The sequence below is a fragment of the Cydia splendana genome, chromosome 17, assembly GCF_910591565.1.
Source record: "Cydia splendana chromosome 17, ilCydSple1.2, whole genome shotgun sequence".
Taxonomy (NCBI): domain Eukaryota; kingdom Metazoa; phylum Arthropoda; class Insecta; order Lepidoptera; family Tortricidae; genus Cydia; species Cydia splendana.
The window spans coordinates 7,595,957-7,668,045 of record NC_085976.1 but is presented as its reverse complement, the minus strand read 5'-3'; the positions used below and the strand labels follow the sequence as shown (position 1 = coordinate 7,668,045).

General features: G+C 37.4%; 1 protein-coding gene and 1 long non-coding RNA gene across 2 annotated transcripts; one reads left to right on the top strand and one right to left on the bottom strand.

The window, feature by feature from the left end:
• The first annotated feature begins 17,743 nt into the window (after positions 1-17,743).
• On the top strand, positions 17,744-19,861 carry LOC134798554 (uncharacterized). Its single transcript, XR_010145215.1, has 3 exons — positions 17,744-17,859; positions 18,010-18,122; positions 19,508-19,861. It is a non-coding gene; the product is annotated as an uncharacterized LOC134798554 (long non-coding RNA).
• A 5,208-nt stretch (positions 19,862-25,069) lies between these two features.
• LOC134798684 (furin-like protease 2) lies at positions 25,070-69,492 on the bottom strand. Its single transcript, XM_063771054.1, has 13 exons — positions 68,974-69,492; positions 43,666-43,770; positions 39,773-39,895; positions 31,416-31,550; positions 30,928-31,235; positions 29,091-30,854; positions 28,887-29,002; positions 28,692-28,809; positions 28,065-28,619; positions 27,811-27,911; positions 26,890-27,077; positions 25,728-26,424; positions 25,070-25,687 (listed from the first exon to the last, which is right to left on the bottom strand). Exons 1-12 carry the CDS (start codon positions 69,118-69,120, stop codon positions 26,272-26,274), a joined length of 3,813 nt encoding a protein of 1,270 aa, XP_063627124.1. The 5' UTR covers positions 69,121-69,492; the 3' UTR covers positions 25,070-25,687; positions 25,728-26,271.
• Positions 69,493-72,089: the final 2,597 nt, after the last annotated feature.

Genomic DNA, 72,089 nt, shown 5'->3' with positions numbered 1-72,089 from the left:
CAATAATGAATCTGCCTACACGAGCACCAAAATATCACTTTGATGCTCGCTTTGATCAGACTGTATTTTAAATATTGGTGTTTGAAGTAAGGACATAAGTAAACCTTGGGAAAAGTAGGTAAAAGCGACCTATTGGCGATGTGCTAAGGTCAGCTATTGCTCTTTTTGCAAGAGATTTAGGCTCTTTTTCCAAAGAATGTCACATTGTGTGAAGTTCAAATTTCAAAGGCGGAAATTGAGCTTACGCTCCTACGCCTTTCTCCACACCAAACGGATCAAATAGGCAGTGTGTGTGTTCAGCCGACTACCTCGCACAGCTGACTCAAAAATTAATATCCTCATCTCACTAATATTAGTATATAGTTACTTCTAATTAATATTTGAAATGGTAAATCAGTCAACATGTGTAACACATTCCCCGCTGAGCTACGGTCGCAGCGCGACGTCGTAGCCGATAACATGGATTTCCTGGTATGTAGCGAAAATGCTTCGTAGAGGTAAAACGACAACACTTCGTGATTAGCGCTGAAAAGTTTATATAAAAGATAAATGGGAACAGCCCGTTGCCGTAAAACGGGGTGGCCTTAGGAAAATTTGGGGTTACTTTGATATTTTAAAACAGCCGTTTGTCTACCGTTCTTCTTCAATTCTCATCTACTCAAAGGTTAACTGGAAGAAATCCCTTAAAGGGATAAGTTCGCCTTTGTACTGCCTATCCTGTGCCTTAAATTTGTCTTTTGTGTTTTGTACAATAAAGAGTTTATACATACATACATACAGCCATAGAATTACTATTATTCATTATTTATTGAAACTGTTCGTGTTTCTAGACTAGTTAGATTACTATAATTAATGTTCAATACTGTAAAAATATATTAAGGCTTAAAAACTAAAATTTCAAATGCACGGGGCATTTGAAAGCCACCCCGCGGTACCGTTAAAAAGATTTACAACAAACATTACCCTACCCTTTAGCGTTAGTCGGGTAAAATTTCTAATTTAGTATCACGTCTTACGTGTCCCCCGTTTGTTTGTCCCCAAAGCCGAAATAATAAAATGTAAAAGGGCGAACTTGGTGCGGGTAGAATGAAAAGTGATTTGCCTAATCCACTTCTCAATTTTCCGAGCCACTGGCCTTTTGGATTTCAACTCACTATCGACTTTCACTCCTTGCCGAGCGTTGTTTGATTTTTTTTATAAACAAATTGGACCCGCGCACGGGAAAGGCTTAAGCTGCTTGATGTAGGGATAGCGGTCAGTAGTTGGTTTACTCAGTTGGTCAGGTATTTGAACAAACACTTGCTATTTGGTAAACATTTAATGACATCGTAAGTAGGGCATTTTCGCTTAAAAGTGTACCATTTTCAATTTTTCGAAAGTCCGTCAGGTTTTGGGCTATTTCTACTCAGAATCACGAGGACTATCGATTTAATAAAAAAAAGTGTCCCAAAAAAAACACAGTTTTATAACGCATTTTCACATACATTTTGTATGAATCGTTACAAAACTGACACCCAAAATTTTTATGAAAAACTGGGGACACTTTTTTTTTCGTCTCATTTAATACCTACTTAGTACCTACTCGTACTCGTGATGCTGAGTCTAAATAACCCAAAAGTTAATGGTTTTTCAAAAAAAAAGTAAATGATACCATTTTTTCCTAAAACCCCCCGTAAAATTATTTAAGGACATATATACTTATGTTTTTCAGTTTCTAAGACAATATAGCTTCCATTATGTGATTTCGTGAATTTAATTTTGGTTGAACTTAATTAATTTTAAATCAGCATTGTGGTAAACGAGGAAATGCGGCCAGCATCCTTAGTACAAATGCCTCAAGGGCCTCTTTTAGATTTAAGATGGTTATTCATTTAGTATAGTATTTGTACAGTTACTGTAATCTGATAAATATATCTGTTATGTAAATATAATTTTGGTTGAAATTTAAAAAGCACCATAAGGAACGGGCAAAAGCACTTATTTATTTAGTCAAGTAAGTATGTAGGTACCGTAAAACGGGGTGAGTAGGTTTCGCGGGGAGAGTTGGGTTATGAATGGGGAGAGAGGGGTTGAGAGGGTGGGTGAGAAGGGATTTTAAGGCTACTGCTACAAAAATAATGTATTCCAATTTAAAATGGAGTTATAGTAATACGTATAATAAAAAAAATCGGTCCAACAATCTTCCAAAATCACCTTTGTATGAAAACCCCTATCACCCCAAATACGAGGCACTACGGGGTGAGGTGGGTTTTCCTCTTTATCGTCAAAGTTATGAAATGGAACTACCCAAAATAAAATAAAAACTAAAATACAAACGTCCGGAACACTTATTATATACACCATTCAGTTTTCATATGTAAAAATAAAATGTTATCGAGGTTTGAATTTCAGTTTTGACCCTACTCACCCCATTTTACGGTACCTAAAGAATTCGCGGGAACATTTCACGCCAGCCCCAAAACTTTATATAAATAAAGTTTGGTTTATATAAAGACAGATCGTAGATAAAAACATAAAATATTATTGTACCAGATACTTACAACATATTTAACATAACCCGTGGACATAACAAGTCTCTGAAAAATATTAGCGTCATTGATAGTATTAGTTATTTACCTACGTTCAATTTTACGTAAAGAATATTGGGTGCATGATGTGCCACCATATTGAAGGCACATCAGGAGCGGCACATCAGGAAGGCACATCAACCATTTCGCCAGTCTTAATATTGTTTCCGTTCCGAATCATAATAACCCCACTCAACAACGTCGTTACAATCTTTATATTAATTACGGACATAAAAATGATTAACGATACGAATCTGGAAACAATGGCGAGGATTCCGTATTTATTGGACGCCCCCCTATTTGTCATCTAGACAAATGGTACAGTGTCTGTTTTCATGATTTTTATTGTTGCCTTTTGTTTGGGAGCGTTTCTTGGTTTATTTACGTTTGACAATATTTTACTTTCGAACGCGCGTACGTTTCATTTTTTATCTGTTAAATTTCGCTTTTCATTTATGTTTTAATCCAACATTGTTCAGCGTTTGTTGTGGTCTGTGTGATTTAAAGTGTAGAACTCATATTTATCAGCTTTACGCATATCGATAAACTGGTATTGAATTTAACCATTGTTTTCAAACTAAAGTACCTATGAGTTCAATTAACTTAAAACGTTTGTGGCTACTGTTGGCATAGTGGTTAATTTAAAATCAACAAATATCGAATGGTAAAAAAATACAAATAGTTGCCTACTCATTGAATGACTCCTCATTCGAAAAATGTCTCCAATGAAAACCGATGTTTTACTATTGCTTTTTTCCTCTATCTCTCTCTCTTTCTAGTTCCTCTTCTTCACTTTTCTCAATTCCTCTTTTGTATTTAAAAACTCAGTGATGAAAATACGTACACTTAAGAGATATTTTTCATTTCATTCTTCAGCCGTACGCGCAAGTTGACGTGGAAGATATAAACACGGCTGTCTCATCATTAAATGCTGACTTGGATTACATCGCCGAGTGGTCTGCTAGCTTTGGCATTTGTGTAAATCCAGCTAAATGCCAAGCCATAATTTTAGGTAGCCAGTGGCAAATGTCTAGGTTGAGTATAGTACCTGTTGCTCCGATCCTTTTTGAGGATACTGTAATTCCGGTGAGCAGTCGGGTTAAGAATCTCGGATTAGTTTTAGATTCCAACCTTTCCTGGTCTGGTCAGCTCTCGGAGACAAGTCGGAAGGTCACAGGTACACTTAGAACTCTATATAAATTTAAAAAAATTCTGCCTGTAAGCACGAAAAAAATGTTAGTGCTGTCCTTAGTGTTACCAATAATTGATTACGGGGATGTGTGTACTACTCATGCCACTCAGGAATCACTCAATAAACTAGACCGTCTACTCAATAACTGTATTAGATTTATATTTGGACTTCGTAAATACGATCATGTCTCCTTTTACCGCCGGCAGCTCAACTGGCTCTCCATCCGTCGTCGTAGGTCCTTCCGGATCCTTTGTATCCTATTTTCGATCCTGTTTGAGCCTTCTGCTCCTGGATATCTCAAAAGTAAATTCGTCTTCGATACTCCTCGTCCAGGATGTGAGCTGCGTACCTCCCGCGTTCTCAAACTGACCATACCTTCTCACCGTACTGGTTTTATGACTAATTCTTTCGCCGTCCAGGCTAGTCGTCTTTGGAATTCACTCCCTCTAAATATTAGACAAGCTCCAAGTAAGTTTTCTTTTAAGCGGTTGTTGCGTAAGCATTTGCTAAAACAAGAGTTCGAATAATATCCATCATTATTATATTTATAGTATGTACTGTATAAATATGTAGTAGTTTATATATTTTTTATTTATTTATGTAGTTTATATGTATAGTTTGCTTTTTTTTATTTATTCACTGAATAGGTATATTTCTCTCTCTGCACCAATTGTAGATGTCTGTTTGGCCCTATGGTTGACTGGTAGAGAATGCCATTTGGCATTAAGTCCGCCATTTGTACATTTTTGTATATACTTTGTGCAATAAAGTTTAAATAAATAAATAAATAAATATTTATTAGGTATAAAAAATATATTTGACTACTAAGTGACTTGTGTACGATTTAGGAAAAAGTAAAATTTAAGTACCTATATAAATCTTCGTCACGTTTTGTTTCAATAATGCTCTCTTCCCGTTCTCCCAGACAACACTTTTACCAAGGGCGTATTTCCAGATTTCCCTTGATATTTATACCGGAAATTACTAAAACTTACTAAACTTGCATTAATATAATAACCTACCCATGAAGCTTATTCAGGTTAAATGTACTAATATTCAGTAATAATAAGTGTTTTTAAAATGACAAATTTGGCAGTAATGTGTAGTTATAAGGCTTTATATTACGTTTTGTTTTACTGCAAATCTGAATTGTCCCCGCTTTTTTTTTACTGTGACCTTAGCATTATATTTCAGCTTTAATAATATTTCTCGTTTGATCCTCGGTCACGATAAAAATCTCCATCGGCCGTTGCTAAGAAACGTCACCGCACCAACCACTCTAACTGAACCCCCGAGCCGTTTATATCAAAAAGGATAATCCATCAGCTTGACAGGCCACCATATTTTGGATCTGGAAGCTTTTAAGACAAAACAAATCAATAATTCAACACCAGCTTAAGTTTAACCTTCCCGATCTTTATGAAAAAAACATTACCACGCCTTTGATTTTTATCTGTTGATATTTAATTTCGATATAAGTTTGTAAGTCGGTACTGTACACATAAATTGAATTCAATTCAATTTATTTATATTGCTAATATATACAGATACAATACTGGTCATATCAGTGTGGTACAACATTCATGAGTGCATTTTCCCCACAAAGGCATGCAAATATAATATTATTCTTACACTAAGATTATAATTAGTCTATCTTAGCTAGCCAATAGGAACTACATTTTAACTTATTACAAGTCACACATTAGTATTTAACATTCATAATGAACACATTTTAGCTGTTAAAGTGAAATGAAGTTATTGGTTTATGTTAAGTAGTAGAGATATTCTCCGCTTGAATCATCTTGACTAATTAACTAACTGTTTTGGATCAGCGTTCTAAAGAGAGTCTTGGTCTCCGAAACGAAAGCGTGCCACCTGTCCCGATCTTGCGCAACAACAATCATCAATCAATCAATTATCTTGCAGTAATAATTTTATTTGCACTGATTGAAAGACTAAAACCGCCTAAAGCTTTTAAGTTTTAATGCTTTTTACCCACAAAATGCCTTTTAGAAACACACTAACTGCAGGAAAAACTTCGTTCTACGTCTGACCCGGCGATTAGGTACCATTAGACGTGACTTTACCGATTCATTTCTTTCTCAGAAACTCTTCCTTTGAGATTTATAACAAAGAACTGAGCAAGGCCCACTTAGTTATCACTGTTTAAGGAAAAGAATCCGCAAAAACATAAATTACCGTTATCGCGACAGTTACAGGCTTGGGCGAAGTTATGAGTTTACGAGGTTATATGAAAATTTTAATTGTCCAAAAATAATATGAACGTAACAAGGGAGAAATAATTATAGTCGCCTATAAAAACGTTCATAAAACTCCCCAGAGATAACGGTTGCATTTTGGAGATAAAGGAAATTATATTATTACTGCTTTTTAATTAAATTTCATTAATATTTTTATTTTATTCGTATCTTCTGAAGCTCTTCCCTTAATTTGTTAAAAGGTACCTATATAAACATTAAATAGAAAAACAATTCACTGTATTGTTTCAAAAATGTGCTCAGTTTAAATTGTGATATTGTTTCACAGACTTACCTCGCTAATTTTAATTGTTATTTTCTTATCTGCACCCTAAATGTTTCATTACACTACAGTTTTATTTAAACAGCTACATTACATGTTAATCATTGAAGATACCAGCTAATTATATTTCAAATAGTTTACGCTAGGAGAACAGTTTATAGTAGTATAAAAATTCATCAATATCAAAAAAAAAAATTATACTAGTATGTACATACCTACATTATTTTTATTAATTTTTTTCTTAAATTGTAATTTCCTGGGCACTTTTGCACTGGGAACGGAAGGGAGCGGTTTTTTTGTTATATATGATGTAAGTGTTAGTTGTAATTTGTATCCTTTTTTGTAACGCTTAAATCTTTTAAAGAAAAATCCTAGTTCACGATTCTTTCAATGCAAGTGAAATGTGACAACGAGACGGCACTAATAGTTCTTTGCGGTCACAGCCGAAGCAGCTTTCGGCTCGGGCCGCGACACGAGTTTTCCTAATCCGTCCACCCGACGAATGTTCTCTCAAGCCCGAACATCCACTTTCTGAACTTTCTTCTAAGCTCTGAATATGTGTTGCATCACGTCGAACGTGGTTCGCGGTAGGCCTGATCATTAGTTCGAATAGGTGGTCATAAATATTGTAGGATTGTCTAGTAGCTAGGTATTATATCGGGCACTTTTAAGAGACTGTGGGTAACAATTAATAAGACATAATATTATCTTTGATATTATGTAGCGCGTAACCGCAAACACCAAAGGATTTTCAAAGTTCCAAGTACAATTTGCAAACTCAATTGATTGATCTGGAAATAAAAACGGAAATCGAAAAATGGGGTGGTATTCCTTATCTGTCTTTATTTTTTTGAAGGAGTTATTAAACAAAATATAGGAAATTTAGATGTTGTTTTTACGCGACTTCAACTGTAAGTACAAAAAATATTTTGAATATGCATTAAAAAAATCTAACAAAGTACAAGAAAGTATTGGTGTACCTACCAATTAAATTGCAATCGAGGAAATCAGAGCAATAACAAATTAAGAAAGTCAAGGTCACATTGAAATTTTTAATATACCTCAAGGAAAAAATATATCGTGCTATTTTAAAAACTTTATTCATTTTTTGTTTATTGCACATCAAGTATTACTTTAGTAAAGGATGACTCACGCTATACCGGCTTTGCCCGGGCCGAGGCGTCCGACATGTCATTTTCTATGACGAGTGATCAGTGATCACGTGGTGCTTTCTATAGAAAACGAAGCGCCGGAAGCTCCGGCCCGGCCCCGGCTCGGTCTAGCGTGAGTCATCCTTAATGCGACGACGTAAATTTATCACAAAATTAGTATTCAATTTATCCCAAAACATCATCGGTAGGGTGAATCATTAAAATGTGTATTGAATGAATGGAACGAATTGAATTAATATATTATTCGCAAAAATTTGATTCTACACAATCAAATTTAAAAAATATTTACTCAAGTAACTTAGAATCATTATTGAAATTTTGCTTGTTATTTACTCGGTGAGTGTAATATTTCACAGCTCTTTGTGTTCCCTTCTGATTCGTTCCTGGCATAGAATCGGCTTCTGTTTAATTTAAATTAGCTTTGCCTTTGTTTTATCTAAAAATGTTCTGTACGAGGTGAGGTCACAAATTTTATTCTCACTTAAGCCCAAGCTTTGTGCGTGAAAAACAAGGTTCGCGTGTAAAATAATAAAAGGGAACGAATAACATCTCTGGAGTTAATTTAGCGGACGGTTAGAATAAATCTTTTGGGTTCTCATTTGTTCCCTTTTTGTTTTTAGATTACCTACGATAAATTGTTTGTTCTCTTAGCTCGGTGAGATATTGGGGCAATTTTTTTAAAGTCTGTGCACCCGCTTAGTATTAGTGTGTGGGTTTATTTACTAAGTTAGTGCTTCATTTAACATGTAACAACCTTTCTTTTATTAAGACAGATCAAAGTTATTTTGCAGGTTGTCGCTTTATATTACCTACTTGCAATGTTTACGCACGACTTGCTCATACCTACCTAGATTATTTTCTACTATTAAATATATTAAGAACGGGTCACTCATGTATTTTAAGTCGAAAAACGCTCGACATGTTTCTCGCTCCCCCTGCCGCCACCGGCGCCTGCGCCGAGTCATCGGGCTCGGAGGGCTGCGGCCCGCAGTCTGCGCCGGTCCGTCACCGTAAACGCAAGCTCCTGATGACACTCCTCGGTACGGAGTGAAACATGTCGACCGTTTTTCGACTTGAAATACGTGAGTGACCCGTTCTTAATATATTTAATATGTCTGTGTCTCACGGAAGTTTTGTTATTTTCTACTATACCTATATTTAAAAAGGTCAACTGATGAGTAGTCGGGCCAGCCTCGAGCAGTCCTGCATGTAAATATATATTTTTTAATCAGCAACTAGTAAACCTGCACACTTATAGTGGATAGGCCAAAAGTAGTACCTACCTAATACTTAATTTAAAAGAACGAAACTGTTTTGCCTTATTTTCAGTCATGTATTGATTTTTTTCTTGCCATTTTTGACTTATGTTTTTTCCTCACCTGTAGGTAGGTATGTCAGATTGAGTAAAATACACTAATTGCTAGCAAGATACTCTCGGAAACTGGCTTCGATACCAATGTGAGTTTCTGTGACACATGGGGTTTAGTTTAATATATATAATATATAGATTACCGCTCGTGCGACAATACCGAACAGTGGGCCGCAGCGGCACGGGGTGCGTCAAATAATTAGCAGTTCTGTAGCCATCGTATTACCTACCTACATATATTCAAATTTAAGAGAAAATCTCTTGTCGATGCAGTCCTTTCCAGACTTTTCTTCGCAATGTTTTAAATATATACTTACTACGAGTATTATAATTATACAAATGAATAAGTAGAGGAAGATTTATAAAATAATTATATTATGCTCCGGAAAATTGGAAAGTTGGCAAAGAGTAAAAACCAAATTGCAAGCCCAAGGGGAATGAAACTCGTATTTTGAAGAGGATAAAATTAGCTAATTTACTAGTGGCGACTCGATGCAAAGAAAAGAAAGACAAAAGCGTTTTGTCGAGTTATTTTTGCGCGTCTAATTACGGAAAACCTTTCGCGGGAATTGGAAACCTAGGTAACGTAGGTAGCTTTACTTATAATTAGTACCTATTAGATCTATCTTTTTACAAGATAGAGTTAAGATTGCGATTTCATTTTGCATTTCAAAACTGAATAACAATATTACACTGAAGTATGATATTTAAGTATATAAACCATCATTATTCTTAAACTCTACTTAAATAACGTGAATGCCGTTGCGGGAACAGCACGCTTTTAATATTTGAATGTTATTTACGCTATAATTTAGACATATGGCATAACTCGACATGGAATGACGCCATTAGTGGCGGCACAATAAAAACAGATTACCGCTCGTGCGACAATACCGAACAGTGGGCCGCAGCGGCACGGGGTGCGTCAAATAATTAGCAGTTCTGTAGCCATCGTATAATCTACAGTAAATACTTTAAAAAGGGCCAATATAAAATAATTGTTGTGTCACCGCCGCTAATGTCAAAGTCGATGTTGCTGCCCGGAATTTTGACATTTGCGGCAACAGCGCAATCGGCAGAAATGTTGCGCAGCAATACTGCAGCAGCATCATTGTTGGCGCAGTCTGAATTTGAACGCCACCTTTACTGTATCAACGTTACTGCTGCAGTGTTGACGCCGGAGATGTCACTGTAAATTTTCTTAATACATTGCGTGACTGTCGTTGCCGCATTGCTGTTGCCAATAGTACATTCATTCCGCCACTCTTTTATCAAGGAAATTGACAGTGACATTGCCTGCCTGAACGCTGCAACAGTAACGCTGTTGCAGTTGCCATCCGAACGTAACCTTTAAAATATTCGCTTGTTGTATGCTCTGTATGTCGCCAGTTCCCCAAATAAACAGTCTCGCATCCGTAATACATCATGTGGAAGGGAACAAATGCCGTGGCGAGATAAGCACGTAGCACCGAAGCTGACTGCAGTGTTATGACCGTTCAATGGATTAATTTGACAAGTATAGGTATTACATGATGACAATATGACAATAATGACATGACGGACATGATGACAATAATGTTCTATTTCAGCGATACTTCCGACGGGATCAAACGCCGCGGTGAGATAACACGTGCCTTCGAAGCAGAGTGCAGTAATTTTATGGCGGACCGATGTATACGGGACTGCAGTGATGTATGGTGGGCTGATCAGTGGCTTAGTCAAACAAGGTACATATTATGAAACGATGTCTATGATGTCGATGTGTGTCGATGTCGTGATATGACCGAGGGAATCGAATTTGACGTAGGATCAAGAAAGCAGATTAGCAGACTGAAGCTTTGGGTATGTATAAAGGTCGAATGCTTAAGTTACCTCCATTATAACACTTACTGACAGTGATATTGCCAAGGCGAGGTGCTTAAAGGGCACGGCAGAGAGATACATACCCCAATTGATTGCCTATGTGTGGTGTACCGGTGAATTACTCGTAAAAATGATGACCACATAAAGCCAGTTCTTATTTGTATCAATTATGTTTATCAAACTAAAATAGTTATTTACGATACAAGTGCGGAAAAGAGGAATAGAAAAAAACGATACCTATTCGCACGTGTATCGTACAACGTTTTACAGTACATATGGCCCTTTAAATTTTTGACATCGCACGAAAATTGCTATTTTACGCACTAGTGCGGAAAAATAGGACCATAATTATGTACTGTAAAAGTTATTTTAGGAATCTAGGTCCAGTTTTCGCACTATAACGATATCCCACGCACACACTACCGCGTCATCTACCTATATATTTACATGAATCAAAGTGGACTGAGCGATAAGTACTTTTCAATGACTTTGTTTTCGTAGCCTGTTATTTTCCGGAGCTGGCGAAGCGGAGTGATTTGATGGTTATTTTTTATACAAAACCTTCACTGGTAACATAACTGTAATCGCTATTTAATGTGTTAAAAATGACGGGCAACTGAGCTGCCTTTTATTAGACGTTCTTGATTTTCCTTATTTTGTAACATTTGGATACTATGCTTTGAAATCTAATACCTTTAAACGAGAAATTCTTGTTTATTTATTTATATATATATTTCGGGGATCTTGGAAACGGCTCTAACGATTTCGATGAAATTTGCTATATGGGGGTTTTCTGGGACGATAAATCGATCTAGCTAGGGCTTATCTCTGGGAAAAAGCGCATTTTTGAGTTTTTATATGTTTTCCGAGCAAAGCTCGGTTTCCCAGATACTCGTATTATGAATTGATACGATGATTTAAAATATTTTAAAAAATTGCTTATAGCCTTATATATACCAACGTGATAGAATTAAAACATCTTAAATAATATAAGTACACAAGTAGTTGTTTTCTTGTTTATTTTTATAAACCTACCAAACGGCGGGCTAAATGTTACACGCCTATAAAATGAATACCTACTCACATATCATTATCAGATTATCGATTATAAGGAGTACAAGTCTCGAGCAGCTCAAGTGAAAGAGGGTATAAGTTCCACAATAACACTTGTTCCCTTTTTCACCTATGTTGCGGGAGACTTATACCCTATCGTGTGATTCATGTGGCCCTATTAACTTGCACTAATTCGGACTTATTCAAGAAATTGACATTGTTAAATTATTTATGTAGGTACTGTCCCGTATGTGTTTTCATACTCATTTAATGATCGTTGAACCTTATCACATACTATAGTTAATCTTACATACAGTAGATACAATGTATTCAATTTGTATCTAATGGTTTTTACATACACCTACTGAAATATGAATGAACTATTTACATAGCGTCTTCCTCGAGCTCCAAAACAGTGCCATTCCAGAATGATTTATATGTAAGTAACGAACTCCAGCGTTATGATAAACGACGTCAGGTGTCAGTCCGTCCGTAACCGCACGCATTTAGTGCGAACGACTTAATTTATGATCGCCCAGGAAATTCGCAAAGTTATAAAATAAAAGTTTCCGAGTGCCGCCTTAAAAATATCAATTTTCTACGGCTCGGCCCCTAAGGAGCACTCAAGTTTTAAAAATACGATGTCGTTTCGATAATAATCTCATTACATCTCGCTTGCACTTACATAAGTACTTAACCGAACAACTAAAAACTTACACAAATGTATCTTTTATCTGCAATTATTCTCAATCAATTGCCTTTTCACAACGTTGCCTTTTAATAAGTCATATTTAATTACACAAACGGGTATACCGCGATATAATTTCATTGTTTTTACCTTTAATTCCGACGTTTCAGCTGAGTTGCACCAGCTGTGGTCACGGAAAGACTCAAAGTCAGTACACATTCTTGAATTAAAATTTATTCAAATTCAAACTTTGCCACCATACCTTTATTCGTACAATCCATATCCAGCAGGCACATCCACATACTGTACAAGAACAAGATAGATGTACTGAGGATATCAAATCAATGTCAAAAATATATTTTATCATAAAAACTGGAATATGCCTGTCGGCCTTAACTAGGCTTTGGCATATTTAAAAAGTTGTAGAAAGTTTTATGCCTATCATCGATAGGGTTATTGTAAAATTAGGATTGATTGGTTATTTCCTGTCAGGAAATAGGTGCATAATTTATTATTAACATGAATTGCTTATGATAAAATAGACTAGTTTTATAAAACCTTAAATAAAAACTCCAAAGCACAGAAACAAAATTTGTTTTTATTCCAATTTAAACTGTCGTGATTCATACTAACATTAAGCTAATTTTACGTATTTTTAGTCACTGAAATTACGTGAGTTACACCGTAATTATAACTTTATATATTTTTTTCTTAATTAAACTTTGATTTAACAAAAAAATTGTACCTACCCGAATAAGGCATGTGGTTTTAAAGCCAAGAAAGCGCCAAGCCAAGAAGGTTTTAAGGTTTCAGAGTCTCAACCGTGGCCCTTTAGTAACTAGTTTTTGAAAACCGTTGAAATTGTATATAGGTAGTGACTGAGGAAACATGCTTGTGATTGTATATTTATGAAAACATCAACAATGAAAATTATCACGATTCTAAAACTTATCAACAGATCTCACTTACCTACAGAAATTCAACGGCCTATTCCAAAATTTCCAACTTTACAGACATACAAAGTATAGGTACTTAAATATAATCCAAATTCAATTCTCAAAGCTCTCGATACGCGTAGGTATCGAGATATTCGATTACCGTTAAAGCTAAGCCTCAAGTATTAGAACAAATGAGTCTTGACGAATGATAAATGGGACTAAACTCGAGTTCTTCGCCCCCAGTGGGAACAGAGTGAATTCAGATACAGTAGGTTATTTAAGGCAGATAGAGTGGAGGCAGATCTCCGTGAGCTCGGCGTCGGCAACAGCTGGCGGGATACCGCTCTGGACCGATCAAAGTGGCGTGCTCTTGTGTTGGAGGCCAAGACTCATTTTGGGTCACCGCGCCAACCAAGTAAGTAGTAGTAGTACATATTTAAAAAAAGGTAGTTAGGTAGTGGCCAGCTTCATGTAAAAACAGGTGTTGAGACAGCACTGGTAGCCTGGATTAGTGGGAGTGATCTACATGTCAAATATGTCTATTACCTACTCTACTCGTATTTCAATAACCACAAAAAATATGTATCGTAATGATCCACTCTCTCCGGAATACCTCAAATCCTTCTTTCAATACTACGGCGTTTCTCGCGTCCGCCAACTTCGCTCTTCTGGCAATATGTCTCTGTCCATCCCTCCTCACCGAACCGGGTTCATGTCGAATTCGTTCACTGTGCAGGTGGCGCGTCTTTGGAACGGACTTCCTTTTAACATAAAAAATGCGCCTAATAAGTTCGCTTTCAAAAAATCCGTACGTGCTTTCTTTGCTAGCAGAATGAAAAAATCTTAGTGTATTATTAGTTTCATTATATGTTTCGTCGTTATTTATGTATATATATAGGTATATAATATATATATGTACATATATATTATAGTATATTTGTATAGGTAATTAATATGTTATCCGTAATTTATTGATTGTTTTTGCTGTTGTAATTGTAGCACCGCTCACAATCTCTCTGCTTAGCCTTAAGGTTGACTGGTAGAGAATGCCTTATGGCATTAAGTCCGCCTTTTGTACTATAAGGTTTTCTTTTGTGCAATAAAGATTAAATAAATAAATAAATAAATATATAAAAATCAATCCTTATTTCCCTTAGTCACGGCATCACGCGTGAACCCCGTGAACGGGGGGACCAATTTCGCTAATTCATGTGTTTTTGGAGAAGGTTCTTTTGAAAGAAAAAATTGAGAAAGTGCCAAAAAAAGATAAATACAGGTGAAACGAAATCCGCCAGGTCATCTAGTTATAAATAATTAATATCAAGTCGCAGTAATATTGTCTTTACACTCTGTTAGAACGATTCGAATAATGTTGACAGATGACCGTTGGAGCGGCGAGCGCCGCAGAGAATTGACCGGTTTCGGTCACTCCTGTGTCCAAAACATTTGTACGTCTTATCAGTTTGATTAGTTTAGTATACGCTACACTAGTTTATTGTTTACTGCGCTGGTATTTAGAACGAGGCTTCGTTCACTGTCCTACCAACAATATTTTAAAGAGATCAGAAACAAAATTTTAATCTGTTTTTGGCAGTTATTACTGATGTAATAACTGCCAAAAATCTAGTTGGTAGTGTTCTAGTCTGCTTAGCCTGGTGGAGCTCGGTTCGAATCCCTGTATGTTCATTTAGTTTAAATAACCACGGTGTTAAATGATAGTTCCTGTATTGCATTCATTATCTTAATTAGTATTGTACCTACCTAATTAAAACCAAAATATTACTTTGCTAATCCGCGAAAAGTCAACACCTCCTGAAGATGCCTCGTACAGAGGCTAAACACGATGTCGAGTATTTTTCTTTTGGTGGTGGTTTGTTATATTTATTTGCGTATTTATTTTTGCGGTGGGAGGGTGGGAACATTAATTGCATGTAAAAATACGCAAGTAAGTATAACGGGTTAGCATTGATTGACTAGCACGTTATCTTTTCGCGGATTAGGAAAGTAATATTTTGGTTTTAATTAATATGGATTTCCGCAAAGTAACGCCTGATTCTATTCACTATTTGTACCTACCTAACGTTATCGTAGTACCTAATCATTATAGTTGATGGTGGATAAGTGTAAAAGTGTCCCATATTTTTTTTAAAGTAGGTTCTTTGAATTCAATCATTATTCTTATTATTATATTCTAGGTAAAATAATCACCCTTCCTAGACATTAAAAGCATGAATCTGAAGAAATTGTAATAAAAATCGTTTGAAAGCTATTGAATACACATTTTTATCACATGAATAAATTATTGCTTATGAGCCATAGCGGCGTAAACATTCGGTCTAATTTGAGGAAAGTTTTCAACCCGCACTTGTCCAGAGTGGATATTGTACCTATCTACCGTAAAACGGGGTAACTTCAAAATTGAGGGGTTACTTTGGAATTTCACTTTTTAAGCCATAATATTCTAACGCACGATTTTTGGTTGTAGTTAAAAAAATCATAGTAATTTAACTAGGTACACGAACCATCCCAATAATACTAATATTGTTGTCTTTTTAAAACTATCAAAGTAACCCCATCATTTTCTCAAGTCACTTCATTTTACATTTACTTTCTGTTTATCTTTGGGAATGATTGTGGGCTTAATTAACTTGTTACATCGTAAATTAAATTCTTGATTGTAATAGACTACAGTACTGGTGTTGTTTGTTAAACTTTGAAACTCTAAACTTGATAAGTCATTTATTAAAATTTCAGTTCGTAGATTTGATGGCCAAAGTTATTTGTAGTATAATTTGTACAAGATCTCAATTATTTCAATGATGCTAAGAAAAATTGTTTGTGTAAGTATTAACATGGTACCATCTACGGTAAACGTATCAACTAGTGCTCGACATGCTAATGCCCAATAGATGACACCTTGCCGTCACCTCTATTGACAATGACTTAAGTTTCAAGATGACATGTACTGGGACCGCGTCGAGCACCAGTACGTTTACCTTATGACACTTTTAAAATAGGTGTGTATTTTTTTTTGATAAGTAAGATGAGGTTCGGATTCAGACTGCACCGTACCGACTGCATTATTTTACTCCAGCAAATGGCAAAATCCGGGCAGAAACATCGACTTTGATATATGCAGTCTGCAAAAATTTGCCGACTGCTGCAGTAACGGATGTAGTTTGGATCCGAACGATACGTTTATTTTTTATTTCGATGTAGTTTTGTTGTTATTGTTGTGTTTTTGTTGTGTGTTGCGTTATCCGTCATTAGAGATATTTCATTTCATCATCATCAACATACCTATTACATAAGTAGGACGTGATTTTGAGGATGAATTGGTATTTTTTTATGACATTTTATCGAAAAAGGTATTTGAACATTGTCGCGTTACGTGCTCTGTCAATAGCTTGATAGAGCACGCAACTGAGTAGCAGGTAGGGTCGAAGGTGAATATGAGTGTGGAGCAATAAAAGTAGGAACTCAGGAGTAGGTTTTGTTTATTTTCCAGGTAGTAAGGTCAATATGGCACTTCGAGTTACTTAAAAGTCCAATAAGCAGCACGAGATAACAGTAGGTACGTAGCGTTGTAAGGGCGCGCACAGGCGCGCGTCGTCAGCAAGGGCGTGCTCCGGGGTGAGGCGCCTGGAGGGGCGCGTTCACGCGCTCAGGCGCGAAGCGTCTAGGAGGACGCATAGGCGCGCAGTGTCTAGGAGGGCGTGCTCAGGCGCGCGGCGTCTGGGAGGGCGCGCTTAAGCGCGCGGCGTCTGCGAGGGCGTGCTTAGGCGCGCGGCGTCTGGGAGGGCGTGCTTAGGCGCGCGGCGTCTAGGAGGGCGTGCTTAGGCGCGCTCAGGCACGCAACGTTCGGTGGCGCGCTCAGGCACGCGACGTCTGGGAGGGCGCGCTCAAGCACGCGACGTCTGGGAGGGTGCGCTCAGGCACGCCGCGTCTAGGAGGGTGGCGCGCTCAGGCACGCGACGAGTGGCACCAAATCAGGGGGGCCTTGCGATTTGCGAAAGGGCGCACGGAGACCGTATTTGGTAGTTGTTTAATACGCCAGGAGAAAGAGGGTTTCTTCAAGGTGCGGGGCCTGCCTTGGCCCCGCACGGACCCTTAATTTAGAATAATGCTCCGTTAGAGAGCTGGCGATGAACTGGAGTCAGAATGACAGTTGTACTGCTTTTATAGGAGAACTTAAGAACTAGAATTACATAATTTGAAATTTAAAATTAGTTGAGTACCAGTTATTATTTGTACCGAAATTTAAATTAGAAATAGAAATTAGAAATAACCTTTGCCGAAAATATACATACCAAGCCTAAGCCTTTTTAGTGGTGAAATCCGAACAGTCGAAGAGTGATTGACGGGTTACGTCAATCATCTTGTAAAGTGCAAACAATGAAAGAATCCCGGAATATACAGCATTAAAATTAATAAAATTCTCCTAAAATTACATAAAATAATTGGAAAAACCTAAAGGTATGTATTGAGGTGGCTTAGGGCCGCATTGCATATGGAAAGTCATAGAAATAATAGCCCAAAGTAAGCCAGGCAGAAGTCCCAGTCTTCCCATGTATCCCGAGGGTTGATGAGGAATTTAAGAGTCTTATTAATGTCTGTAAATTTCAGATATAGTTCAAGGAGTACCGTAATTCGATCAGATTGATTGCTAGCCAGAATAACCATGGTGGAATTCGGAAAACTAAGTTTCCGAACAGGAATACGAAAGGAGGTAACCCAAGGTAAATGTTACAACATATATAATAAATAAATAAATAAATAAATAAATAAATATTAGGGGACATCTTACACAGATCAAACCTAGCCCCAAACTAAGCAACGCTTGTACTATGGGTACTAGGCGACGATATACATACTTGTATAGATAAATACATACTTATATACATAGAAAACAACCATGACTCAGGAACAAATATTAGTGTTCATCACACAAATAAATGCCCTTACTGGGATTCGAACCCAGGACCATCGGCTTAGCAGACAGGGTCACTATCCACTAGACCAGACCGGTCGTCGAATAATCAAATTATCCTGTCACTTTTATTTACCATTCTTTATTTGTTTAATTGGCACTTACAAAAAAAAACATTGTTCGACACAAAATATTTACTTGTAATCGATTGGTAGAAATTCATTACCTTTGTACATAATTTATTTAAGGGGTTAGTTCATGGGGTGCTAATGGTCTTCCCCATCGATACCGGAAGATCACGTTAAACCCCTCGATAGGTACTTTATCGAAATATAAATATTGACTTAGGTACTGTTGTTTTACATGCATAAATTATGTTTTTATACAATCATATAATGAAGCTCGCTTTGCTCGCTTCATAAATAAACTCACACTTTTATTGCCTTTAGTTTATAGCAGTAACTTTTAGTGTAAAAATACGAGGAGAATTGTGTAAAAAAATAGTTGTCACTAACTATACTTACGACTTAAACTAAAACGAAAGTGGAACGACATAATTTTGCTCAATGTAATTGTACTACCTATTGTAATATAATTGTAAGTAAGTATATAACATGTTTATTTAGTTCGCAAACGAAAAATATTTTTTATTGATACTACCTCCTGCATACCTGCCTTACAAGGTTTACATACACGATGAAATTTAATCGGTGATCAGGAGTTAAAAATATGAATTACCAAACTAAATACGCCAGATCTTATGCAATTTACTTCTACCACCTTCTACCAATTTACCATCTAACTATCTACAGTAACTGTAAGTTAATGATATCGTTAAAATTGGTAAGTGATAACCACTGGATACATGGACACCCTAATTTTATTGAAGGAAAGGTGTACGTCAAGTGCCATCGCTTTGGCGGGGAATTTTTTAACAATTTGACAATGACATATTGACAGCTTATTTCTCATATGGCTTTAGTTTTTTGTATGGCTGTTACTTTGGAAAGGTAAGGTGATAATGTCAATGAAGATTTAATATCAATTGAAAAATTAGGTACGATAAAAAATAACTAACTGTTAGTGCCACATACATGTGATCGTCATCGATAGCTAACTGAATTAGAAAATTTTATTCCTGATCACCGATTAAATTTCACCCTGTATGATCCTTCGTTTTGTTTGTATTTACAGTTGAACGCAAAATGATCACTCGACTGCCAAGTGGTTAAGCAGAATGAGCTGCAATTTATTTCCCAAAATCACATCTGCTAAAAAAATGGCTTTGCTCCATTTTCATTTGTGGGAGATTTTGTTTTGTTAACAAATAGCTGCCATCAGCGAGACGTGATCACTACATCAAGGAGACACAATTAGGAAATACGACGTAGGCGTCGAATCTGGTTAAGGCCCAGTAGGCTCGTGTTCTTCCCTTACTCTCACTGAGTGTAAGGGCCACCCCACATCTGGCGTCTTTCGGGCGTCGGCGTCGGTCAGCGCTATGGAAAATGACGTCGCTGCGCAGTTGCGTCGACGTTGCGTCGACGTTGCGTCGAGCAGGGCCATAGAGTTGTAGACGCCGACGAGACGCCGACGCTCGAAAGACGCTAGATGTGGGGTGGCCCTAAGGAAGAGCGAGATGAATATGCTCGGGACATCGGATGTCATGTTTTGTGTATTTTAATAATAATAAAATTAATCGCTGAGTTAATTGCATAATAATATTGCTCATTTATAGAAATAAATTACCTATTTTTATTGACCAATGTTCGTGATTTGTTCTAAGTCATGCTAAGCGGTCAGAAATAATTCTCGTTACGGAAATCCTTAAAAATAGCTCTATATTCAAGAGCTGACGTCTTTTCGTTGGTATGATGATATTTTACGTCGCTAAATATGCTTCTGGATTGCGTTACCCATGCGTTACCTTTTTTTTTGTGATTAGGATTTTAAGTATCTATTCTTACCTTACCTACCTTACCTTTACCTTAATATACATAGTCCTGTAATTAGTTTATATATATAGCTTCAGAATACCATAGGTAGTTTAAAAAATACACCAATTTTAAGTTTTTCATATAAAACTTGCTTTTGCTCTATTTCGTTTGTTTTATAAACTGGAGCTAGGTATAACCTAATTACAGGTCTATATATACCTCATCTCATTATATGTGCAAAGTTTCATTACAATCCAACACGTAGTTTTAAAATGAGAACGAAACTCCGTTTGTATGGGAAGGTGAAATTCGGCCGAGCTTACTGGGGATTCTTAAGAGGAAACGGGACGATCCAAACAAACGTACAAACAAACCCATACAAACAAACTCCATACAAACAAACCCATACAAACAAACTCCATACAAACAAACTCCATACAAACGTAGTACTCATTTTCCTCCCTGGATATTAAAATGATTGAAAATATTTTTACACAATTTGATGCATTTAAATCATAGCAAAGAGAATAGACAGTAAAGAGGGGTCCTAACATAGTAAATTTTGTAGTCACAGTAAATTTACTGCCATCTATCGACACACGACTAAAACTCAAAATGAAAACGTATAAAATTATCATCAAAAAAATCATAAAAATGTATATGTATGTGTATGTAAATGTATATGTAAATGTATGTGATATCAAAAAAATGTATATATATGGATAAATGATTTTATTATTTTTATATCATGTTGACCCATGTTCATTCACTGATATCTATGTGTCACGCCATCTAGCCGAGCGTAGGCTAAAGGTGTGTGCGCCATCTATCCGAGAATGACATTTTCTTGATTTCCGAGGCACGTTTTCCTGTTTTTCGCTCCTAACTCTTATAATAATAATAAAAAAATATATAAAAAAACAAAAGGCCCGACCGAAACCATAGCTATTCATGATTAAATTAGGTACATCTAATTGTGTAAAAATATTTTCAATTTTTAATATCCAGAGAGGAAAATTTTAATGGGGAATACGTTTGTATGGAAAACCGGTTTCGAGGCGGCTGTCCCCTTTCGTCTTAAGGGTGTTGGTGTTAGTGATCCAAAAGACTCGATCCCTGTGAGCTCTTTTTTAGGGCTCGCCTCATCTCTTGACGCCTAAAAGGCGTATTTTACTAAAGGCTCAAGTCTTTTGGATCACTAGTGTTCCTGTTTAGATATTTAAAATGAAACAAATTATGCCATCATAAAAACCATCGATGTATTTACATTTTATACATATTTACATGAAATCATTCCAATTTGCCGTTTAAATGTATATACAACCGCTCGATATATCCACTAAACAACAATTTCAACGAACGAAATTATTTTAAGATATGTTAAAGTTAAACTCTAGAATGAAACATGACCTAACACAATAATAATATAGAAGACAACATTAATAGACATAAAACTTTGGTTACATTTTTTTTTAAAGTACCTTGCTCGCGTTATATGAATTATTTTAGGAGAACATGCCCCGTAGACAACATGCCAATCGATAACGCTACGTAGCGAACGAAACGCTACTGTCACGGTCACACTAATATGGAAGAGTGATAGAGAGACACAAAGCGATTCGATGGCGAAGCGCAAGCGATTGTCACCTTGGCTAAGCCGCCAGGTAATGCACACACAAATGAAGACAAATCGTGCTATTAAACAGTCTAAAAAAATAAGACACATTTTATTGTAGTATAAAAATGTACTGATGGAAATAGGTAGGTGAAGGTATCTCTTGTTCATAAAAAAACTGAGTCAAAATAGCAACGAGCGAAGGATAGGTCCCTTAGAAAACACAATAAATCAGTGGTCCGATTTGTAGTAGGTACCTATAGGTATACCTACCTATGTAGGTACATAGACGAAGATAAATAATTTTAATATTACATAAGTCAACAGTTTTCACTAGATCGTAGGTAAATAATGTGTGTTTTAGTAGAAGTATAGTTAAATTATCGAGAAGATGGAATTGCATTTGTAGTGGTTGAAAATAGAAAATTCAAATATAGAATGACTGTAAACAAACAATACTACTACATATGCAATTCCACGCTCTCGATGATTCAACTATAATAAGTTGAAATTTAATTTGAGGTACTGTACTGCTACTTAGTAATGTCATGTATTGTTAAATATATTACGAGAAAATGTTAAACAACCACAATCATTGAAAAAAAAAACTCTTGTTTTAGGTACAAAATAGAGACAAAGTGTATCCATGGTTATTTTGTAATTAAAAGCAATGAAAACGGGTAACTTTTACTGTAAATTCCATACTAACTCGATGCTCTCGAGTGTATTACATCGTTTCAATTTAGTTACCTATTTGAATGTTATTATAATAATTAAATCCACTTTCACAAATATACATGAAACACATTAACTTTTTAAGCATTTTTAGTGTGTTGACATGCAGAGTCATATTTTCAGTAAGTACCTAAGTGCGAATTTTATTCTCAACGTAATCGACGTATACATAATTTAGTCGGCTGAACTAAACCGGTCCATGAGGCTTAAAATAATCAAGCACATTTTAATAAAACGTGGAGTGGCCGAGATAAACATATGCACCCATTTACATACAAATGTCTACAGCAATTAACTCTGAATATTAAATGACGTAATTGAATACTCGAAGCGTGTAAATAATTCATATAATATGTGCAGACATAGCTAGTATGCAGATACTAGCTCTCTCATATAATGAAAATCTACACACCAATACATAGGTTTGATAAATAATAACTTTGCGATGTATGTAAGTAATAAAAAAAAGTAGTTGGCAACATTATTTGGTTTATTTTATTGGAAACCACTGGAACTATATATTATGGATCATAAATGTAATAAGTTATTATTATTTTTTATCAATATCATATAACCGTACCTACATAACGACTGTGGTTTAATCTTTTGAACCGATCGCTTTGTACGGTATAAAATTCTCAAATTCAAATTTTACAAATAGCCCCAGTGTTCTCAAAAAACTCCCTGCAGTGATACCTAAAGAATTATAAAAATTGAAACTCTGGAAATTCTAGTAGACAATATCATTATAATCTTTTACATAATACTTTTTATACTCTTTGGAACCTGGATAAAAAAATGTCAGCAGATGTCTGGAACATCAACCAAAAGTGGATTTATTATGATAATAGGTAATAAATACCTAGATATAGTCGTAGATAATTGCCCTCAAAATTTAGACTTGTACAACCAGATTTGACATGGCCTAAATGTTATAACAGTATACATAATTCTGAACTGTTATGGATTAGGTACCGTTGCGTGGATCTAAGACAATTTTAAATATAAACTAAATAATAAAGAGAAACGAAAATAAATTAAACTAATAACTATAAAAATACTAAATTAAAAAATGATAACTTTTAAAAGGATGGTAGATTACCGCAATTTTTAGAAACAGGTATTTATTAGTGTCCGACCGAAACATGTTTTTTTGCCGAAACCGAAACCGAAACCGAATGTTCGGCTTTGGCTCTAGTTTCGGCCGAAACCGAAACCGAAACTTTTTAGACTTGTTAAAATCGTTGAAAAAATGTCATAAAACCGCTTTTACACACATATTATGGGGCTGTCAACACCCAATATCCTTGAAATTGATGTTACTTAAGCAGTTTTTTAAGAAAATTACTAGAGTTAGACCAAGATAAATCTGCAACGATTTTGATAACACATGCAGTGCAAGTGTTACTTTAAACGTCAAAACTTCTATGAAATTATGACGTATAAATAACATTTGCACTAGTAGCACTGCGTATGCTATCAAAATCATTGCAGAATTTTCTTCGTCTAACTCTATTCATTCACCAGTCAAGCTAACATGTAGATACAGGGTCAACCAAAAAACCAACCAAAAACGCGAGCGCAGCGAGCTCGAAATTTTTTGTTAACAATATCGCAAGGCCGGGTACCGATCTATACCTGAGCCTAATAGTCCGAAGTGCCCCAGTGAGGCGAACTTTCATGCGAAGTCAAAGCCGTGCTTCAGGCTTCAGGATAAGTAGTTAAGCGCAGACTCCAACCAATGTACATTGTATTAAAAAGCGAGACCGCAGGCCGAGCATGGCGCAGCGAGGCCAAAGGCTAAGCTGAAGTAGAGCAATGGTAAATTGAGGTAAAAAGTGAGGCTACGGTCGAGCATTCGTATGAAAAACTGTACTGGGGACACTTAAGGGTTTTTTCTTCGTTTTAATCAACAATCAGCTGTTGAGCTTCGCAAAATATTAACTATTGAGAAAATCAACTTTGCGGCCCTAGTTGAGCGTAGCCTTTAGCCTCGCTTAAAATTTGCCAATAGAGGTAGATAGAAAAATTACTGAATAAGAGCGAAAAAGACATCGTTCGACTCGGGCCGAGCTGATACTCGGCCAACGGCTACGTGCGACAGTGCTATCTCATTCACTCCGATACAATTGGACAGTGTGCGCGTTATAGGTATTGACAGCCTCTTAAGACTGCGTCGACCGTCCAGTGGCGCTCTCATTAGTGGAATTGTGTTTTATAATAAACCAATTAATTTCTGTACCTATACATGAATCAGTATATGTAGATATGTATTAATATTGCTGTCCTACTTATTCCCCAACTTTTGGTCTTTGTCCGAAGTACCATTTCGTAAGTTTCGGCCCGGCCGAAAGGTTCGGCCGTTTTTTGGCCGAAACCGAAACTACAGCCGAAACATGTTTTTTTGGCCGAAACTGGCCGAAACCGAAACCGAAACCGAACCTTCGGTCGGACACTAGTATTTATATATATATATATGATACTATTTCTTTATATGTACTTGTTTCTAAAGGCACTGACGGGATAAAGCAACCCGAAATAGTCTATGCTGGCGCCTATCTCACCAACTTGACAATGCCACCTGACTATATATATGACTATTTGTTAGCGTGCAATAATGGATTCTTGTTGCCCACAAATTACATTTCAGTACATTCTATTTTAAAAACATCTCTTTCTGATTCAAATTGTTTTGATAGGTGTAACAACTAGAAAAGTGACACGGAGATTCCTAATTGATTCCTACTAAATACGGAAAACATATTTTGTTATTAGGCTATGTCTTTTAGTACTCCATAATCCTACCAAATAGCTACGGAAATTCAAAATTGACTTTCGCATCGTTAATAGTAATAAAACTTTTATTTTAATAAAATATTAATACAGTTAAACTACTCGACTAACATTTTATAAATTGACTACAACTCTTTGGCCATGTCAAAGTGGTCTATATCATTTATTTATATAATTCCTAAGCTATGTACACAGTATTCATATATTCAAACCTTTACACATCAGTCTGTAGTTTAATCTCTGTTACAAACATGCCGGATGATCTTTTGTGAGATGCGAATAATAATTATAAAGCTGTGGATTGCTAAAGAGTTTTTGCAATAATTTTAATCACGAATTTATCTCAATATAACAGCCAAAACAAAACGGAAAAGGGTAACGGGCGTGTAAAAGTGAATTACAATTGACAGGAAAAAATCCGGTGGGACGTCAAGATTGCCAGCCTTAAATTTTTACCCTTGAACCAACGTACCACTTATTTACCCATTTGAATTTATCCCTGTGATTCATAATGCTTTAATCGTTTATATAAAAGTTTAAAGACAACGAAATGCAGTAAAGTTTAAATTGAAGTGCAACCTTCAGCACAAACTGTTTAAAGTAGGTTTAAAAACAAACAATTAAAGTTTTTATAGACAGCCGTAAGGAAAACAACATAAAATCTACATCTTTCTTTTACACTTTGTTCTGTCTGTAACTGGAATGTCGAACAACTCTTTCGAATTGATTTATACAGCTGACTTCAAAGATATGTTTACCTACTCTTGTGCACCGTGCCACTGTTACAAGGGGAAAAACGTATACCCTTGAGACAAGGTAAGGCCTCATCCGGCAAGTCCACAACAGGGCTTATCCTATTTATATTGACTCTGTATTCACTATGTTGGTTCCTCCAGTAGGCCTACTTGTTTCTCCGGCGTGACGGTGAGGGCTGTCGCCTTCAGAGGGACCATGTCCTCGTCAAGGGTTGTCAGCTGGGAGTATTCAGCTTGCGGGAATACTGTGCGCCGCTTTCGCTTCTTTATGTTAAACTGTCGAGAAAAAACATTGTTATATTTTTATTCCAACAGATAATAAAAGTATCGTTACCTATTTTTTTCGTAAAATTTAACTTAAGATAAATTAAATTTTACGAAAATACCTAGCTGGGTTTGTAGAGTAATTTCCATCTGTGATGCATATATCTATATGCAAGATACATAAGTTTTCGAAACATTTAAGTGGAAGCAAGTAAGTTTACAATAATTTGCACCATTATAATAGGTAGGTACCTATAAATATTGCCGATTTTGGTTTTGGGGAAATAGATTTAGGGAACATACACATTACACTTACAATGTGCGCCGTAATGTACAAAAAAAAGGATTGAAACTATATAATTATTTTCTTAATGTCACGTGCCCTAACTACATCTCAGATTTAGGGTATTGTTGACAGTTACGTGCTGGTCATAATATTAATATAACAAGTACTAGTGAAGAAAAATAATAAATTACCCTTATAACTATAAATACTATGACGACTACAAGAAGCGCCGCGCCGACACTCCCCACTGCCAATAAATCGTGGTCCCAGATATTCGAGCGGTCCTTCGAATCGTCAACAAAAAACGAGGCTGTTATATGAGTGCGAATGTTCTCCGCAATGCGCCGCTTACCCGCCGATGAGCCGTTTAAACAGCCTCCTAGAAAAGAATTCTGATTTACCTTTTGTATTCAAAACGCTTGGAAAACCTCTCCTCTATAGGGAATAGAAATCGGTATGAAAGAAATTGTTGCGAAGCCACAGGCTAGACAACGCCCGGATATCAACTAGAGATGCCTCGAATAGTGGTTTTGCCGAATACCGAATATTCGGTCCCTCTCTCGGCCGAGGCGCCGAATATTCGGCATGACATGCGAACATTTTGAGTTACAAGTATTATGAATACTGTTTGCCAACAAAGCATCCGTTTGCTAAGATATATTTTTTGTTGAACAGAATTAATGAATGTAGTTAGAGGCAATCAAATCAGACCAATGATAAAAATAAATATTTTGTAATCAACAAATGCTCAAAAAAGGGTCTCCGTATTTAACAACTTTCCAATAATACTAGTAATTTTTCTTTTTAGGTAGGTGAAACAGGTATTCGGTATACCGAATATTCGGCAAAATGGCCGAATAGGCCGAATACCGAATAGTTTCCGAATATTCGTGGCATCTCTAATATCAACTTCGTTATAAACTTGATACCTTTGTTCTTCCGCCACCGTAATCTTTAATCATCCTTTTCAATGACTTCAATTGCGTCTTTGAAACATAATTAAATACTCAAAAACATTGTTCGATAAAGATTGAGTAGAAATCTTCCAAAGACTGTACAATGTTTTGTAATTTATTATCAAAAGTAGGGTACCTATTGTTTGGATATCTTACCTATATCTTTGTCGCAATGGCAACAATCAGTCGACACGTTGGTGCTCAAAAAATTTGAATCCATGCTTTCTGTACAACATGGCAGACATTTGTGATTTACCCTAAAACAAACAAAAACATTATTCTAAAAGCTTCATTTAAAATTTCTAAAAATCGTACCTACTGTTTTTTTAGAGGTCTTTTTCGAAGGCCGAAGCAAAATGTAGCTTTGTCGTCTGTTAAAAAAGGAATTCATTGATAAAAATAATATTTACCTATCTAAACGCAATGGGTGAGCACAGGTGACACAACTTGTAGGCCCAGGCCCGGAACAAGACCTGCAGGAGTCGTGACAAGGACGGCATGTCCGCGTCCTGGGCTCGTAGTATTGGGAACTAAGGCACTCCACACATAGGCCGTTCTCCAAGGAGAAGTGTGTTGGGCAAGACGTACAACGCTGCGGCCCCGCGCCGTGGCAATCTTGACAGTAATGGTGACACCGCCGGCAACTGTCTTGCCATGGAAAGAAGTTTTGAGGACATTCTGGCCTGCACTCGCCAGCGGCTAACCTCCATTCTGGAGGGCAAGATGCACACTGGTCTCTTCGAGGGCCTGTACATGTCTCACACGACAGGTAGCATTTTGAACAGGTTCCTTCGTCAGGGTAGTACCCAGGAGCACAGGTAGCTCTACACGTGCCGGACTGTAAACGCAAAGCACCCGCACAAGACGTACAGTTCAATCGCGACACGCAGGCAGTGCACGTGTGCGGACACCTTGAACACCGTCCGGCCGTCTGGAAATATCCCTGCCCGCATTCAGCCACGCACCTAAAACAAACGAACCCTTAGTGGCTCCTTTCTTCACAAAGAGAAAAGCCAGACTTAATAAAGCGTCCTTACCTCGATCCCTGTAATAACAGCGGGCTCGAGCAAAACAAACAGTCCCACTCATTCGAACCGCTACATTTCTCACAAGTAGAATGGCAATTTTTACATCGACCTTCCTCGTAGTACTCGTCTGTAAATAAGATTTAGTTGTAATCTACATGTAAGACATGAAATGAAATACCGTATTTGTTTGTGATAGTAACGTACTTGTATCACATTTCTCGTTGCCACTTGGGAGACATTTTCCTCCTTTAGTAAAAATCCATTTATCTTTGCATGCTGTGCATATTATGTTTGAGCACATTGAACACCCAATGGGACATCTGGAATGATATGTGAATTTAAATTAATGACATGTTAAGGGAGTCGTATTATGATAAAGATGTTGTTTTATATTCATATGCTACTTACGCTACACACTCTCTTCTCTGAACGTCTGCGTAATATCCGGATGGGCATTTTTCAACGCAACGGCCTTTGAATACGTAATTGCCGATCCTGCATGAGACACACGCCGTCTCGCTCGGACCGTTGCATGACTCGCAGGTCCCGTGGCAGGGCAAGCAACCAAAGTCATCCTTTTGATATGTGCCTGGCGGACACGTCGCCAAACAAGAACCGTTATAAAGTACATAGTTATGAGCGCAAGAGGCACACATGTCTGCTTTCTCAGAGCATGTGTCACAGTGCTCTGCGCACGGGAAACAGGCGTTGGCATCGGGGTCCTCATAGTAGCCATCCGGGCATTGTTGTAAGCAGACGGCTAGATCGATGACCAAGAGATGAGCTGGAGCGCAAGTCAGGCAGGAATCTTGGCCGGCTCCGGCGCAAGTCTCGCATGACTCGTGGCAGGGCCAGCACACGCCACCTTGATTCACAAAACTCCGCGGCGGGCAGCGCGACACACATGAGTTGTCCAGCCTGTAATGTTTACACGCCACACATTGCGTAGGGCCCTTGCCATAACAGCCCTGTGAATCACATTCCGGATCGCATAGCCTTTGCACTTGTTTATCATTGGCATCCGCCAAAACATTTTTTCTTTGCGCGGAAGGAATATTTTTGGGATTGGCATGTCTGTCCGAAATTCCGAGCTCGATTTCGTTGAGGAATTGCGAATATTCGGAGGCATCGTAAACGTCGTTTACGTGATAAGCCTTCTCGTCTTGGTATGCGTTATTATTTGATGTAAAGTAGCTTTTATTTCGAAGTCTAATGGGGTTAGTGGCGGTGCCGTAAAAAATCAGCTGCCATTTTTTTAATAGCCCCGCTTGGGTCACGTGATTATTTCCAGCGTTTATTATCTGAAGGGTCCATCGTCCTTCGGCGCTCTCGCCCCAGAAATGGACACTTAAAAACGGCCAATCGTCAAAATTAGAGCTTGTGGCGTCATGCGTCCTTTCGAATAAAAGGGTCGAAGTCGTTCCCATTGGTGATGTAAGCAGTATGCGCAAATTACCTCTGGGGAAAAAGCTGAGTGAAATTTTACATTGAACGTGTTCCAAAAACCTGACCTCATTTACGGTACCGCTGCACCCATTGACATCCATATGCATTGATATCGTGTAACCGGAAGAAGTTTCGATCGACTTGTCCTCGTTTATTTCTTGCGACTTGCAAATGTGTTGAGGTGGCACGCCGGTCCATTGTTCGGCTAATGTGACCATTTGGGCGGCGTCCATTAGACCGTAGCCAAACTTGTGGCTTACTTTTCGCTTCACTCCATTTACGATCCACCCTTCTTCTTTCTCTAATGGCTGTGACCTTGAAGTTAAAACGACTAGATGTTGGATGTCTCGCCACGACAGTAAAGGATTTGCTTCTAGTGCTAATGCACATATGCCCGCAGCTAAAGGGGCGGAGGCAGACGTGCCCGTATGATCTACCGTACATAAGTGATCCGGCCTTAATTGTACATCCATATCAACAGTGGCAACACTTTTATCCCTCCCCGGAGTACCGGAGCTATAAGTCGAAGCCAATGTAGAAGAGCATTCCTCTAAATACCACGGTTTATAACCGCCTTGAGTTGCGCTAGATACCGATATCGTGAAAATACTATTTGCGTATCCGTCGCAGTTACAAGAGTCGGTGTGCCTTCCTCCGTTGCCCGACGCCCATATAAAGATCGACCCCTTTCCTCCCCTCCCGTTAGTCACTCCATTTATAAAGGCCCTGAAACAAAACATTTTAATGAGCTCGCCGCTAGCTATTATTTTTTATCTCGCAATTAGTAGTCTAACCTTACCTTCTAGCTAAAGGGCCAGGTCCGTCGACAGTTTTGCCGTCGTCCTCGGGCCCCCAGGATGCGCTGTATATGTCTATATGGTGGGGGTTGAAGCCCAGCGCTTGGGCCTCGACTGCGTCATTAACAAGGCCGTCTAACATCCTGACGCCTCCAATGCTCGCGTTGTACGCAATACCGACGCCGCAGTACCTATTGTACGCGACCGCAGCCACCTCTCCCGCGCACCGGGTGCCATGTTTATTGTCGCCATTGTCCTGCGGCGTCGGGTCCGTGTCGTTCCCGTTTATGTCGGTCGATGCGGTCCCGTCCTAAAACATCACACTCATAATAAAATATGCCTCCATTTGGTGTTAAACCTAGAATGTAACAGCGTAAAGGTTAATATAGGAATAATACGAATCGCAACTATGTTTGCACGTGCGGCAGTTACACAAAAGCTTTAAAATTTCGCAAAGTAAGAGTTCATCGTACTATAAAAGTACACTTACGTAGTTTTGCGACAAGTCTGGATGGTTGGGCTGAATGCCATCATCTAAAATGGTTATGACTACCCCTTTTCCCGTGTATCCCTTCCTCCACGCGTAGCCGACGTTCATGTCCAGACCGTCGGCCGCCCCGCCATTCTGAAATAAAACTAGATATTGGCCTAAAATCGTTGGAAACATTCCTGGCAATTTGGAACGTTTTAACGTATAGTTTGTGCTATTTAAACTGAACGCCAAAAAGATTAAAACAAAAGAGTCTACACAAATGGTGATGGTAATAGCGCAATTACATTAGGCCGTTACCCGAAATTGGGGCTAACAATGAACTACGTCCTATGCACTCGGGTTCGGAAACTACCAATTTGGGAATAATCAAACTTAATTATTTTAGAAGTTCGGCTCTCACGTGTGGGAACCTAATCAATAGTTAATTTGTGGCAACAAATCAATAAGTTGAGTAAATATTTAATTAACAGGCAACGGGTATGAGGATTAATTGTTTCCTAAATATTTAATATCTACACGGACATACTTTAGGGAAAAGGACCCACAACAATCTGTCAGTAAAATTTGAGTTCAGTCAAAAACGACAACCATTCATTTACTTACATATATGCCAAATTTTACAGGCTGTTCCTTTTCGCTAAGCTAACGTCCGTAAAATCACTACATCTTATAAATCAAAGTCCCCGGCCGCGTCTGTCTGTTTGTCTGTATGTATGTTCGCGATAAACTTAAAAAACCGGCCAAGTACGAGTCTGACTCGCGCACGAGGGGTTTCGTGCCTTTACGCAATAAACGGCAAAAAAATCACGTTTGTTGTATGGGAGCTCCACTTAAATATTTATTTTATTTTTAGTATTTGTTGTTATAGCGTCAACAGAAATACATCATCTGTAAAAATGTCAACTGTCTATCACGATTCAAGAGCTACAGCCTGGTGACAGACACACGGACAGCTGATTCTTAGTAATAGGGTCCCGTTTTTACCCTTTCGGTACGGAACTCTAAGTACTACTGAACGGATTTTCATGCGGATTTCACCTATTAATAGAGTGATTCTTGAGGAAGGTTTAAGTGTATAATTTGTTTAGGTTTACCCGTGCGAAGCCGGGGCGGGTTGCTAGTAAATATTATGATAACATTTGTTGAGGTTTAGATATTGGTATATTAAAATTACAGCTTATGCAAATCATTTAAATTTGTAAAGCTACTTCGGGAGCGGAATGCAATAACACTAGTAAGTAAAATTGGTTTATTCACAATAAGAAAATCTTTTATTATTAACTATTGGATTACCTATGTATCTAAATCGTTTATGTATGTATGTATGTATAAATTTATTGTACAAAACACAAATTTACGGCACAGGATAGGCAGTACAAAGGCGAACTTATCCCTTTAAGGGATTTCTTCCAGTTAACCTTTGAGTTTGAGTTGTTTATATGGTCAAACTTAATTTTCCTAGGCTTCAAATAAATTTCCCGCGAATGTAATCACTAGCATTTACTAGTTATTTTGTGTGATGTAAAATAACTATAGATGTACCTAGTTTTGTTACCTCACTAACCAGAAACGCTAATGCCTCTCGGAAGTAATAGAGCAAAATGTATTTAATGCAATGCTTCATCACAACAATAGCCTTTTAAAGAAGAGAGTTCTAAAGTATTTTTCGTTTTAAAATGTATTAATACAAAGAGGAGACGCTTTCCTGGGTATTTAATTGAAACTATCTTACTAACGAGTTAGTCGAGGCGGAAAATATATATTTTCTTGGCATTTATTCAGCCTGTTAAGACTTTGTTTCAGGATAATGTTTACCTTAAAATAGTAAATAGCGTCTCTGTTACTAATTACAGTTTTCTATAAATGTACCTAGTGGAGAAAATACCTTTCACTCTTTTAATTTAGGTATAATGTTCAAATAATAAAGACACATACATAAAACGTTAGATCTATTACGTTTATGAAAAAGAGAAAAAGGCGTAGGTACTTACCTTGTTAGGTATACAAATATATACTCTATCCTTCGTCCTGCTTGGACCACGTACCTACAAATGTATTAGTTATAACTGCATTCGAGTTGAGTTACTTAGTAATAAAAAAACCGGACGTTCGAATCAGACTCGCCCACCGAGGATTCCGTACTTTTTAGTATTTGTTGTTATAGCGGCAATATCACGATTCATGAGATACAGCCTGCCCTGCTAGCATAAGTTGCTTTCTCGCGGGCGACTCCATACATCTAGCGCGACTTCAAGTATGGACTCCCGCGCGAGAACGCAACTCATGCTAGACCGCAGACAGACAAACGGACAGTGGAGTCTTAGTAATAGGGTCCCGTTTTTACCCTTTGGGTACGGAGTCCTAAAAGTCGATGTGGTGTTTTATCAAATGTTTCTATTGAAGAAATGTTTCATTTGAAAGGAAACACAATGGTAGGCAATAGAATTCAACAAAGAACGCAATTGTCAAAATTAGAGATGCACCGGATATTCGGTTACTATCCGGTATCCGGCCTATGCGGCGATTATTTTAATATCCGGCCGGACACCGGGTAGTAACATTGTTGATTTCGGAGTAAACAAATTGGATTTAAGAAACAGACACGGTCAAAATCGTACTTGTTTATTATTTTAAAACAATTTAAACGTTCCATTGACTTGCACGCGCACTCATTTCCAACTTAAAAATTTGTCCGCGTGAATATTCACTAGGAAACAGGTCAAACCTGCAGAATGCACACCTGAAAAACCGAAATGTAGGTATAGTTCCGCTGGCCGAATATTCGGCGGCCGGATACCGGATATTCGGCCGATGGTCAGGCCGAATATCCGGTATCCGGTATCCGGCCAAACAACTACCCGTTGCATCTCTAGTCAAAATCCCAATCATGGTCCATAAAACTAGGTAAAACTGTATGGCGCAAACCTATAGTATATCTATCTTGCTAGATCTAGATGAAAGCCATCGAAAATTAACTTTCACCTTCCGTTTGCTTTTTCATTAATTTCGCCATTTGTGTAAATAAACATATATAGTTAATTAACTTAACCCCCAACACGTTTGGGATTAAGTATCGAATACTTCCAAATTGTAATGAATCATCTGAAGGGCAATTTATCTTCGGAACAAGTCACGAATATAAATCATGTAGATTTATCCGGCAGCGTGCAGCGTTTCAGGGGTGCGGGAAAGCGGGCGCGTCTTCAAGTAAAGTTAGTGTTGGGTAGGACTCGAGTCCTTTGAGTCCTCTGCTTCAAGATTCGACTCTTGTAATTAAATCTTAACTCGAGTTCTTTTCAACTTAATAGAGACCCGAGTATTTTGTAGAGACTTGAGTTCTTTTCAGAGAACTCTTGATTTTTTTTAACAAACAATTTCGAAGTGCATTGTCTTTATGTAGGTACTCGTATATTTTTTTAATTGGGTACCTAAATCATACGATAACGCCTAATTTCTTTACTGTTTATTGTATATAATTGTTCACGGAGTCTTTATTCGGAGGCTTGAGTCCTTTTGAGAAGCTCTTAAAAAAGATTCCACAAATGACTTTAAAGACTCAGAAGTTTTTTAAGCGCAGTCTCGTAAAAACGAGCTGAGTTCTTCAAATTCAGACTCAAAAGACTCGAGTTCCTACCAACACTAGTCTTCATTGGGGTGTACTAATATGAAATAAAACAACGTAATAGTTGTCTATTTACTTTAGTTGCCTTGTAGAAAACGAGTTAAAGAAATCAACTGCTTGATATAAATACGAAATGGTATTAACATGACGTTGGAGGTTATTGTTCCAGGAGGCATATTCTGACTGTAATACATAACAGGTTGTGAATATGATCTGGTTTTTTTTTTGGCTTACTATGCAATTTTGCACAGGGTGAATTTGCCAATGTCGGTGTTCGGTGGCGGTGGTGATCTGGATTTGTTATGGATATAATTTTGCGTCAAAAGTGACGTTTCTGGTTGAACGTCAGGAACGAGTCAAATGACAGTCTGGTAAAAAAGGCCCCTGATGATAACCCTTTGGGCATGAAACTTACAACTACGTATAAAAATAATTTTGCCTAAGCCTTAACCTAATTAAAGTTCTAGCTTAGATAGTTATTTTTAAATAAACTGAGGTACCAAAGTTTTGCTTGAAGTCGGTGAATCTTTTAAGAAAGTTTGTAAAGGCATTTTCTGATAACTAGAAGAGATCTTAAAGTTCAAGGGCTAAATTCGCCTATTCTGTGTCATTTTTGTGTCTTTGTGTGTTTTGTACAATAAAGTGTTAATAAGTAAATTTTTTTGTACCTATCTAACGCTTTATTTTTAGAAAAGTTCCTTTTGAGGGTTCCGTACCCAAAGGGTAAAAACCTATTACTAAGACTCCGCTGTCCGTTTGTCTGTCTGTCTGTCCGTATGTATGTCACCAGGCTGTACCTCATGAACCGTGATAGCTAGGAAATTGAAATTTTCACAGATAATTGACCGAAGCGAAGCGAAGGTCTACGTTTTGACTCGGGCATTTTGCTTTCGTATGTCCGGATGTTCTCCTCTACAGGTCGCAATTCTTAACCGATTCTCGTGAAATTTTGTGACCGAATTTTATGACTAAATAAAATTTTTTTGTCAATCCGGTTTTTGGAAATTTTAAAAAATGGCGGAGTCGTGATACCTGGCGCCTAAACAAATAGTCGTATCGATATCATAAGACTTTTTTCTTTTTGAGACATGTTTACAGAGTTAATAGCAAAAAATGCAGAAAAAAATTATCGCTGGTTTAGGCGGTATTTAGATATTTAATTTTAACTAATTTTAATTTGAGAAGGAGTAGCTAAATTTCGTCAACCCATCTAAGAACTATTTGGCTCAGTTTGTAAACGTTCGCTTTTTCTGTTTGCACAGAGGGTCTGGGTTCGATCCCCAGTAATTGTATGCTGGGATATTATAACTTTTTGTATTTTTTTACACATAAATTTCGTATTGTTTTTCTTTAATTTACTATACACCGTGTTTTTATTGAATTCCGTTAACTTCGGGGTATAGTTAAGTACGTTTATAAGAACTAAATGGCATAGTTAATTTTCAAAAAAAAAAAAATTTTTTGTTTTCTTTTTTGTTTTTCTTTTGTTTAAAAAGTAATTAAATGTAGCATATAGCGTTGTTGTAACACGGGCATTACATTTAACTCAACCAAACAATTGAAATCTGTGACATATCAATGTCATTTCGTACATCAATCGACCGAGATTGTACTTAAGTTTAGTAGCAAATGTATGAACTCATTCTAAACACTAATCAATATGTAAGCCGGCCCTAAGGCAAGTGTACACGCTTGTAGAGGCCTTATAGTAAAAAAATAAATTATGATTATCTCCGAAATGGACTTAATTAGAACATCGGTGTCTTTGAGAAAGTTACTTGATTTAAGCTCAGGAATGCACCCTTGAAATTAACGGAAATCAAAAAAAACACGGTGTTTTTTATAGCTCTTAGCACCATGTTATTTCAAGCTCTGCTCGCGAGGTCTACAGCTCACAGAGCCACTAGTGTATTTCTGTTGCCGCTATAACAAAAAATACTAAAAACAGAATATAATAAATATTTAAGTGGGGCTCCCAACAACAAACGTGATATATTTGCCGTTTTTTGCGTAAAGGTTCGGAACCCTTCGTGCGCGAGTCCGACTCGCACTTGGCCGGTTTTATTATGAGAATATTTTCGAATACTTGTTTATTGGATAGCTTAGATATAAAAAGCTCTTCATTTGTTTCTGTATCTGAGCATGAATATACTAGGGGTACCTCAACAATACAATTTATGTCTAAGTGTCATGCTCTGACAGGGCTTCCCTTTATCTTGCATAATATTGTTTGTCCGAAATACACTTCGCATAGCAGGTTTCGCAGAAACATTTTTAACCGAATGATACTTTTGCATAATTGTATAATTAGCATAACTTTCATGTCGCATAACATTCATTTGGCAGAATTTTGAATAGCAGAATACTAATATCGTCGATTTTACATACGCAGAATTGTATGTAGCATAAATTACATTTCACCGAATTTCTTATGGCATATTGCTCATATTGCAGACTTGAATTTCGCAGAATGTTATGCAGCAGAATAAAAGTTCTGCCGAAATTGTTACCGCATGATACTCATGTCGCTGACTGAACCTACACAAAAGGATTGCTGCCAGAACTACAGGTTAGGTTAGGTTAGAACTGCGACCCCTACATAAAAGGAATTGCTGCCAGAACTGTAGGTTAGGTTAGGTTAGAACTGCGACCCCTACACAAAAGAAATTGTTGCCAGAACTGTAAGTTAGGTTAGGTTGGAAACTTGGAACTGCGACCCTTACACAAAACGAACTGCTTCCAGAGGTGTAGGTTCCCCTACATAAAAGGAACTGCTTCCAGAACTGTAGGTTAGGTTAGGTTAGAGCTGCAACCCCTACATAAAAGGAACTGCTTCGAGAACTGTAGGTTAGGTTAGAACTGCGACCCCTACTCAAAAGTAACTGCTTCCAGAACTGTAGGTTAGGTTAGAACTGTGACCCATACATAAAAGGAATTGCTGCCAGAACAACAGGTTAGGTTAGGTTAGAACTGCAACCCCTACATAAAAGGAATTGCTGCCAGAACTATAGGTTAGGTTAGGTTAAAACTGCGACCCCTACACAAAAGAAATTGTTGCCAGAACTGTAGGTTAGGTTAGGTTAGAACTGCGACCCCTACACAAAAGGAACTGCTTCCAGAAGTGTAGATTAGGTTAGGTTAGAACTGCGACCCCTACACAAAAGGAACTGCTTGCAGAACTGTAGGTTAGGTTAGGTTAGAACTGCGACCCCTACTCACAAAAAACTGCTTCCAGAACTGTAGGTTAGGTTAGGTTAGAACTGCGACTCCTGCACAAAAGGAACTGCTTCCAAAACTGTTGGTAAGGTTAGAACTGCGACCCCTACACAACAGAAACTGCTTCCAGAACTGTAGGTTAGGTTAGGTTAGAACTGCGACCCCTACACAAAAGGAATTGCTGCCAGAAGTGTAGGTTAGGTTAGGTTAGAACTGCGACCCCTGCTCAATAGGAACTGTTGGAGTAGGTGTTCATTGGTGGAGTAGGGTACGGAAAATATTAATCTCATCAACACTATGCCAATGAATTATTCTGCCTAAGGAAATCCTGCGAAAAGACAGTATGCCAAGTAAATATTATGCGACGCAATTTTTGGCAAAACAATTATTCGGTTATAGGATTATTCTTCAAATTGACATTATGCAATTGCATTATTCAGCTTTACAAAATTGTGTGAAACAACAGTATGCCAGGAAACTTATGCAAAAAGTAATTCTGCGAAATGATGATTCTGCCAAAGGTTGTTATGCGGAAGTAAAATATGACAATAAATTTTATGCAACATATTAGTAATCCCTCTGACAGTTATGGTGAAGACGATATCAACTCGGTTCAGAACACAAATTAAATTTAGTAACGATCGTTGTATGACCTCTGACCGTCTGCAGTCGTATTAATAAGTAACAAAATAATTGGGCCATTGCCGTAAATGACCGTAGCAAAATTGGTAATTAAAGCTAAACCCCATAGGTACCAATTTAATAAATTACAGAGGTAATTTTTAACCGACTTCAAAGTCTCGAAGATGGAGATGCTCATTTTGCTGGGGGACTCTTTTTTAGGTATGTAGGTTTCCCCATTTCTCAAAGACTGCCGAACTGATTTGGAGTATTCTCTTTTTGTTTGGAAGAATTTACATATTTCATAATTGGTTCCTTGTATCCTGGAGAAATCTAGGGAACTCTTAACATTAGGTAGGTAAATTAAAAACAGTGTTCCCCCTTTTTCATAAAACTTAGCAAACCTCTGTAACATTTTGTATCCTTCTCATAAAGACAAATGTCATTATCATTATTAACTCCCATGGTGTATACTGTATAATAGTTATTTACGATAAAAGTGCGAAATTCGCAACGAGTGGCAGTGTTTAAAATCGTCATGAGTTGCGAATTACATATTCTTTCCCTTTAAATTTCCGACGTAGTAACGTAATGTGATCATTATTGAACAGGGTGTCGTAATGGAGCACCATATGTAATTTTAATAACAAAACTTCCGTGAGACAGCCATATTAAATATATTAAGAACGGGTCACGCACGTATTTTAAGTCGAAAAACGCTCGACATGTTTCACTCCTTACCACGCAAACGCAAACGCAAACGCAAGCTCCAGATGACACTCCTCGGTACGGAGTAAAACATGTCGAGCGTTTTTCGACTTAAAATACGTGAGTGACCCGTTCTTAATATATTTAATAGCACCATATGTACTGTAAAATTCCATAAAATACGTACCAAATACCACTGCTCCTTGAACAGCGGGTCTGGGAAGGACGGAGTCGACTGCCGCATGACGTGCCGCGGTTGGAGGTCCCTCTTTGACCGCCTCAACTCCCGTTGCTGCATCACCCATCTCACCTGAGGACAACACTGAAGTTAGAGCAAACGTAGCAAAGTGGACGCGTTCAGAATTATTTATTTATTTATTTAGAAATTTAATTCAGGCAACAAGGCCCATATTACAAATACCTTACAGACTAACACACATATATGTATTTTATAAACTTAAAAGTTAAAACTAAACACTATTTAGTCGACAAAACGGCGTGGCTCCGTTGCATCGGCTGCTCTTGTGTCGGATTCGGCAGTTTGCCCCGGAACCTCCGAAACACGACACCTTTCGGCCAGAAGTCGACGCACTCGATGGGGAAGCAGCGGTCGCGGCACGCGCACCACAAAAGAGTTGAAGTGCACGTAGTGGCGCGATCGAAGCTGGAACACCTAGCTTATTGATAGGGCCGTGTTGTACGGTTGCGTTCGTGGCCCACAAATGGTCTCGCCGGAAGACCAGCGCTGACTTTCAGCAATTCGGGTTAGCATCATGCTGAGGCGGGACCATTTCGTGGTAAACTATATACTCTATGCTTTAAATATTATTTTTGTAATACGTTTGTATGAAATGTAGTTTTAGTTTGCCATGGATAAATGAAATTATTCTTATTCTTATTCAAACGGATGAAAAATTATCGGGAAAACAGGCGTCTTGCAGGTGGACATTTAACGGTTTTGGACATTTTGTAAGGCTTTCATCATATATAGCTATGAAAAAATAAGTTTGGACATGCCTAATTAGGCTTTGACACATTCACTGCCAGCGACCCGCTAGGCGGGTTCTCTGTTTGTAGGCGCTTTTTGCTACATACGGTTTTTCCTCATACTACGCTCGCAGCGCATAGCTCGCGCTGACACTGAATGTGTTAAGTCCATTTACTTTATCCTGTCCACAGAAAAGACCCTAAGTTTTTGACCCCCTTGATTTAGACTGAAAGCAATGTTACAAACTAGCCAAAAAATTTCGTGTCGAGTGTTCAGTACCACACTTTGTACCACTGCGACAAGATATGAAATTTTGATTTACAGAAACATAGTAGGTAGGCACGTAGGTAGATGTGTATAGCTTCCTTTTTATGAGTTTAAGTATGAATTCCATATATTCCTCTTGAGACTGTCACTTACTCGTATGTAGTACCTATACAATTATACACAAATGCCTATTACTTAATTTAATTTCGAATAAATTCATTGCGGATTCCAAGACATAGATTTCCTTGGGGACCGCCTAGGGAATTTCTGAAACTTTTATAAAGAAAAAACGAACGCTGAGATCCAATTCGTGTCACGGAATATAGTTATTAGATTAGCCGCGGTAAAATGTTATTTGTTCCTCAAATAGTACACAGTACGCTCAATAAAAGAATAAGAATATAAATAGTGAAGAAGATATATAAAAAAAAACAATACCTAATTTGTCAATAATAAAAAAAAAAAACACTATTTTGTCTTCGCTTAAATTGGCAGACTTTCAGAACACATCAACAGTATTTTTTTAAGCAGAGGTTTATCAATAATGTTCATAACATAACACCGCACAGATACAAATACAAATGCATTTATATCATTACTTTTTTACAGCTGTTCTTAGGGTATAATATAAAAGGGTAAAGGGTTAGGCAGGTATATTAGGTACCTATGATGGATTAGGTATTTATAGTCATACATACCTATTGTACTTAACTGACGCGACGATTATGTCCATTGTGAAAACGCTGCTTCGCACAAGTAGGTAACCAGTCTACAGATTGAAAGTCAGTATAAAAATAAAGGTTTTTTTCACTGAGGCAGTTATAAAAAAACACATACATAAGTCCAGAATAAGGTTCGCTTACGCTCTCTTCCTCGCACACTTTTTTGTCTTTTGGGTCAAAAAAATCAAAATCAAGACTGCTTATTTAATACTTAATTCAATTTAGAAGAGCCATTTTTCTAGACAACTTTAGTGGTTGACCCAACCGCTTGTCGGCAAACTTTGCTAACAAATTACTACAAATTCAAATATGTAAATGAAGGCGAAATGGATTTTTATAACTTTTAATATTAAATTAGCAGTTAGGACGTCTGCGATACCATTATTTATTCCACTCGAATAACTCATACTAACGATAATAATATTATTTTAAGACTTCTTGAATGTTGATGAGTTGACAAAAGTAATGTTTGAGCTGCCCTTCAAATTGATAGAAAAAATATATTCTACCTACTCATATTAGTCACAGTGTAAATGCTTTTTATTTTATATAGTGTTTTTTTGTACTTATGTATCAGGGTTTTTAATAACGTTTCAGACTTAAAAACCTAAATAGATTAAAATGAATTTATAGTGCATACTGCTATAAAGTAAAAGTACTTATTATTTAAATTTAAATTTGTTCTACTCATGATGATAATAATTAATGTCTGAGGATCCGAAAGGTACCTTTAACTTGCTTTTACCTAATAAGCGCCAATCACGACACGTTGTCGTTTTGCTTCTACGGAGCATTTCCGCTAGATACCGGGAACCCATTTTATCGGCTACAATATAGCGCTACGACCGTAGCTCAGCGGTGAATGTGTTAATATTAATATTAATTCATAAAAAAGTCAAAGTCAAAAAAAAATCAAAGTTGTAAAAAATGGCCGCCATTTTGAATTTCTTTACTTTTGGTACATACCTATATGATCATGTTAAATATCCGAAAACGCCTTATCACCAGTGTTTGATCCACCAAACCTTGCTAGTAGTGCCATTATAATTGACGATGGGTTCCTTCTACATCCAGTGGCTGGGCAATCCAATGAAAAAAATTATCTCCTAAAGCTCCAAAGAATTTCATTTCCAACCCACCTAAGGTTCAATATCGTACAGCAAACTGTCACATAGGAGCCTGCTAGACTAGAGCACGACGTTGGTTTGACATGTCGCTATTTTCGACCTTAAGGGCTGAATTATACGGCGCGCGAACTCGCATGTGATTTTAGTTACATTGCTGACTGTTGGTTACGTCCAATTCAACCGACCGATCAAAACCCGCAATGGTATGAAACTCGCATGCGAGTTCTCGCATCGTCTAAATCAGCCCTAATTCTTTGCAAATGTCTAACAACATTTAACGAAATGGGTAAGGGAATTTAATTTGTACATTAAAATGTACCTGTTTATAATTTTATTTGGAACTTTTATTAAAAATACACAATTCAAAAGCAAAACAATTGCTTCTGGAACTTAAATCCGCTATGTTTTAATGTATTAATGTTTATTTTTTATACATTAAATATACAATTAAAGTGTTAAGTTACAGTGTCTTTAATTCGTTTGTTCATTTAAAACCAAAAGTACTTGATGTTTGAATTTAGTCAAGGAGTCATTAAATATATCAATTTTTGAGAAAAAATCATTGTGGAATCTACAAGCTCTTATCAGAAAGGAGTTTGATTTGTATTACTTTTTAGTGAAGGGAATATGGAATAATTTATTGCTACGTCGTGTGTTCAAGCGGGGAGTTTTAAAGCTAAGTCTACTAATCTACTTAACAAATAAGGGGAGTAAATTAAATTTCTTAATACTTTATACAAAAATATTTGATCTTTTAATGTGCGCCGGCTTTCGAGCGACACCAGTTTATCCAGGTTAAACGATTGGGTTGACCGAAGGTTTTTATACTTTAAATGTTTGATGAGCTTCTTTTGAATTCCTTCAATACTATGAATATAACATTTATAGTTAGGGTTCCATACTGTAGATCCAACATTTATAGTTTAGTTCTATGTACGGATATAACTAATAAAATGTGAGAATGTAGTAGACGTACCTGCGGATCATTTTTCAGTCTATTCTCGTAGTCTATACTGGCGTTGGGCGAGCGTTTGCTCAAGTGTGGGTGTGACAGCAGGAAGAAATGGTTCAGGCTGCCGATCTGAAAGAGAAAAATCGTATCAATATTGGAAAGATCATTCTATTCCATTCGCTGTGTTTATTTTAGGTCCACGGGATAAAATTTAACGTATGAATTTATGAATATAATATAAGAGAACTGATGTTCTAGTGTGTTTCTTTTTTGTCGAGGAAGTACTATAATAATAAATGATAACAAAAAAAAAGTACTTATAATCTAGCTTCTTCCCGCATCTTCGTCTGCGTGGGATGATGATGATTATGATTGATAAAAACTATCCTATCCTCGGGCCACAAACTGTCTCAACAAAATTTCATCTCGGTTCAGCCATTTTTTTTTTAAATAATAAACGGATCGGCGATTGGCTCTAGTCACACCTGATGGAAAGTGAAGACAGAGCCTAAGATGGAGCTCACCGGTAATCACCATTCGGGTCATTTAAGCGTGAATAGGTAACAGACAGACAGACAGGATTACTTTCGCATTTATTTTATTAGTAAGGATTACAAATTGAGATAAAAGGCAATTTAAAATCTATTGAGTGTCTTAATAATAATTATATGTAGTGTTAAACGCTTTCTTATAACTACCATAAAATCAGGTAACTTTAGTCCACAACTTACAACTATGGTCCAAATTCAAGTTCCAGTAAAATATGTATAAGTATTTTTCAAATAATATTGAGTAGGTATGTAATTGTAGCCGCCGTGCAGGTCAGGATCTCGACGACTCAAATAAAAAGCTTCGATTTGAAGTAAACTATTATAATTTCAATAGGTACTGGTTTTACAAGGGTTCCTTGACTAAACGGTTAAATGTAAAAGTGGTGTGGTAATCGTATGGAGGCTGATGAAAGAGTGATTTGCATAATTTGAATGTCCGAAAATAGTGGTTAAGATTTGGGTGCCTCTAATTGGCCGCGATACATAATATGTGGAGCGCTCCTATTGGTGCTTTAGAAAAAGCTTCCAAATACTAGCCGAGCCCGACGGCTGCGTTTAGTTACTGTATTATACAAATAAAGGTTGCGTTCGCAACAGTAATATAGAAAAAGCGTTAGTGTATCTAAGCTCCAAAATAAATGTAACGAGTAAAGATCATTCATAGAGTATGGCTCGTTCAGAATCAACATTAAAAACTGGACCATAGTTGTAGTACAGGACTATAGTTACCTGATTTTACTGTATACAGTTTGATTAAGCCCCTCTTATAAAGTCTATATCTTTAGGTATTTAAAAAAGAGTAAACAAAATCTACCCTCAAATAGCTTCTTAAGCCAGTTGAGGGTAGATGCAAACATTACATGATCAAATAATGTAGGTTAAAGTCAGGTCGTTCAGTGACAGATCCAGGTGGTTTTGTATTTGGTTGGTTAATCAATAAATGTTATAACTACCCGAAAATGTACAAATTATTTGTTTAGTTACTTTTATTTAAGTACCTAAATATACAGAGTATAGGTAAAGTTTATAGTATTGTAGGCAATACTACGTACGCTGTAACAAAAATAAGATAATTTCATAAAACTCGTAATATTTCGTCGTTTAATTTATTTCACCTGTAGAGTAAACAGCAAAGCGATCATAGAACTCGATAAGGCTTAGGGTTAAGAGTAATAATAATAAGCTACTAATATATTATGGAAATTTAATTTCTGAAATAAATAATTATTTAATTTAATTTAATTTAATTTATTTAATCCATGGTCTAATAAAACATGGTCTTCTATTCCCAGAGTGACACGGGCCTACGTCACAATAACATTGCCACTTTATTTCAACATAACATGTTACATGGGTACATTATACCTATGGTTAATAAGTTAAAATATTTCTTGATAATTTTATAATTTTCATTTATATGAATTTTATCTTAAATTTTACAATAACACGTCATTTTTAATTATTCGTTAGCAATATCTTCCGATTCACGAAAGAAATTTCAGACGTTTGGGTAATTCTGTTTACATTACTGGCAACACAGGATAGCGCTGTCACATTTGACAATTCGGATCTAGATAACTTCATGCCCTGGCCTGACCGTCGTCCTTGTCGAACGCGTGTTAATTGTTATTTCCTTCTCGCTCAGTGTCAGCAGTCGCAGTGTTTTCCAAACTTTTCACGTCGTAAGCTTGGTAATTAATGTGTAACTGTGAATTAGTTTTTCAAACGTTTGTCTTGTATAGATAAATAAAGCTTAATTTAATACATTAGATTTGTTTTACTTTACTATGTTTCTACATGAATAACTTAAAATTAATGCCGTTAAATTAATTTTCACCGTTGGTTAAAATTCTCCCACATTTTAAAGTTTGAGAACCTGTAAACAGCATGATGACGTAGGCCCGTGTCAGTTAGGTCATACGCGAATCTCGGAATAGAGTACCAGGCGGAGTATATTATTATACCATGGCTTAATCGATTTCATGTTCAAGTTGTGACTTACGAGTAGGTAGGCGATTATTTTGTATGTGATCGATACTTGTATGATTAAAATAAACAAGAAACTGATGAATACACGTGTGGACTTATAAATAAACAGTTAATTAAAATTGTTGAAATCAAAACTTAAAACTACAAAGTTCTTTGCAGTATTAATGTGAATTGTTGATGAAGCTTAAACAAAAGCAATGTATCCTATCCATGTGTGAAATTAATTACAGGTCGATGTACTGACCTGCTGTACAATATTGCCTACCTACCTACTTGTATATGTATAGCTACCTAAAGTAAAATATAATACATTTTAAATAAACGTAAACAAACATAAAAAAACAACGGGTTGCACTCCGGGAGTGCCAGCAGAAGTGAAAACTCAATGACATTGTAACAGTTTTTCGATCAGGTCACGTGTCCGTCTTACGAATTTTCAATCTATCGAATCTGTCGGTCACGTGACCCATTTTTCCCCCATCACAAAAAGTGCACAGCCCCGCTAAAGAAGTTTTCACTTCAAAAATATCTAAGTTTTTTTAATACCTATGTTTTAAAGTGTCCCAAGTCGTTATTCGCTAACCGAGTCCAGTATTTTTTCTATAATGTAGCTGCTTGTGTGATTGAATTGAAAAATCAAACGAAAAACAAAAATAATTTGTTTCAAACGACTTCGTTGAATGAGATTGCGTTACTGAAGTCATTCAATATAAACGGGAGTGTTAAAAATAGAAAATTCTTTAAAGAAAACTCATTACAAATGATAAATAAGAAGAAAAAAAACCTTTTGTTCAATTATCTCAACTTTTATCTGAAGCACTAGAAGAACGCAACGAGAGGAAATTAATTTATCCAACAAAACGCGTTTATTTCCAATGCAAATCTCAAGGAATATTTTATTTTCAAGAATTTATTCACCCCGAATTGAAACAACCATTTTTTAGGGTTCCGTACCCCTTGGTACCCCGGAACCCTATTACCTATTACGCCAAAGAGTGAAAACCCGACCCTATTACAAAGACTGCGCTGTCCGTCCGTCTGTCTATCCGTCTGTCTGTCACCAGGCTGTATCTCTTGAACCGTGATAGCTGGACAGTTGAAATTTTCAGAGATGATGTATTTCTGTTGCCGCTATAACAACAAATACTAATTAAAACCGGCCAAGTGCGAGTTGGACTCGCGCACGAAGGGTTCCGTACCATTACGCAAAAAACGGCAAAAAATCACGTTTGTTGTATGGGAGCCCCACTTAAATATTTATTATACTTATTCTGTTTTTAGTATTTGTTGTTATAGCGGCAACAGAAATACATTATCTGTGAAAATTTCAACTGCTAGCTATCACGGTTCATGAGATACAGCCTGGTGACAGACGGACAGACGGACGGACAGCGGAGTCATAGTAATAGGGTCCCGTTTTTACCCTTTGCGTACGGAACCCTAAAAAGTAGGAAGAAGAATGAAAAATAAGTAATTATCGATAAGGAGCACTGTGTGGAACAGCACTATGCATCACGTGACGCGAGCGTTGCTCAACTCGTCGGCTTAAGAAGTGTTTTTGTTAATATTCTAATAAAAAACGTTTATTGGTGAATGGCCATTCTAAACATATTAATATGAATTCTGTGATTATTCACCCATGCGAGAATAGATGCGCTGCATAACATATCAATAACAAATATTTAAAATTCAAATGCCATTCCTGAACTAAAGGCTTTCAAGAGTAATAACAAAATCAGCCTGGCATAACTGCTAGTTTAACCAAATGTATCCATTAGTATATTATGTAATAGACCCAAAACTAGTAGGAAGGAACATATAATCATATTTCTCAAGCTTTATTATTCCCATGAAAGCAAGGAATAGAGAAGTTGGTCCAGCGTGGTTTAGTGCAAATATAAAGCTGCCGCGGAAAAGATAAACTTTAAACCTTCAGGGTGCGTATCCAACGTGCAATTGTTAACGCTCCGTAGCGAACGAAACGCAGTTGTCACTGTCGCACTAGCGGGGAGGTGTAATAGAGAGGGATGACTACGATAACGCGGAGCGTTAACGATTGGCACTTTGGCCACGCGGCCAGTTGTGAACCGATATCTACGGACTGTGAGCGGAAACTAATCCAATAACTAATTAGATACACGTAATTATTCAACTGGCTGCGGGCTCAGCACGGTTCCATTTTTATCGACTATCACTATGCGCGTCCCTTTCGCACTTACATACTTGTTAGAACGTGACAGGCATGGTGACAAGGGATAAAAACGCGACCGTGCTAAGCCGCCTGGTAAGAAAATAGAGTCTAGAGCAATCAATCACGGTAAAATTAATGAAATTAAATTCGATTTTGGCGCACTCAACGAGTCAAGTTATTTTTCCAAGTGCGGAGTTTAACTGCCGTATTCGAACTTCAAGATATTCACAAGAGACGACACGTACTAGATCCATTCTAGATACGTTATAGTTTAGATATCAACTAGTTCTATTTTGCAGCGCAATTCGGGCAACCAATGTCACTTTTACGTTAGATATAGTAAGATATCTATTAGATGTGAATTGGATCTCTAAGTCATATCCTGTGGAAATCGTTCAACAGTATCACGCAAATGTCAAATTTGACAGGTTAGATCTTAAACATATCGTTATCGTATCTTGGTGATGTCTAAAAGATGTCTAATAGATGTCTATTTCAAAATCCGAATCGAGCCCTAAAGTAATACTAAGTGACAGTAACAGACGACCCGGAGCGAGGATTGCAGCCTCTATCCCTAGCCTAAGCCTAAGCCGGCGACCAACTTCCTTCACAAAATGAATGTAGTTTGTATTTGAATATTTTTTTAACATAATTTTGAAGACCTTAAATCCTTACGAAAAATAAGCATATTAAATGTCACTCGTCGATTCGCTTGTCACTTGCACCACCCTAACACGGGCTTACCGAAAACTTTATCAAACTTAGTAAAATCAATTTGCGAGGCCAAGTGAACGACTTTGAGCAACTTGGCGGTGATGTATTTCATAACATGTTGCCGATAAATCGAATCTTGTACTCAAGTTATAATTAATAAAACTCTCGCAGTTGTTCAACAGTGATTTATTGACAGTCTTGTTTATTCTATTGAATTTATATTACCAGTAGGTACGTAGCAAGTAATGAAAAAACTTCCGTTATTGTTGATCGGTTATTATGAGATGGTTTCTATAGAAAACCAAGTGTCGGTCATCTCGGCCCCGGCCCGGGCTCGGACCGTTCTAGTGTGAGTCATCCTTTACTCGTTTATAAAAATAAGAAGATGTTTATACTATGTACTCTAAATCACCAGAACAATTGTTTTAAAATAAGAAAATGTTTTCCCCAGGTTTTCCCATTTTCCAGTTTTGTTTCGATTCATTCATAACATGCAGTTCTAGATGATACCTAATAAGTCATTAAAAACGTACTAGCATCCCAAATTAAGGTAACAGACATGTCTAGAAATGTCTCCTTGAGGCTTCCGCAACATTAACTCTAACCAATGCTGGAAACTTCAGCGAATTCAGCTAATTAAATGCAAAAAATAACTTTACACTGATCGGAATAACGTTGAAAGTTGCACAATACGCTAAGAAGACTTACGAGGTCGGCATAGATCCTACGGTCGTATTAATTAGCGCGCTCATCTCGACCTGCACCCAAACGCCATTTGAAAAGAAGGGTGCATGTTAGTATGAAATTCACAGTCGCTTACTCCCTTTTGGTCTGAGAATGGAGTAATTATAAGTCGTCTGTGTGCGCTCGAGCAGCATTTCAATTTCAATTACACCTAGCTTTTGTTTCCCCTCTTTAGTCGCCATTGTCATCATACTCGTCTCCAAATATTCGTTCACGCGACATTTAATTAATTTCCGGAGAATTTTGCTGTTTTTGTATAAGGTAGATTAATTACGTTAGATGTGATGGGCAATATAATGTCAGGATAACTGTGCGTCAATTTTAATTATAATTTCAAATGCTTCCTTTTCATCATCATTCGTGCTACCAAAAATATTTCTGATAAGCGTTTATAAGATGTTGTGTGATGAATTAACTTGCAATAGGTAATTACAATAAAGTTAATTATTAAAGTTCAGTGCCTACATTATTATTAAATTAAAATATGTGTAAATAAACGAAATAAATAGATAAAAACGTATAAAATGAAATTCTTTAATTCAACTTTTAAAATTAATTTTGTCGACACATAATGCTATTTGCAATATTTCATTGCAAAAAAAAAACAACAAAATATGACTTTCCTGAAATATATTATCACTCTTGGCCTCCTCTTACAGTTCATCAATTTTTTTTACAAGGATTATAATTGTAGATACGTGTAGGTAAATTTTGCTGAAATTTTATTACATAAGAAGGTAATATTTAAACGTAAATACATAAAATTATCAAAACACTATAATAATAATCCCTTCTCTTATAATACAGATCGTCACGTAAAGAAACCTCAAACGCTACGGGCTGGTAAAACCACAGAATAACTAATAGTACTACCGTACAGAAAATTCACTCCTTCACAAAAGTCAGATTTAGGTATGAAATTATACCTATACTCGCCGCCAGCAACAAAATTGAAACTTATAACCGCGCACGAACCGTGAATCTCCTTTGCGCAAGCGCCATGTGACAAGACTATCGTGCGGTCGAGCGGCAGCCCACTGCCATACGCCTGCCCTGCCCGGGAGGTGCGCCGGCCAAATGTACCTAAACTGCGTAGTGACACCCCCCTGGTAAAACCTTGTTAACCCAACGGTTATGATCTTAATGATCATCGTTAATTTGCTCTAATTTTATGCCTGTCATTTTTACTGCCGGTAAATATTTACCTTTGATTTAACGACAGCATTAACGGTACGGCCAGTAATAAACTTTCCTGCGTACCTATCAGTGTAAGCACTTATGCTAGAACGGTTCGGGTCCGGGCCGGGTGATCGGTGATCAACTGTTCCTGAAAACTGAACTCTAAACTCGGGGTGGTTCGGTTTGGTTTGGTTGTCACTTAACTGTGGATTGCTAATGTCAAATTTTGACATTATACGTATTCGAGAACTTATGATTTTTTCCCTCATCAACGGGAGATCAACACGATACGTCAAACGTCGTCGCTTGTCGAATAAGGGTCCTACATGACATAAATAGGCAGTTAAATTTCGAGTACAGTATGACGCGCCCCAACTCCAGCTGTTTGATGTACATCACACATAAGATGTTAGACTGAAGTGGATGCACATGCACAATTGCACATTGCACTTCAAGGATCGGTGCACTAAATGGCGGCCAATGAGGACAGGGCGTTAGTCGTGCGTGAGATCTTGAACGCCAGGGAATAGGCTGGTTACCAACAGGAGTTAGTTAACAACATAGACTAGGAATCCTCTAGACGGAGTTTAGAGCAATTATTTCATGCAACCGATGCTGCCAAAAATACGGGGGTGCGCGGGACGAGGTGAGCGAAATCCCGTGCCGTGATTGGTCCGTTCAAATACACGGACGTCACACAAAGACACTTTCGACTCGAACATGGAGTAAAATTACCGTATGCGTGGCAGAGGGGGTAGCGCGACTATGCTAAGTCTGGAGGATGTTTTGTCTGTGGTTAACAATAACAATATAAGCAATTTGTTAAAGTTTTGATATTGTTATTAAACGTATAACCATAATGAGGTCGATGTGAAAATAAATCATACCTTAATAAATATACATAATTAAAATAATATTTTGAAATTTTCTTGTACTTTTTATGTTACCGTTCTGTGTTCATTTTGCCATAGGTACAGTCGACGTCAAAGATATGTTTACATTTTTCGCCTTATTACAAAGGAGTAAGGTGCAAAAGTGTAAACATATCTTTGACGTCGACTGCAGGTACATGATTTATATATCCATGCCGAATTGCAGCTTTCTTAGCACTAACGATCATGGAGTAAAGCGCGGTCCGAAGTCCGCGGACGGACATATAGAAGGACATGGCGAAACCATCAGGGTTCCTAGTTGACTACGGAACCCTAAAAATCACTTTTGACACTGACAGATTAGTACCGTATCGCTGTGACGTCTTATAAGCATTGTTCGAATACGGCCGTCAGTGTATCTCACGCGCCCCAATAAACATGAGCGAGATGCCTGATGGCTTCCAGTAGTTCCAATGCATTTAACTCGCACCAATCAGTGTGAGCTATTGTCAAGGTCGTATCAAAAAAAGATCACGTAAAATTAGTCAGAGTTTATTTAAATGTTAACTTATCGGTATAGTTATCGAATTGGTTTTTGTTATCATTTTATTGAACATTTTAGGTACTTTATTGTATTTTTAAAACTTTGGCGTTACAATTTTAGCAAGTTACAATTAGTGAGCGAGTGCATATTGGCATTGCACTCTGGTATCGATGCACTAAGTGGCGACTAAAGGATGACTCACGCTAGACCGGGCCGTGCCCGGGCAGTGCCCGGGCCGAGGTGTCCAACATGTCATTTTCTATGACGACTGATCGTGATCACGTGGTGCTTTTCATAGAAAACGAAGCTCCGGAAGCTTCGGCCCGGCCACGGCCCGGTCTAACGTGAGTCATCCTTAATGGAGATGTAGCGGTGTGTTGTTTGTGTGTGGATCTTGATTTACTTTGGGATTGTAATAACAATGTACTATTCTGCTTAGTTATTTCAAAATAACTTACAAAGTTTGTTAATATTAATTACACGCCCATCTGAAATGAATGAACTCTCTTTTGAAATAAGTTCGGTTAGGATTATGTTTTTGGCTATTAAATCGTCATAATAGGTATAGAACCAATCGTTTTTTAACATCGTTTTGTAAAAACTGCGATTTTTTTTATATTAGTGTCAGTAAAATCTTAAAATAAATTGTGAATATGGAGGCTCCCTAAAGCCATGCGCGCTAACTAAAACCAAATAAAAGCAATCTTAACCGAATATTACATTGGACTTTCCATTTATTATTTTTCCAGCTCACAGAAGTAAATACAGACTAAAGAAATGTGAAAAATTACGTATGCCGTTGTAGCTGTACGTACTGTGAACAAAGTGTATTGTTAATCGGAATAAAACTCGTGCTCGGCTAAGTATGATGGATGTAGACGTGGCTTTCAGGAGCGAAATCACGTGTTCGCATACAGACTTTAATTTAACAGTGAGGACAAAAATTGTCTTGCAAAATGTTTATGAGAAATAGTTATTTGTACAACAAGAGATCAAAGTTTGATATTTCTTCGAGTGCTTATTTTGAGTCCCGTGCAAGTGAAAGATTCTATAATAGATTCACGAGCGTAGCGAGTGAATCTAATTTAGAATCTTGAGCGTAGTAAGGGATTCAAAAGCGCACGAGATGTAAATAACTTTGATCTCGTGTAGTACACAAAATTTTTCACCCTAAGCAGTGAGAACATACCTAGAGGGACAGAGATAATAGAACCCGAGTATATCGAACTTGTATTAGACCCCGCATGTTGAAATGACTATAAAGGTCACTTGAATGTCATTTTGTCTCACTCAGTGAGCAAAATCGCATTTTGCTCACTGAGTGAGACACAATGACTCAGTGAGCAAAATCGCATTTTGCTCACTGTTTTTAAGAAGCAAAGTACCCTTGTTCGAGCTGCTGAGGTGAAAATATTCTTTATGATAATACCGTATGTCAGTAACCTGCGACATTTGAATTTCAATTCGAAATTTCGAAGCCTGGAGACCAATCCGAACGCACATTTTGACATCTATATACTACTAGCGACCCGCCCTGGCTTTGCACGGGTTACATAAAAAACAACAAATTATACACCTAAACCTTTCTCAAGAATCACTCTATTGGTAGGTAAAAGCCACATGAAAATCCGTTCAGTAGTTTTTGAGTTTATCGCGAACATACAAACACACAAACAGACAGACGCGGCGGAGGACTTGGTTTTATAGTTTTATAGGTGTAGTGAAGATATTTCCAAAATTTATTAAAAGTGAAAATATCGCCTCTTTGGAAATTTTCCAACGGCACCTTTGGAAGTTGTGGAAGTGACATAAAATATATTAAAATTGTATGTAATAAAATTATTAATACAATTGTACTATATTAATTCTTTACATTGTGTCTAGGCGTCAAGATCAAAATAAATCCGTCTCCACCTCAAAAACAATTAGACTTAGCATAATAATAAGTAGGTAGATCAAAAAACAATATAAAAGAATAATACACATAATTAAGAAGATATTAAATTTACGTAGGTAAAGTACTTACCTAGGCCTAGTACATATTTGCTTGCAATAAATAAAGCGCATGAAATAAGACTTAATCCATCTATGTCTCTGTAATTAAATTATTAATAAAATATTAACAAATTGATTGTTAAATGATAGGCCGAAAACCGCGGAACATGTTACTGTCAAAATAATTGAGCAGCTGAAACTGACTCGATCATAAACGATGTACCGAGCTCGCAGGTAATTTATTGGAAATCATTGTGCCATTTTACACAAGATAGTAAACCATACACAGATATAAATGGTAGGTAAATTGCGTATTTATTTTAATGAAATATTGTTCAATTGAAATGTTTAATTTTAGTTAATAATTTTTAGCTTCTTTTTTTTTATTTAACTACGCTGTACCGAAATTGCTACAAAATTTAAGATGTTTAATCAAAAATTTACCTAATTTAGTCTTCGAAATTGCTAATGTAAATAAAGCAGGGATTTTAGCATCGGCAGCAGTCTGTCTGTCTGTCTGTCTGTCTGTCTGTCTGTCTGTCTGTCTGTCTGTCCGTCCGTCTGTCTGTCTGTCTGTCTGTCTGTCTGTCTGTCTGTCTGTCTGTCCGTCTGTCTGTCTGTCTGTCTGTCTGTCTGTCTGTCTGTCTGTCGGTCTGTCTGTCTGTCTGCCTGTCTGTCTGTCTGTCTGTCCGTCCATATGTCACAGCCACTTTTTGCGAAACTATAAGAATTATACTGTTGAAACTTGGTAAGTAGATGTATTGTGTGAACCGCATTAACATTTTCACACAAAAAAAAAAAACAATAAATTTTGGGGGTTCCCCATACTTAGAGCTGAAACTCAAAAAAAAGTTTTTCATCAAAACCATACGTGTGGGGTATCTATGGATAGATCGTCAAAAATGATATTGAGGTTTTTAATATCATTTTTTTCTAAACTGAATAGTTTGCGCGAGAGACACTTCCAAAGTGGTAAAATGTGCCCCCCCCCCCCCCCTGTAACTTCTACAATAAGAGGATGATAAAACTAAAAAAATATATATGATGTACATTACCATGCAAACTTCCACCGAAAATTGGTTTGAACAAGATCTAGTAAGTAGTTTTTTTTTAATACGTCATAAATCGTAAACCGCAATTTTATTATTTTACTTGCTGCTACGGAACCCTTCATGGGCGAGTCCGACTCGCACTTGGCCGCTTTTTTAATGAATTGATGCCTACTTAGACCGGTAGTGATCACCGAATCGTAAGAGGCACACTGAATATCAATATTAAACTTGAAAGGTCCAGCCTACTTCATCAGGCTGGACCTTTCAAGTTTAATATTGATATTCATTCACTCACACACTACGCTCCGACCTACTCGAGCCCATGTTCAAAACCCCGAAAGCTTTCAACTCGAGCTCTCTAACCGCTTTGCTTGCCTAGAGAACTTGGCTTCAGTGGACGAAATGTTGTGACCTGGGTTCCGGCAGAAAATCAGTGCTTTGCTCGAAAGAGCGAAGCATATCACTGAGCCGTGACCCTTTTGTCCTGCTGCAACGCACACAGTTTGTACCTACCTACTTTTATAAAATTTTACTTTTGTACCTACTCATTTCTATGTTATTTTCTTTGTAACTCAATTTTCTTTGTTAGTGTAATAATTATTGTTTTTTTTTCTGTTATGATATGTTTAAATTTATATTGTGTGTCATTGCAGCTGTCAAATAAATGATTTATCTATCTATCTATCTAAATCAACGACGGGCTAGTGGAAACTGTCCACACAGTAGGGTCTAAGTTTTTTAGACCCCGCCGTAAAGATAGACCTCAGAAATTGACCGAGCAAACCTTAAACCTCATGGCTGAACGACGCTCGCTACAGTTGCAGTCTCCCGATGACGCGGAGTCATATAGGCAGCTCAATAGACGTATATCTAAGTCCTTGCGACATGATCTGCGTCTCTTTAATACTAACCGTATTAAAGAGACTATTGAGCGAAACCAAGGCTCCAAAGTGTTCGCAAAGGACAAGTCTATTGGGCAAAGCCAGCTGACAAAGCTGAAACGGGAAGATGGCAGCATAGCGTCGAGCAAAGCGGAGGTTTTAGGTGAGATCGAGAGGTTCTATGGACAGTTATACACTTCGATCGCAAAGCCCGTTGATAGCTTGGTAGGAGATCCAAGCTGTCCCGACATTATACCGAAGATATCCCGGACATCAGTCTGTACGAGATTAGGATGGCCCTGAAGCAGCTTAAGAACAACAAGGCGCCGGGCAAAGACGGAATCACTTCAGAGCTTCTAAGAGCGAGTGGAACACCGGTACTTAAAGTCCTCCAGAAGCTCTTTAATTCCGTCTTGTCCGAGGGCATAACGCCTGAAACATGGAATAGAGGCGAGGTGGTGCTGTTCTTCAAAAAAGGTGATAACAACCTATTGAAGAACTACAGACCCATCATGCTTCTGAGCCATGTCTATAAGCTGTTTTCAAGGGTCATCACGAACCGTCTCGAACACAGACTTGATGACTTCCAGCCTCCCGAACAAGCCGGTTTCCGAAAAGGCTATAGTACCATAGACCACATCCATACGCTGCGGCAAGTTATACAGAAGATCGAAGAGTATAACTTGCCATTATGCTTAGCGTTTGTGGACTATGAGAAAGCCTTCGATTCGGTGGAAACATGGGCGGTGCTTGAGTCTCTTCAGCGATGCCATATTGACTATCGGTACATCGAAGTGTTGAAGTGTTTGTATAGTAACGCCACCATGTCGGTCCGAGTACAGGAGCAGAGCACGAGGGCGATTCCATTGCGAAGAGGCGTAAGGCAGGGAGACGTTATCTCTCCGAAACTATTTACTGCCGTAATGGAAGACGCCTTCAAGCTCCTGGAATGGGAAGGACTTGGCATCAACATCAACGGCGAATACATCACTCACCTTCGGTTTGCCGACGATATCGTAGTCATGGCAAAGTCGATGGAGGAACTCAGCATGCTGCTCGATGACCTCAACCGAGTTTCACAACGGGTGGGCTTGAAAATGAACATGGACAAGACGAAACTTATGTCAAATGCCAATGTTGTGCCCATCCCAGTCTCTGTTGGGAACTCGGTACTCGAAGTTGTTGACTCGTACATCTACCTAGGACAAGTAGTCCAATTAGGTAGGTCCAACTTCGAGAAAGAGGTCAAGCGCCGAATCCAACTCGGTTGGGTGGCGTTCGGGAAACTACGTAATGTCTTTTCGTCCGACATACCTCAGTGCCTCAAGACGAAAGTCTTTAATCAATGTGTGTTACCAGTGATGACTTACGGCTCCGAAACGTGGTCTTTCACTATCGGCCTCATCTCAAAACTCAAAGTCGCTCAACGAGCTATGGAGAGGGCTATGCTCGGAGTTTCTCTACGTGATCGAATCAGAAATGAGGAGATCCGTAGACGAACTAAAGTCACCGACATAGCCCACCGGATTAGCAAGCTGAAGTGGCAATGGGCAGGCCACATTGCACGCAGAGAAGATGGCCGATGGGGTCGAAAAGTGCTCGAGTGGAGACCACGGACTAGCAAGCGCAGCGTAGGACGTCCACCCACAAGATGGACAGACGATCTTGTTAAGGTCGCCGGAAGACGCTGGATGCGGGTCGCTTCCAACCGGCACGTATGGAGGTCCAAGGGGGAGGCCTATGTTCAGCAGTGGACGTCTTATGGCTGAGATGATGATGATGATGATGATGCCTACTTAAGGAAAGTCCGAGAGTTTTCCCAGGTGGACTTATACCGTTTCTTAAAAAGAGTCGAAGTTAGTCAAATTGAAAATATTCATTTTTAGCATTGCATGTTTATTTTTTAATTATTATCTTCTTCCTCGAGTTATTCCGGCATTTTGCCACGGCTCATGAGAGCCTGGGGTCCGCTTGACAACTAATCCCATGATTTGAAGTATGCACTAGTTTTTACGAAAGCGGCAGCCATCTGACCTTCCAACCCAGAGGGGAAACTAGGCCTTATTGAGATTAGTCCGGTTCCGTGAGATGTTTTCCTTCACCGAACCGGCACGAGCCGGGCTTTAAACCCGCGACCTCCGGATTGAAAGTCGCACGCTCTTATCGCTAGGCCACCAGAGCGCTTTACTTGTTTAATAAAATGGTTCAAGTCCACTGTACTCCACCTGAACCAAACCAGACCAACCAGACCAGAGACTGAGAACCAAAGTTACCGACATAGCTCAAAGAATTAGCAAGCTGAAGTGGCAGTGGGCTGGCCATATCTGACGAAGAACCGACAACCGCTGGGGTAACCGCGTGTTCTGGAATGGAGACCGCGACTCGGCAAACGTAGTGTAGGACGCCCTCCTACCAGGTGGGATGACGATCTGCGAAAGACTGCAGGCAGATGCTGGATACGGCAAGCTGAAGACAGGGCACTTTGGCGCTCTTTAGGGGAGGGCTATGTCCAGCAGTGGACTAATATAGCCTGATGATGATGATGATGATGTACTCCACCTACCGTACCTTCTATCTAAATCCAATCATAAATAGCCAACATCATTCTATAACTACACCCTATCGACTAACCCCCTTATTCATAAACGCGCTACAAACCTCATTTAGCTAATAATCGTTTGTCATTTTCTGTCATTTTGATTTATGTGTTTGTAAGAGAGGGATAAAACACAATTAAACTAAATCAGGCCCGTAAAGTTTTATGAAAAAGTGGTTAAACCTTTAAAATTAAATGCTAAACATCACAACGGTAGCTAAAATAAATAAATAATTATTAGGGGGACATCTTACACAGATCAACCTAGCCCCAAACTAAGCAAAGCTTGTGCTATGGGTGCTAGGCGACGATATAAACATATATAGATAAATACATACATATATACATAGAAAACAACCATGACTCAGGAACAAATATTTGTGTTCATCACACAAATAAATGCCCTTACCGGGATTCGAACCCGGGACCATCGGCTTCGCAGGCAGGGTCACTACCCACTAGGCTAGACCGGTCGTCACATAAATCTAAAAATAAATAAAAAATAAATCTCACATATTGAAATATATTACATATAATACATACATATATTTCAAGTACAAATGATGAGTAAATCCTCAAGTGATCAAAGGAGCACGCCAGGATTATATTTGCGTTCAGTCGTTGTAATATAATATTGGAGTATTTTGTAGCATGTTTATTTACCTTTGCGTATTTGAAGGGAGACATTATTATCAAACATACTTAGGCCTTTTTAATATTTATATTTTCCTTGTTATTTCCTGGTGAAAGAGTTGTTGTTTAATATCTGGAGAACGTTTTAGGAAAGAATGAAACTTGTATCGTATAAATAAAAGCGAAATTTTGTATAAAAATCTCGAATGCCTAAAGTTTTAGAAACGGGGTACCAACTTTTTACATAAAAACCGAAAATAATTAGTGAACAAACTCTATTTTAATAGGGTATTTTCCTACTAGTCAAATCAGTTACTTTTTTTAAACTGTCAAAACGATTTGCTAATAAAAACATTTAAAATCAGTACAATAAATATTTGTGCAGCGTATTTTAACACACAATATTTCCATAGTCCTATTTTCCAACAAAGATTTCCCAGAAAGTCGAACTCGTCGTTCTAAATCAATTTCCGGAGACCATAAAACCTTCCCATGGCAATTTCCTTCAAGAAAAACAGGTTCGGAGTGAAATCTTAAATTAGTTAAAGCGAAATGAGGATTTAAAGAGCTCGAGTTTCGGAAAACTTCGGGTTTTATTATCATTAACCTTAAGTAAAGTTCAATTCTTAATAACGCAATTATTATTAGGTAACAGTTGTTCTTTATTCTTTATTCAGGCAAACACTAAGTATAAGTTTGCAGCTACAGCCAAGACACTTATACTGTTAATACATATGTAGTCACTGACTAAGTCAGTATCATAAAATGAGTACACTTATATTACACACATTATGCACTTTTCGAACTATCTCTAGAATTAAACATACATATTATGTATTACTAAGTTACATAGAGATTTAATAAATCTGATATTAAGTAACATAGGTAGAGTTTAAAAACGTTTGTTTGTTCGTTTCTTCAGACAAAAAGTCACTTTTGACACTGACAGATCGGATCCATATCGTATCGAGATCTCATTTTTGACGTTTATTGACTTAGAATCGGGCCATATGTGATTGTTTATATTAGTAATTGTAAATTACAATTGTTGGTGCATTAGGGTGATTCACGTTTGTATGGGAAAAATTCAAACACTAGCTAGAACAAGCGGCACCCCCTCATTTTGTTACACTTGTTACGTTGACAAAATACGCCACGTTTTGTAATCTTATCTCAACTACAAGGGGGTGCTCAAACACTTTTAAATTTTTCAAAGTTGTATGAAATACAAAAAAATCAAGTTATTATTTTTTCGATTTTTATGTAAGTAATAGTTTTCACATTATTTGAAAGTGTGATTTAAAAGTTATTATGTAAAAAAACATTCTTATTTCTATTTTTTATGAATGTTTTAGGTAAATTTCTAAAAATCTTACCTGTAAAAAATTATAAAAAATAGAAAAAAAAATATTTTTGAACCACCCTACGAAGCATATGTTATTTCAATATAATAGTCCCTTGAAAATGTATCTTGTCGCCCGGGGCTTTACAATAAGATCGATTGACATCCCATTAAAATCAACTTAGTGCCTAGTCATACTGCCGTATTCGAACTTCAAGATATTCACAAGAGACGACACGTACTAGATCCATTCTAGATACGTTATAATTTAGATATCAACTACTTCTCTTTTGCAGCGCAATTCGGGCAACCAATGTCACTTTTACGATAGATAGAGTAAGATATCTATTAGATGTGAATTGGATCTCTAAGTCATATCCTGTGGAAATCGTTCAAGAGTATCTCCAGAATCGCGCAAATGTCAAATTTGACAGGTTAGATCTTAAACATATCGTTATCATATCTTGGTGATGTCTAAAAGATATCTAATAGATGTCTTTTTCAAAATCCAAATCGGGCCCGTAGTTTCGACGGCACGGCGAAAGACGTTTATTTATTACCTAAGCAAACGAACATTCCCTCCCATATATTACACTTAAGTACCTCTATACTTTTAAAATTATAGCCTTTCCTTTTGTTTTTTTTTAATCGAGTAATATGCCGACTACCTAAATAAATACAGGCCAATTCGAACGTGCGCCTGACTTCAAACCGATATTAGGATGATATTGGAATCATATTCAGTTAGCTGTCATACGTGCGGGTGTCTCGCGCGCACCAATACTTGCACAGACAAGTCTGATCGAAATGAACGCGCGAATGACAGATGTTGATGAACTGATAAGAAGTCAATATAATTCTAATATCAGCTTGATGTTAGGTGCACGATTAAATTGGAATGATAGTCAACACCCTCTAGCCCATTTCACCCCTATCGAAGAGGATTTTAAAGATACCTCATTGACTAAAATCCATCAAACCGTTTGAGTTTTAGAGTAGGGGCCCGATTCGGATTTTGAAATCTATTTATTAGATATCTTTTAGACATCACCAAGATACGATAACGATTTGTTTAAGATCTAACCAGTCAAATTTGACATTTGCGCGATTCTGGAGATACCCTTGAACGATTTCCACAGGATATGACTTAGAGATCCAATTCACATCTAAAAGATATCTTACTCTATCTAACGTAAAAGTGACATTGGTTGCGCGAATTGCGCTGCAAAAGAGAACTAGTTGATATCTAAACTATAACGTATCTAGAATGGATCTAGTACGTGTCGTCTCTTGTGAATATCTTGAAGTTCGAATATGGCAGTATGTAAGGTTCAGAGGCAACTGCAGTGGCATTATTGCGACAGCATGATGTCGTCGATGTATCCGTCAATTACCTTGATAAAAGTAGTGACTGTCGCTACAGCATTTAATTACTGCCGCGAATAGGGTTTGTACGACGGATCCGAAATGTATGGGAATATCCGCGGATCCGGATCCAGATGCGGATAATTTCATACATTTCGGATCCGGATTGCAAACCCTAGCCGCGAACATCTATATTATTTTCAAAGAAATTTACAGTGTATATTTAATATTGTCTTCGGTTACCGCGATAGTTACTCATGAAACGAAACCACGAACCACGAACGCTGTAAAGCGTTCGAAACTTCGGGGTGTATTATAAATTCATTATACGTGATATAATCCGTATCTTGGGTTTTATTTCATGAGTATTTACTAAGTCATTAATTGGATAATAATGTATTTTATTATAAAGAAAACGAAAAAAAATTAACCTACCTAATTCTACATTTTACAGAATTCAAATATCCATTCATCATTTGTAAAGCAAGATAAATAATATCAGATAACTTGTACGAAATATGGTAAAATAATTAATAATTTCAGCGATCGAAAATTTTGCCACAGGGCAAGTAAAAAACAAGTAAACAAAAGATCAAAAGAATAATCAACATTGGATATAATTCTCATCGTTGACTGGATTGTCGTAAACAAATAAATTGCGGTGGGTGTTTTTCACCAATCATTCTTCTATTTTCCCTTAATTTAATTACATTTCTATGAAAATCACACTTTCATGTTATTGCTTGAATTACTGGAAACGATAATTACTTATACAGGTGAAATGAAATGACTTCCATACCCATTTTGCTGCTAAGCGGCCACGAAACTAAGTTAATAGTTTTAACCTAAACGTTCGTGGAAGCGGATTTTATGCCTGAAGTTTTGAGCAACCATAACCGGGTTTCGTAACAAGTTTAGTATAATGTGAATTATTACAGTTGTTAGCAAGAATAGAGAAATAAGGGCCCGATTCGGATTTTGAAATAGACATCTATTAGACATCACCAAGATACGATAACGATATGTTTAAGATCTAACCTGTCAAATTTGACATTTGCGCGATTCTGGAGATACTGTTGAACGATTTCCACAGGATATGACTTAGAGATCCAATTCACATCTAATAGATATCTTACTCTATCTAACGTAAAAGTGACATTGGTTGCCCGAATTGCGCTGCAAAAGAGAACTAGTTTATATCTAAACTATAACGTATCTAGAATGGATCTAGTACGTGTCGTCTCTTGTGGATATCTTGAAGTTCGAATACGGCAGTAAGAGTCGAGATGAAGAGAAAAAGATTGTGATAAGTAATATCTTAGGGAGCGGTGGTGGCCGAGTGGATATGACGTCCGACTTTCAATCTGGAGGTCGCGGGTTCAAATCCTGGCTCGTACCAATGAGTTTTTCGGAACTTATGTACAAAATATCATTTGATATTTACCACTAGCTTTTCGGTGAAGGAAAACATCGTGAGGAAACCTGCATACATCCGCGAAGAAATTCAAAGGTTGTATGTGAAGTCCCCAATCCGCATTGGGCTAGCGTGGGGACTATAGCCCAAGCCCTCTCGCGCATGAGAGGAGGCCTGTGCCCAGCAGTGGGATGTATATAGGCTGAAATGATGATGATGATGATGAATATGTTAGGGGTACAGACAAGGCTGAATCGCCAGAGTTATGCGAGCTCCCATTGCTATTTTGCCTCAACTTCGCCTCCCCCTTGTCGTCTTTTTTTCCCAGTCCTTGCTGCAGGAACTGCTGACTGCTACCCGAAGTATCACGGCCCGATTCGAAATTTAAGATACGTCAATTAACAGATATGGAAACGATATTTATTTATTTATTTATTACTATTCGGAGATCCAACAGCTGTTAACATGTTAATAGGTTTTATAAATGTGATACAAGAAGCCAATTACAGGTTCTCACCAGTAAATACAGATTAACAATAGTACATTATTGTCGAGGCTCGGAAGTAGCTACTTGCAGGCTGAGGATTCGTATTAAACGGACGACCTTGGGAGTCCGTTTAATTGAATCCGAAGCCAGCAAGTAGCCTTCCAGCCGAGTCATATATAGTGCTTTTCTCAAAAATGGTGCGAGAAATATACATATTTTAGAAATATTTTACAGAAGCAACGTTCTTACGTATATATTTTCACAGAAAAAAGTAGAAACAATTAAAAAAATTAGCTTTGCCGCCTTTTTATTTTTTTAATAAAAAAATAGAAGTGCCGAAAATACGCCAACCTATTTGAGACAGCTAAATAGTCGCGGTACTAATCATCTGTTTGGCTGTTTAATGGGCCTGTGCCTTCATTTGATATGGCCATTTCAACTTTTAAAAAGTTTGGAACTCGACAAATAATGGAATTTGTATGCAACATTGCAGTCCCAAAATCGAGACTGCAATGTTTTTAACTTTTTAATTTTTGACTGACCATAAACTACGCGCTTCGCGACCTATTTTTTAGACGTCAAAGTCGACTTTGCCGTCCATTTTTGAGAAAAAACAATTGGTGGTTAGCACTATTGCACTACACATACATTTCAACGCCAAAGGCAGAGTAGCAAATTTTGAATTCGTATTACTAAAGAAGATTCAAAAGAAATACAGATTAACAAAAACAATTGGTGGTTAGCACTATTGCACTATACATTCATTTCAACGCCAAAGGCAGAGTAACTAATTTTGAATTCGCATTACTAAAGAAGATTCAAAAGAAATAAAGAAAAAAAAAAAGAAAAACACAGCACAATGAAATTTCACATTCCACTAAGCCATGCTCATTTAAAGAACTCCTCTGTCAGGATACGCCGCACAGTTTGGATGTTGCTGTTGAAAATATCGATGTCATGCTCCTTCGTGAGTTTATTTAGACATTTACTAGCACGTATCAAAAAACTGTTCTGTCTGTAGTTATGCGAAGCATTTGGAACAGCAAGGGGTCGAAAATTTCTTGTAGATTTGGATGGAATACTGAAAGAGAGCTCAGCCAACAACTCAGGGCAATCAATATTTCCGTTTATAATATTGAGAATGTAAACTATGTCTGAGATTTCACGGCGTGTATGCAACGGAATGAGATGATGCTTCCTACAAATATTGACATAGTTGGAGGATGCATAAGGATATTTAAGTTTAATGCAGAGGAACTTGATAAATTTCTTCTGGATGCGTTCTAGTCTATCAATATAAGTATGATATCGGGGATTCCAAATTTGTGATGCATACTCAAGTTTACTCCTAACATATGTACAGTAAAGAATTTTAATAGTTTTAGCTTCAATGAAGTGTTGGGAGCTACGCATGATAAACCCTAGATATGGATTAGATATGTCAGTGTCAAATGTGACGGTTCGTCAAACAAAAAAGTCTTGACACTGACACATCTAATCCATATCGTTTCTAGATCTATTAATTGACGTATCCTAAAGTTCGAATCGGGTAGTCAGTATCAGTATAATATGGGTACTGGGTACCGACGTTATTGCTTCATCCTTACTACAGTATCATGTTCAATAATATTTAGACATTTCTTGCTAAGATTAATTCTGATAAACTAAAAATACATCTACCTAGCTAATATTTTTTGTTAGAACATACTTATGTTTTAATGTCGCTCAGTTTATAATCAAACTAGAAACTTGAGCAGTTTAGATCATAGTTTTAAAAACTGGTATTTCAGTGTAGATACATATTGTAAGAATTATTACAAAACGTAAATTGCTGTAAGGCAAATCCTTGAAATAAAAGTATATATGTAAAAGTGAATGTGTTTGTATATTATGATGTTTAGATTATACTACTAGTACTTCCCTAAAGGGACGAAGTTTAACAGTTATTCAGTTATGCTTTCTACGTATGGTATCGTCTTGGGGCTTCTCTTATTTATCGCCGAAAATGGTATGGCCGATTATCACTTCCCAACTCACGTTTGGCGGAATTTTATTTCGCCGAATTTTCATTTCCCAACTTATCAAATGTTTTTTTTTATTTGCCAACCGCACAGTTACCAACTAAACGTTTGGTCTGCGTTTATAATGTCAATTTTAAAAAATGCCAACTTTCATGTCGTAGAATGTTTTAGTTGGCATAATATACACTTAGTTGTTTATTGTTTACCAATTGTTTCATTTGGTCAGACTACCAAAGGGGGTCGTTTCTGGGACTTAGATTTTTTTTTGAGAAAATGAAAAAAACATAGGGGTTTCAAAACACTTAGAATAATTTACAAGATTTCGATAAAATAAACACTTTTTTTTAATAAACTTTTCTCTAATATAAAAATGGCCGAGATATTTGACCCGAAAGTTGACAAAAATCTAGGACTTGGTCAAATTTACGATGGATGTTGTGTCATTTAGGGCATTTTCATTTAACTTGTACTAGTTAAGCGCGACTTAAGTCGTGTTTCAGTAACGTCTAACCGTTACATTCCTGACAAAATGTATGGGATTTGACATTGACCGTCAGTTTTGTAACGATTGCTAACCGGCCGTTAAAGGTGTTCAATTAAGTGAAAATGCCTTATAAACATCTATTTTTTAAGTAATCGTAGACAATATGCTAAAATAAGCATGTTTTGTAGGAATAACTTACCTCCAGAATCAAAAATGGCCGAGATATTTGACCCGAAAGTTGCTGTGTAATTATGTTTTTTGGGTTGTTGAAAAAAAAACAACCTCGAAGACTAAGGCGGGAGCAAAGCTCCCGCCTTAGTCTTCTAACCTAACCATATCTAAGTCGGCTCTGCCCAGGAAGGTCTTGCTCGCTCGCTTCGCTCGCTCGCTGCCACTGGATTCAAATATTAAAATATACATTATAAAAAGTCCAACAACTCGACCATTTTTGATTTTTTGGTAAAGCCTGACAACAGTTTATTTGACCCTCGCCATTTTGCGGATTTTCAATGGTACTAATTTCTTTTACTGGCAACAAGTACTCTTTGACAACGAACGTTGGATGTCATCGAATGTCACCGATGTAAACAAACGGAAAATATCTACGAATATATTCAAATATAAACGGTTTTATTAAAAAAATGCCAAAAAAAATTACCAAAGATGCGAAAAAATTGTAGTGAATGCAATCAAATACTTACTACAGCTTAAAAAAGACGAAGGATTACATAGCATTCCAATAAACAATGTTTTAAAGTTGGTCGTTGACAATGTTGACATGACCGGTATTGACATTTTATAGTGCGGTTTTATGGAACTGGTTAGTTGTTAGGTTTAGACTTTAATATTTCATTTAAGGTTTATATAGATCGACGATAAAAATCCTATAATCGAATTGGAGACTGAACGTTTTATAATCGAGGTTGGTGGTCCTGAAAGCGACACAACATCTGATGAAAATCAGACTTCGTCAGAGTAAGAAAACGAAGAATATAATAATATTGAATATTTAGAATCAGATTTTGACGAATAGGTAAATTGAAAGAACCGAATTCTCTATTAGCAATGTTTTGACATTATACGAGTATCAACCACGTATCAACATGAAGCCAATGCCCACTACCCCGACTATACATGACGTACGCACATTATTGCCATACGTAAGCTGTTTGCAGCGACACTATCTCAGGGTTAAATAAACTGTTGTCAGGCTTTATGTATCTTTTTCTTATTTGTAACTTGCCTAATGTATGAAAAGCGAACTGTAGCTTCAACGAAACGTTATTCGTCCAAGAGTTGTTCGACCAAGTGAAAGATTTGACAAATGATAAGTCTCCCAAAAGTTTAGAGGCGTTATAATAATCTGCTTTACAATAATTCTAGCAATTGAAACGTTGTCATACAAAAATTTGCTAATCGTTAGTTGTCAAAGTGAAACGTCGGCGAAATGTTGGTTGGCAAATGAAATTCCGCCAAAAATAGTTCTGCGAAAAGGCAGAACACCCGTCTTGGGTCGTCCCATACGTTTTTCGTCAAGTTCTTAAATTAGTCCTATTCTGCTTTCGTCACTCATTCTACATTGAAAGCCACCGACGATTGTGACGAATGTAGAATGAGTGACGAAAGCAGAATAGGACTAATTTAAGAACTTGACGAAAAACGAATGGGACGACACAAGACGATACCCTACGTATGTTACGTCAACCTGGAAATTCTCTTTCAGTTAGCTTTACATTGTGTTGCGTGTTAACAGTGAATTCTACTTACACAAGTAGATTAGTGACGAAAATGAACTAATGGTATATTTTTTTCCTACTGAGTACGAGTCCTAAATAATATATGATTTCGATAGGTACTCAAAACGTGAGGCGGCCCTATTCAAACTTTAAGATACGTCAAATATTACGACTAGATACGACATGGTGGTTTTCTTCAAACAAAAACGTCACTTTTGACATTTACATATCTAATCTATATCGTATATTTGACGTATCTTAAAGTTCGAATCGGGCCGACGTTTACCCTGTCCGTGATGGATGGTTTTGTATCAGATGTGTCTGCGGTCCTGTGAGAATATGGACGAAAGTTGATTGTAATCAGATTTTCCTAAATTGTGTAAATACATTACGTATTCTATAATCTGATATGTACAGTGATTTGGTTTCGACTGTAATGCTGTATATTATGTTTTTTGTAATAAATAAATAAGGTATTTTTTTCCTACTGAGTACGAGTCCTAAATGATTTCTGATTTCGATATTCAAAACGTGACGTTTACCTGTCCGTGATTGAGGAAACCGTGACGGTGTGCTAACTCGTGCGCTGCCGGCGCTCCCCCCGGCACATGCACAGCGAACTGGTGGTGGTAGAGTGGTGCACAGGACTTCACCAGCGCAAGCGCCACTATCACGCCTAGCGCGCCCATCACGCGCTAAGCGCATCGCACGAACTATGCCCTCACGACCATTCCACCGCGAAAACCCTTTGCGTTAATACGGCTCCAATCTTACGTGCACTCGCGTCCACGACAAGCAAGGCTTTTTTAGACCCGTGCGTTCGGATTGCGGTCTCCGCGGATACTGAGCAACGTGAGTGGAACTGTTCGCCGTTTGAGTTTGCGCATGCGTTGAAGTTGGCGCCCTTTCTTTAGCCTACTTGGTATCCTGACGTATTGTGTGCATGGCATCAATTGACTCGCATACTTAATTGGATCGAGGCGCTGTTACGTACACGAGTTTAAAGTTAATCTGTTTTTTTTTTCGATTCTTTGTAAGTCTCATTTTATATGCACGTTGAGCGGGTTTGAGCTGATTGGCTTGAACAAAAGCTGTTTTACAATGTATTTTTGTTAATTAAAGTATTTTTTTATTATTTTACTATAAGATTTAGTTTCATGAATGCTCGGAAAAAATATTTTTTTGTTTTGCAAATACAGCAAAGCTAGTTGGCGCCTCAGTGTAGGAGTTCTCTTGTCTCTCAATCGCATTCTATGGCTTCGTAGCATTCCGTAGCATGCTACGCTAAGCTACGAGACAAGCATGTTGTAGCCCGTAGCGCTGGCACATTGGAAAATCATGCTAGATGATTTTGGCTTTGTAGCGTGGATACACAAAGCCACTCGTATTTTTTTAGTCTGTGTTTGTTTTGTGTTACCTACTTAACATGGCGCAGTAATTGTGTGTGTGTGTTTTTTCCGTGACAATTACGAGTATACGTGCTTTCACGATTGAGATGGCAAAAACAAGAGCAATGAAATCAGGTAAATTTGATGAAATGTTTCCATATAAAATAAAACAGTTAAAGGTATGATCTGCCTTTGACATGAGTGGAAACCAATATTTTTGTACAGTAATGGAAAACCTCAATTCCTTTGTTTAAAACATGAATCGGACTCGGATAGTTTGTTTACAGGTTTATTTATTAACAGTAAATCAATTTTTATATTCGATTAAAAAGTAAATAATAATGATTTTTTAATTAAAGCCCTTTTAATTCGAGTAATAGTAGCAATTCACGTGAGCACTAACATTACACTACACTAACACATTATTAATGTGCTGATACTAATACACACACACACACACACACACACACACGCACACACACACACACACACACACACACACACACACTAACTCATAATAAATTAAAATGAAAATTATTAAAATTCAAAAATTCATAATTCACATGTGACAATTAATATGAAAGGTGCTAGAGATCTCACTTTATTTTTACTGTGACAGAAACACAAATAAACAATACAAAGTATATTGGTACTGTTTTAGAAAAAAACACGCTTAGAATATCAGTTTGCCTGCGCATTGGGGCCAAAATATGCTCCGCCCACACCTGTGCTTGCGGCAAGGACGTGAACCAGCTAGGTCGACATGGCCTCTCTTGCATCAAAAGCGCCGGCCGTTTATATCGCCACGGCACCATTAATGATTTGGTCCGGCGGTCGCTTGCTACCGTTTCTGTGCCTGCTACTTTAGAACCCTCAGGCATGGCGAGAGACGATGGTAAGCGACCGGACGGAGCCACACTGGTGCCGCGGAGACTGGGTAGGCCTTTGGTGTGGGACGCTACATGCGTAGACACCTTTGCGCAGTCCCACATCCAGGCTACCCGGGCACAGGCTGGCGCTGCTGCCGACCAGGCCCAACTACTCAAGCGCCGCAAATACTCATCTTTACTGCAAGATTATGAGTTTGCGGCGCTTGCAGTGGAAACAATGGGTCCTTGGTCGGCGGACATGAAAACTTTCATGGGGGACCTGTCGACACGGCTGGTCGACGCTTCGGGAGACCATAGGGCTGGCGCTTACCTCTCCCAGCGCATATCGCTGGCAATACAGAGAGGTAACGCAGCCAGCGTTATGGGCTCAATGCCGCAGGCGGAGGTTCTAGAAGGGGTATTCTCTTTATAACTTCTTTTTATTTTCATATATTTTATTAGTATATTTTAGTTTTTATATAATATTATAAGTATTAGTTAAATTTTTAAGTAGGTTTATTTTAATTTTAGTTTAGTTTTTAAATCTTTAATTCATAGTTAGTTTTAATGTTTTTTTTTTTATTATTACCAATTATATGTTTACTCTACAAAGTGGACAATAAATCAAATTCCTTGACCATACTAATTCTATTCTAGTAGGTAAATTTCACGTGACCCCTTTCCACGTGGTTCTAGGACACATGCTAAAAGGCAGAACTTTTAAAATCCCGCAAGTCGGGAACTAGCGGCGGGTATTCAATTCGGAGTGGGCTGGGAAATTCAAATGCCTTATTTGTTCTACGGGAAACTTCCCAACTTCCTGGCTTGGTGTGAGGCATGAGAGGGAGCGGTAGCAAAATAGGTACTGATAAATATTACCTATTCATAGTTAAGGGGGTGGCCTATTTAGATCGGTCAGTATAGGAAAATCTGAAACTATAAGACATACGACGATCTCTTCTTAGGAACCATGTCATCGACTTTAGACACTTATTAATTATAAGTCTAAACTCGAGTTCTTTTCAACTTGTTAGAGACCCGAGTCTTTTGTAGAGACTTGAGTCCTTTTCAGAGAAATCTTGATTTTTTTTACAAAAAAAATTAAAACGCATTGTATTTATGTAAAATTCGTGAATTAGGTACATAAATCATACAATAACGCCTAATTTCTTTCCCGTTATTTAGGAAAAACCTATAAAATTGTTGACCAAGTCTTCATTCGGAGACTCGAGTCCTTTTGAGTTGCTCTTAAAAAATACTCAACAAAGGACTCGACTCGGAACTTAAAAGACTCAGAAGTTTTTTAAGCGCCGAGTCTCGTAAAAACGAGCTGAGTTCTTCAAATTCAGACTCAGTGAACTCGAGTTCTTACCAACACTAATTACAAAGTGGCCAATAAAT

Excerpts from the sequence above, each read along its gene's own strand:
- LOC134798684 (XM_063771054.1), bottom strand. The coding sequence starts at position 69,120 with ATGGGCGCGCTAGGCGTGATAGTGGCGCTTGCGCTGGTGAAGTCCTGT. Across the intron at positions 31,551-39,772 it reads TCAAGGAGCAGTGGTATTTG|AATGGCGGGGCGGCCGACGG; the intron begins GTACGTATTTTA and ends GTTTTATTTCAG. Across the intron at positions 27,078-27,810 it reads CCATTGCGACAAAGATATAG|GAGGCTGTTTAAACGGCTCA; the intron begins GTAAGATATCCA and ends ATTCTTTTCTAG.